Below are 67,000 nucleotides of genomic sequence, written 5' to 3'. Positions count from 1 at the left end.
GTCGAGCATCTTGAGTGTTGTTGGAGCTGCACTCATCCAGGCAAGTGGAGAGTATTCCATTACACTCCTGACTTGTGTCTTTTAGATGGCGGACAGGCTTTGGGGGATCAGGAGGTGAGTTACTCGCCGTAGGAGTCCTAGCCTTTGACCTGTTCTGGTAGCCACAGTATTAATATCACTAGTTCAGTTTATTTTGACAAATGGTTACCCCCAGGGTGTTGATTGTGGGGTATTTAGCGATGGTTGTCAAGGTTGAATTTAGCGATGGTTAGACCTTCTCTTGAGATGGTCATTGCCTGGCACTTGCAGCGCGAATGTAACTTGCCACCTGGATATTGTCCAGGTCTTGGTGCATTTGGACATGGACTGCTTCATTATCTGAGGAGGAGCGAATGGTGCTGAACATTGTGCAGTCATCTGCAAGCATCCCTACTTCTGATCTTATGATGGAAGGGAGATCATTGGTGAAACAGTTGAAGATGGTTGGGCCTAGTGCAGTATCCTGAGGAACTCCTGTAGTGATGTCCTGGAGTTAACAGCACATTGGTTAGTACTGTTGCTTCACAGCTCCAGAGTCCTAGGTTCAATTCCTGGCTTGGGTCGATCTGTGCGGAGTCTGCACATTCTCCCCGTGTCTGCGTGGATTTCCTCCGGGTGCTCCGGTTTCCTCCCACAAGTCCCGAAAGACGTGCTGTTAGATAATTTGGATATTCTGAATTGTCCCGCTGTGTACCCGAACAGGCACCAGAGTGTGTCGAGTAGGTGCTTTTCACAGTAACTTCATTGCAGTGTTAATGCAAGCCTATTTGTGACAATAAAGATTATTATTATAATAGAGGTGATTGACCTCCAACCACCACAATCATCTTCCTTTGTGCCAGGTATGACTCCAACCTGCGGAGAGTTTCCCCCCCGATTCCCATTCTCCAGTTTAGGTAGGGCTCCTTGATGTCATATTCGGTGAAATGCTGTCATGATGTCAAGGGCAGTCACTCTCACCGTACCTCTGGCATTCAGCTCTTTTGTCCATGTTTGAACCAAAGCCGTAATGAGGTCAGATGCTGAGTGCCCCTGGCGGAACCCGAACCGAGCGTCCATGAGCAGGGTTATTGCTAAGTAAGTGCCGCTTGATAGCGCTGTTGTTGACTCCTTTCATTACTTTGCCAATGGTGGAGAGTAGACTGATAGGGCGGTAATTGGCTGGGTTGGATTTGTCCTGTTTCTTGTGTACAGGATACACCTGGGCAATTTTCCTCATTGCCGGGTAGATGCCAGTGTTGTAGCTGTACTGGAACAGGTTGGCTAGTAGTGCGGCAAGTTCTGGAGCACAAGTCTTCAGTACCGTTGCTGGAATATTGTCAGGGCCCATAACCATTGCAGTATCCAGTACCTTCAGCCTTTTCTTGATATCATGTGGAGTGAAACATATTGGCTGAAGACTGGCATCTGTAACGCTGGGACCTCCGGAGGAGACCGAGATAATCATTTACTCGGTACTTCTGGCTCAAGATTCTTGCAAATTCTTCAGCTTTGTCTTTTGCACAGATGTTCTGGGCTCCTCCACCATTGAGGATAGGGATATTTGTGGAACCTCCTCCTCCAGTGAGTTGTTTAATTGTCCACCACCATTCATGGCTGGATGTGGCGGGACTGCACAGCTTAGATCTGATGCGTTGGTTGTGGAATCGCTTAACTCTGTCTATTACTTGTTGTTTGGCACACAAGTAGTCCTGTGTTGAAGCTTCACCAGGTTGACACCTCATTTTTAGGGATGCCTGGTGTTGCTCCTGGCATGTCCTCCTGCACTCTTCATTGAACCAGGTTTGAACCCCTGACTTGGTGGTAATTGTGGAGTGGGGGATAGAACATAGAAAAATACAGCACCGAACAGGCCCTTCGGCCCACGATGTTGTGCCGAACCTTTGTCCTAGATTAATCATAGATTATCATAGAATTTACAGTGCAGAAGGAGGCCATTCGGCCTGTCGAGTCTGCACCGGCTCTTGCAAAGAGCACCCTACCCAAGTTCAACACCTCCACCCTATCCCCATAACCCAGTAACCCCACCCAACACTAAGGGCAATTTATCATGGCCAATCCACCTAATCTGCACATCTTTGGACTGTGGGAGGAAACCGGAGCACACACTGGGAGGATGTGCAGACTCCGCACAGACAGTGATCCAAGCTGGAATCGAACCTGGGACCCTGGAGCTGTGAAGCAATTGTGCTATCCACAATGTTACCATGCTGCCATTAAGAACAAATAAATCTACACTATATCATTCTACCGTAATCCATGTACCTATCCAATAGCTGCTTGAAGGTCCCTAATGTTTCCAACTCAACTACTTCCACAGGCAGTGCATTCTATGCCCCCACTACTCTCTGGGTAAAGAACCTACCTCTGACATCCCCCCTATATTTCCACCATTCACCTTAAATTTATGTCCCCTATGTAATGGTTTGTTCCACCCGGGGGAAAAGTCTCTGACTGTCTGCTCTATCTATTCCCCTGATCATCTTATAAACCTCTATCAAGTCACCCTTCATCCTTCTCCGTTCTAATGAGAAAAGGCCTAGCACCCTCAACCTTTCCTCGTAAGACCTACTCTCCATTCCAGGCAACATCCTGGTAAATCTCCTTTGCACCTTTGCAAAGCTTCCACATCCTTCCTAAAATGAGGCGACCAGAACTGTACACAATACTCCAAATGTGGCCTTACCAAGGATTTGTACAGCTGCATCATCACCTCACGATTCTTAAATTCAATCCCTCTGTTCATGAACGCGAGCACACCATAGGCCTTCTTCACAGCTCTATCCACTTGAGTGGCAACTTTCAAAGATGTATGAACATAGACCACAAGATCTCTCTGCTCCTCCACATTGCCAAGAACCCTACCGTTAACCCTGTACTCCACATTCAGGGTTAAACTCCATCTGCCACTTCTCAGCCCAGCTCTGCATCCTATCTATGTCTCTTTGCAGCCGACAACAGCCCTCCTCACTAGCCATAACTCCACCAATCTTCGTATCGTCTGCAAATTTACTGACCCACCCTTCAACTCCCTCATCCAAGTCATTAATCAAAATCACAAACAGCAGAGGACCTAGAACTGATCCCTGCGGTACACCACTGGTAACTGGGCACCAGGCTGAATGTTTGCCATTCACCACCTCTCTCTGACTTCTATCGGTTAACCAGTTTGTTATCCAACTGGCCAAATTTCCCACTATCCCATGCCTCCTTACTTTCTGCATAAGCCTACCATGGGGAACCTTATCAAATGCCTTACTAAAATCCATGTACACTACATCCACTGCTTTACCTTCATCCACATGCTTGGTCGCCTCCTCAAAGAATTCAATAAGACTTGTAAGGCAAGACCTACCCCTCACAAATCCGTGCTGACTATCCCTAATCAGGCAGTGTCTTTCCAGATGCTCAGAAATCCTATCCCTCCGTACCCTTTCCATTACTTTGCCTACCGCCGAAGTAAGACTCCCGTCAGGCCCGGGGTACTTGTCTATCCTCAAGTTTTTCAAAATGCCCAACACATCTTCCTTCCTAACAAGTATCTCCTCGAGCTTACCAGTCTGTTTCACACTGTCCTCTCCAACAATATGGCCCCTCTCATTTGTAAATAGTGAAGAAAAGTACTCGTTCAAGACCTCTCCTATCTCTTCAGACTCTATACACAATCTCCCTCTACTGTTCTTGATCGGACCTACCCTCGCTCTAGTCATTCTCATATTTCTCACATATGTGTAAAAGGCCTTGGGGTTTTCCTTGATCCTACCCGCCAAAGATTTTTCATGCCCTCTCTTAGCTCTCCTAATCCCTTTCTTCAGTTCCTTCCTGGCTATCTTGTATCCCTCCAGCGCCCTGTCTGAACCTTGTTTCCTTATCCTTGCATAAGTCTCCTTCTTCCTCCTTAACAAGACATTCAACCTCTCTTGTCAAACAAGGTTCCCTCACTCGACCATCTCTTCCCTGCCTGACAGGGACATACATATCAAGGACACGTAGTACCTGTTCCTTGAACAAGTTCCACATTTCACTTGTGTCCTTCCCTGACCGCCTATGTTCCCAACTTATGCACTTCAATTCTTGTCTGACAACATCGTATTTACCCTTCCCCCAATTGTAAACCTTGCCCTGTTGCACGCACCTAGTCCTCTCCATTACTAAAGTGAAAGTCACAGAATTGTGGTCACTATCTCCAAAATGCTCCCCCACTAACAAATCTACCACTTGCCCTGGTTCATTAAGGGGCTGGTTTAGCACACTGGGCTAAATCGCTGGCTTGTAAAGCAGACCAAGGCAGGCCAACAGCACGGTTCAATTCCCGTACCAGCCTCCCCGAACAGGCGCCGGAATGTGGCGACTAGGGGCTTTTCACAGTAAGTTCATTTGAAGCCTACTTGTGACAAACGATTTTCATTTTCATTACCAAGTACCAAATCAAATATGACCTCCCATCTGGTCAGACAATCTACAAACTGTGTTAGAAAAGCTTCCTGGACAGACTGCACAAACACCATCCCCATTCAAACTATTTGATGTAAAGAGTTTCCACTCAATGTTTGGGAAGTTGAAGTCACCCATGACTACTACCCTGTGACTTCTGCACCTTTCCAAAATCTGTTTCCCAATCTGTTCCTCCACATCTCTGCTACTATTGGGGGGCCTATAGAAAACTCCCAACAAGGTGACTGCTCCTTTCCAATTTCTGACTTCAACCCATACTACCTCAGTAGGCAGATACTCCTCGAACTGCCTTTCTGCAGCTGTTACACTATCTCTAATTAACAATGCCACCCCCCCACCTCTTTTACCACCCTCCCTAATCTCATTGAAACATCTATAACCAGGGACCTCCAACAATCATTTCTGCCCCTCTTCTATCCAAGTTTCTGTGATGGCCACCACATCGTAGTCCCAAGTACCGATCCATGCCTTAAGTTCACCCACCTTATTCCTGATGCTTCTTGCGTTGAAGTATACACACTTCAACCCATCTCCGTGCCTGCAAGTACACTCCTTTGTCACTGTTCCCTTCCCCGCTGCCTCAGTACACGCTTTGGCGTCCTAAATATCGGCTACCTTAGTTGCTGGACTACAAATCCGGTTCCCATTCCCCAGCCAAATTAGTTTAAACCCTCCCAAAGAGGATATGCTGAGCCACGAGGTTACAGATTGTATTTCGGTACAGTTCTGCTGCTGCTGATGGCCCATGGCGCCTCATGGATGCCCAGTCTTGAATTGTTAGATCTGTTCCAAGTCTAACCCATTTAGCACGGTGGTAGTGCCACACAACACGATGGAGGGTATCCTCAATGGGAAGATGGGACTTTGTTTCCATATGGACTGTGCAGTAGTCACTTCTACGGAGTTGGCAACTAGCACGGATTTTCTGAATTTTATACGGGAAATCCATTCGAATAAGGAAGTACGCTTTCTCTCATTGCAATACGGAAAAGGAGACAGCTGATTTGCAAGCCACCTCCCGAAACGCGTATTTGGTTTCCTTGGTGACAGGGCCCCACGCAGAGTTCCCCGGCTTCTCTCTGCCCTGTACACTAACAGCGCATGCGTGTCTTTTTTTAATATAAATTTAGAGTACCCAATTAATTTTTTCCAATTAAGGGGCAATTTAGCGTGGCCAATCCACCTAGCCTGGGTTGTGGGGGCGAAACCCACGCAAACACGGGGAGAATGTGCAAACTCCACACTGACAGTGTCCCAGAGCCGGAGTCGAACCTGGGACCTCGGCGCCGTGAGACAGCAGTGCTAGCCACCGTGCTGCCCTGCCATTCTTTTCTTTGTGCTCTTTTACCTTTACTATCATAAACCCTAATTTGAACATCAAATCTACTAGTGCTACTTACAATTTTGAACTTCATGTAAAAAAGGCAAATGTTTTGTTCACATTTTTCATTCTTAGATTTACTGAATGTTTGAAACTTAATTTGAAAACACCCACTCATTATGGTGTACATGTACGAAGCGTTAGATTTGCATTTTCCATTTGTGTTTTAGATTTGTGCAATAAAGGTGGAAAGCTATATACTTCAGTTTGGTGGGCATTTTTGCTTTGAAATGAAAATTCATTGATATTTATTGTCACATGTACCGAAGTACAGTGAACAGTATTTTTCTGCGGCCAAGGGAACGTACACAGTGCGTACATAGTAGACAAATGAATAATCAAGAGTACATTGACAGTGGTGCATCAACAAATAGTGATTGGTTACAGTGCGGAGCAAGGCCAAACAAGAGCAACATAGGGCACAGGTGTCACAGTTAAATAAAGGTAACTACAGGGGCATGAGGGAGGAACTGACGAAAATCGACTGTGAGCAGAGCCTAGTGGGAAAGACAGTAGAACAGCAATGGCAGGAGTTTCTGGGAGTAATTGAGGACACCGTACAGAGGTTCATCCCAAAGAAAAGAAAGGGTATCAGAGGGGGGATTAGGCGGCCATGGCTGACAAAGGAAGTTAGGGAATGCATCAAAGCAAAAGAGAGAGCCTATAATGTGGCAAAGAGCAGTGGGAAGTCAGAAGATTGGGAAGGCTACAAAAACAAACGTAGGATAACAAAGAGAGAAATAAGGAAAGAGAGGATCAATTATGAAGGTAGGCTAGCCAGTAACATTAGGAATGATAGTAAAAGTTTCTTTAAATACATTAAAAACAAACGGGAGGCAAAAGTAGACATTTGGGCCGCTCCAAAATGATGCTGGTAATCTAGTGATGGGAGACAAGGAAATAGCTGAGGAACTAAATAAGTACTTTGCGTCAGTCTTCACAGTAGAAGACATGAGTAATATCCCAACAATTCCGGAGAGTCAGGGGGCAGAGTTGAATATGGTAGCCATCACAAAGGAGAAAGTGCTAAAGAAACTAAGAGGTCTAAAAATTGATAAATCTCCGGGCCCAGATGGGCTACATCCTAGAGTTCTAAAGGAGATAGCTGAAGAAATAGTGGAGGCGTTAGTTATGATCTTTCAAAAGTCACTGGAGTCAGGGAAAGTCCCAGAGGATTGGAAAATCACTGTTGTAACCCCCCCTGTTCAAGAAGGGAACAAGGAAAAAGATGGAAAATTATAGGCCAATTAGCCGAACCTCGGTTGTTGGCAAGATTCTAGAATCCATTGTTAAGGATGAGATTTCTAAATTCTTGGAAGTGCAGGGTCGGATTAGGACAAGTCAGCATGGATTTAGTAAGGGGAGGTTGTGCCTGACAAACCTGTTACAGTTCTTTGAAGAGATAACAAATAGGTTAGACCAATGGATGTTATCTATCTTGACTTCCAAAAGGCCTTTGATAAGGTGCCTCACGGGAGACTGCTGAGTAAAATATGGGCCCATGGTATTCGAGGCAAGGTACTAACATGGATTGGCGATTGGCTGTCCGGCAGAAGGCAGAGAGTTGGGATAAAAGGTTCTTTTTCGAAATGGCAACCGGTGACGAGTGGTGTCCCGCAGGGTTCAGTGTTGGGGCCACAGCTGTTCTCTTTATATATTAACGATCTAGATGACGGGACTGGGGGCATTCTGGCTAAGTTTGCCGATGATACAAAGATATGTGGAGGGGCAGGTAGTATGGAGGAGGTGGGGAGGCTGCAGAAAGATTTAGACAGTTTAGGAGAGTGGTCCAAGAAATGGCTGATGTAATTCAACGTGGGCAAGTGCGAGGTCTTGCAGTTTGGAAAAAAGAATAGAGGCATGGACTATTTTCTAAACGGTGACAAAATTCATAATGCTGAAGTGCAAAGGGACTTGGGAGTCCTAGTCCAGGATTCTCTAAAGGTAAACTTGCAGGTTGAGTCCGTAATTAAGAAAGCAAATGCAATGTTGTCATTTATCTCAAGAGGCTTGGAATATAAAAGCAGGGATGTACTTCTGAAGCTTTATAAAGCATTAGTTAGGCCCCATTTAGAATACTGTGAGCAATTTTGGGCCCCACACCTCAGGAAGGACATACTGGCACTGGAGCGGGTCCAGCGGAGATTCACACGGATGATCCCAGGAATGGTAGGCCTAACATACGATGAACGTCTGAGGATCCTGGGATTATATTCATTGGAGTTTAGGAGGTTGAGGAGAGATCTAATAGAAACTTACAAGATAATGAATGGCTTAGATAGGGTGGATGTAGGGAAGTTGTTTCCATTAGCAGGGGAGACTAGGACCCGGGCGGGCACAGCCTTAGAATAAAAGGGAGTCACTTTAGAACAGAGATGAGGAGAAATTTCTTCAGCCAGAGAGTGGTGGGTCTGTGGAATTCATTGCCACAGAGGGCGGTGGAGGCCGGGACGTTGAGTGTCTTTAAGACAGAAGTTGATAAATTCTTGATTTCTTGAGGAATTAAGGGCTATGGAGAGAGAGCGGGTAAATGGAGTTGAAATCAGCCATGATTGAATGGTGGAGTGGACTCGATGGGCCGAATGGCCTTACTTCCGCTCCTATGTCTTATGGTCTTATGGCGTCGTGAATAGTGTTCTTACAGAGAACAGATCAGTCTAAGGGAGAATCATTGAGGAGTCTAGTAGCTGTGGGGAAGAAGCTGTTCCTGGGTCTGGATGTGCGGGTCTTCAGACTTCTGTATCTTCTGCCTGATGGAAGTGTTTGGAAGAGGGCAAAGCCTGGTTGTGAGTGGTCTTTGACAATGCTGTCTGCCTTCCTGAGGCAGCGGGAGGTGTAGACAGAATCAATGGGAGGATGACAAGCTTGTGTGATGCGTTGGGCTGAGTTCACCACACTCTGCAGTTTCTTGCGATCTTGGGCCGAGCAGTTGCCATACCAGGCTGCAATGCAACCGGATAAGATGCTCTCTATGGCACATCTGTAGAAGTTTGTGAGTCGATGCAGACATGCCGAATTCCATAGGAAGGAGAGACGTTGGACTTTCTTGACTATTGCATCAACGTGAGTGGACCAGGACAGACTGTTGGTGATGGTGACCCCCAGGAACATAAAGCTATCGACCATCTCTACTTTGGAGCCATTGATGTAGACCGGGGGTGGGGGGGGACACCAGAGCACCCGGAGGAAACCACAGTCCCAGTCTAGCAGCTGTGTCCTTTAGAACCTGGCCAGCTCGATCTGTGGTGGTACTCAGGAGCCACTCTTGGGATGGACATTGAAGTACCCCACCCAGATTATATTCTGTGCCCATGCCACCCTCAGTGCTTCCTGAAGTCGATGATCAGTTCCAAATCTGGATTTTACTGCCACAATACTGATTTTTCATATCTGGAATATTGATTTATGTTGGGAAAGGTTGGCAGCTCTGCTTCTACCGATACTGTCATGGCTAGATGCATCAGCAGGCAGGTTGATGAGGACAAGGTCAAGTATGGCGGCACGGTAACACAGTAGATATCACTGTTGCTTCACAGCTCCAGGGTCCCAGGTTCAATTCCCGTGCGGAGTCTGCACGTTCTCCCCGTGTCTGCATGGGTTTCCACCGGGTGCTCTGGTTTCCTCCCACAAGTCCCGAAAGCCGTACTGTTGGGTGAATTAACATTTTGAATTTGTGACAATAAATGATCATAAAAAGTATGTTTATTCCTCTGGTTGGTTGCCTCACCACAGTCCCAGTCTAGCAGCTGTGTCCTTTAGAACCTGGCCAGCTCGGTCTGTGGTGGTACTAAGGAGCCACTCTTGGGATGGACATTGAAGTACCCCACCCAGATTATGTTCTGTGCCCATGCCACCCTCAGTGCTTCCTCCAAGTGTTCAACATGGAGGAGTAATGTTTCATCAGCTGATGGTGGCCGGTACGTAGTAATTAGCAGGAGGTTTCCTTGCCCGTGTTTAACCTGAAGCCATGAAACATCATGGGGTCCAGAGTCGATGTTGAGGGCTCCCAGGGCAACTCTCTCCTGACTGTATACACTCTGCTGGGTCTGTCTTGCTGGTGAGACGGACATACCCAGGAATGGTGATAGTGGTGTCTGGGACACTGTAAGGTATGATTCTGTGAGTATGACTATGTCAGACTGTTGTTTGACTACCCTGTGAGATAGCTCTCCCAACTTTGGCACAAGCCCTCAGGTATTAGTAAGAAGGATTTTGCGGGTTGCGGTTGTCAGTTCTGGTGCCTGGATCAATACTGGGTGGTTTGTCGGGTTTCATTCCGTTTTTTTTGTGTTTTTATCGTGGTTGAATACAACCGAGTCGCTTGCTAGGCCATTTCAGAAGGCATTTAAGAGTCAACCACATTGCTGTGGGTCTGGAGTCACATGTACGCCAGACCAGGTAAGGATGGCAGATTTCCTTTCCGAAAGGACATTAGTAAACCAGATGGGTTTTTATGACAATCGGCAATGATTTCACGGTCATCATTTTACTTTTAATTCCAGATATTATAGTGAGTTTAAATTCCATCACCTGCCCTGGTGGGTTTCAAATATCACTAGTCCAGTGACAATACCACTACGCCACAACCTCCCCGTGAACTGAAGAGACAGCCTCATGGGAGCATGGTGTTGTGGCGATAACAGATCTGGTTCTGGGAAATGAGGTGAGCCATGTGGTCAGTACGGGAATGTTTAAGGATGCTGATCAAGGTTTCAGTTAGCCATGGAAAAGGTCAAAGAGCAATCCAGAGAAAAACAATTGGGGTGAGATTTCCAGTTAAATGGAAATAAACGATTGACCGTCAAAACTGTAATTAAACAATGGGCTGCCTTAAAGAGGAGTTGGGTAAAGTACAGGGGAGCTACATTCTCATGAGGGGGAAAGGTAGTTACCACCAGACAAGGCCAGGGCTCCCTGGATGATGGAAGGAATAGAGAGTAAGGTGAAACAGAAAAAGTGTGTACGGTAGAAGGTGGATTGACAATACAAATGATAACCAAGCTGAAATAGAAAGTTCACAGGGAAGAGAAAACACAATAAGAGCATATGAGAGGAGACTGGCAGCCAATAAAAATGGGACTCCAAAAGTCTTCTATATGCATATTTGATTTATTTATTGTCACGTGCACTGAGGTACAGTGAAAAGTGTTCTGCGTACAGTCCAAGCAGATCACTCCACGCATGAATACAAAGAACATACTATAAATTTTTAAAAATAAATTTGGATACCCAATTATTTTTCTCCTATTTTGGGTTGTGGGGGTGAGACCCTTGCAGACACGGAGAATGTGCAAACGCCACACGGACAATGACTCGGGGCCAGGATCGAACCTGGGTCCTCGGTGCCGTGAGGCAGCAATGCCATGTGACGCCCTATTAAACATGGTGTACATACACAATGTAAATTGTGGGACTCGATGGGCCAAATGGCCTCCTTCTGCACTGTAAATTCTATGAAATACATAAACACAATTCATCGGATGCAGCATACGGAATATAATGCTACAACTGTAGAGAAGAAGCTTAGAAAGATCAGTTCAGTCTATTGGAGGGCCATTCAGGAGTCTGGTAACAGCAGGGAAGAAGCTGTTTTTGAATCTTTTGGTGCGTGTTCTCAAACTTTTGCATCTTCTGCCTATTGGAAGAGAGCATAACCCAGGTGGGAGGGGTCTTTGATTTTCCTGTCTGCTTTCCCAAGGCAGAGGGAGGTGTAGACAGAATCAATGGATGGGAGGCGGGTTCACGTGTGTTCACAACTCTGTAGATTCTTACTGCCTTGTGCCAAACCGTTGCCATACCAAGCTGTGATAGTGGAACAGGGCTGATTAGGGACCAGAGTTTATGCAAGGAGGCTGTAAAATTTGAGGGTTTCAAAGTATAAAACCTTTTTTGTTTTAAGTTACGAGTTCCAAATGTTTAATCCAAAGCAAAGGGGTTCTCATTTGTGCTTGACCTAACAAGGTACGAACGACTAGTATTCGTTAAGTAAGCAGAATTATTATTTTTTTAATTTAAGAGTACCTGATTTTTCCAATTAAGGGACAATTTAGCATGGCCAATTCACCTACCCTGCGCATCTTTTTGGGTTGTGGGGGTGAGACCCACGCAGAGTCCGGGAGAATGTGCAAATTCCACACGGACTGTGACTCCATAAGACATTGGAGTGGAACGCCATTCGGCCCATCGAGTCCACTCCACCATTCAATCATGGCTGATTTCAACTCCATTTACCCGCTCTCTCTCCATAGCCCTTAATTCCTCGAGAAATCGGGGCCAGGATTGAACTCGGGTCCTCAGTGCAGTGAGGCAACAGTGCTAAAGACTGTGCCACCATACCGCCCAAGTAAGCGGAATTTATGTAAAATGTACTTAAGCAGTGAAGGCAGCCTCAAAATACTTTACCCTTCAAAGGCTTAGGATTCTGGCGGTATAGGCGAAGTCTGATTTCTTCTGTCTCAAAAATATGAACTAGTTCTTAGAAGAAGTATACCATTGAAGCAATGGTAAAAGAGTGCGAACAAAGATACTAATTTTCCAACTGTTATTCCCACTTCTCATTATTCCTTATTTGAAAATAGCTAAAATTACTCAGAATTCTTCATTGGTGAGTGTTACCACCTTCATGGGTTGTAAGCTGAGAGTCAGCCCTATCTCTTACTAGGCCCTGGAAGTTCACATTTCACTGTGAACAAATGTTATATTCTTTAGTTAGATTGCCAACGTATAAACAATGTCCTCGTGTCAATAGTTCGCATGATTCCTGGGTCCAGACACTCTGTACACATGATCACACAATAGTTCCTATCATTCACATGAACAAATATTAAAACCATTAAGAACAAATGTTAAAAACACTTCCTGCCCTAATATCAGAAAATAAATGTTTCCTTCCAGGACAGATCAATTAAAGCAATGCATGTTTATTGAAACATAATGTGTCATCATTCAAAGTTAAAACTATCGAACTCTTTAACTTTTCCTTCAAAGCAAAGAAATTTAGACCCAAGACCACATCGAAGTTGTAAACTTAGTTTAAATGTGGTTGTTACAAGTAACTGCCTTCCTGCTTCCCTCCCCCAATTACCTTAATTGTTAATTATCCAACAGAAATTCAAATTGACTATTTTTTAAAAAATGGCTAACTTAAAAATTCATAAACATTAATTCACACTGTACAAAACCCCAAGGAATATAATACTATTATCAAGTATTACAAGGCGCAACAAAATGATGCAGTGAGTTGGTTGTTAGGATCTGGAGCCACTGTCTGAAAAGGTGATGGATGCAAATTCAAAAATAACTTTAAAAAGGGAATTGATGGGCAGCACGGTGGCGCAGTGGTTAGCATTGCTGTCTCATGGTACCGAGGTCCCAGGTTTGAATCCTGGCTCTGGGTCACTGTCCGTGTGGAGTTTGTACATTCTCCCCGTGATTACGTGGGTTTCGCCCCCACAACCCAAAGATGTGCAGGTTAGGTGGATTGGCCACGCTAAATTGCCCCTTAATTGGAAAAAATAATTAATTGGGTACTCTAAATTTATTTTTTAAAAAGGGAATTGAAAAATGCTTAAAGGAAAAGTATCGTAGGGCAGGCAGGTGGGACTAATTGAGTAGCTCTTTTAAAGAGCTGGCATGGATTCAATAGACTGACTCTCTCTGCAGTATAATTCTGACTTTTTCCAACAGAATTGTGATTGTTGTAGATCAGTTATGGTGTGTAAATAAAGCCTAATTTTGTATTTGTATCTCCTCCATCAATTTCCACTCCACAGATGCCAGAATTGTGCCATTTTAATTGTGTGGTTGTTTCTACAGCAACCAAATCAACTATGGGAGCACCAACTCATTTATTTAGTTGACCTTGGAGTTATCACTGGCAGTTAAGCACCTGTACGAACCTGCTGTTAAATCATTTTCAATGCATTTGGATGAATAATAGATTTCATTAGCTGATGAAAAAGACAGTTGCTTGATTTCACCTGACTAGATTCTTAGTTTTAATGAATAAGGGCTCAGCTGGTGGGTGCATTGCTCAGTTAAGAATCAAAAGTGTTCTTAATTCCAGGGTTACCATTCAACACTGAGAATCAAGGCTTGATTTGAATTTAGAGACAGAAGGAATAGGCAATATTGGGAGATGAAAATTGCAGTGCTACTCTTCCTGTATTGTTTAATGTAATATTTTTTTGAAAGGCAATTTACTGGGGTTGCTTTCTATAGAATTGAGGGTGAGGGGGCATTGAATTGAAGTGCACTGATATTGTGGATAGGAAGGATCTATTTTCTTTGCAGAGAGGTCCGTGACCAGGAGAAATAGATTTAAAGTAATTGGCTGAAAGATTAGAGAGAATTTGAGGTGATTTTTTTTTCACTGAAGGTATCTGGCATTCTTTGGCTGAAGGATTGTATTTAAAACAATTGTGTTCTTGGATATGGGCATCAAATGCCATTTCAGGGGTGTTGCCAGTGTTCACAAGATCTTGCCAACTAGTTGAAGTCTTGTCTTATTTTAATGAAAAGAAAATAGCTCTGAAACTGAAGTGCTCTTGTAGACACTCGCAGCAGTTTTTATCCTTATAAATAACTCTCATACTGTAAAACTGTATATATCTTTAAAAACATGATTCGCCCTATGTCTATGTATTTACATTGTGTATTTATCGTATGTCCTATGTTTTTCATGTATGAAATGATCTGTCTTGACTGTATGCAGAACAGTACTTTTCACTGTACCTCAGTACACGTGACAATAAATGTAAACCTAAGTAAAATAAATGTTCGCCATCACTAGATTGGACATGAGTTGGTAATGTTACCATCCTTTGTTTTAAGAGGATTTTCAAAGATGCACTTTCTGAAATGCCATTTCAGGAACCAGTTGTCACAAGCTCAATGTGAACAATCGTTTTATGATTGAAGGTATTAAATGTGAGGCTTTAATGTATAGACAGCCCTCTGCACTCCCCCACCTCCCAGTCTGCCCACATCAGCTTCTAGTGAAGAAGCTGTTTAGAATCATAGAATTCCTACAGTGCAGAAGGAGGCCATTCGGCCCATCTACCAATCCTCTGAAAAGGCTCCCCACCTTGCCAAACTCCCCTGTCCCACCCAATCTTTGGACACTGCAACAATTTAGCATGGCCAATTCACCTAAACTGCACATCTTTGAACTAGGAGGAAACCAGAGCATCCGGAGGGAACCCATGCAGGCAAGGGGAGAATGTCCAAACTCCAGACAGTCACCCAAGATCGGAGTGGAACCTGGGTCCCTGGCGCTGTGACGCGGCAGTGCTAACCGCTGTGCCATATGTTCCATTCGGTTTTTTTTTTAAACTAGGCATCCTCACAACACCATAATACACTACATCACCTTTATTTTTCTTTCCGTTCATTCCTTATCTTGAGACTTCCTTTCATAATTTAATGAGGGAACTGTTTCCATACTTTCACTCGTGCTACTTTGAACAATTGCAGCTACCATGTTTCATCACTTTAGTCGCATAATAAATGAGGACCTGACTTTAATCACCTTGGGCTAACACCTTTCAAAATTGAAGGATCAAGATTATTTCTCTATACTTTTTGCAATATTATTGGCAATTTACAATACTACCTTTTCCCACCCCACAAATGGTAAACCAAGCTATGTAATCTCTTTTGAATGCTTGCTAATATTTGAATAATTAAATGATCTGTGGATTTGTATTGTCTGCAATACAAAATATTTTAAAACACTTTCAACTTCATCATTTATGGCTCTAACTAGTTTTAATTATATCAACAAGCGACCCCTGAGAACAGACCGTTTACCGTTAGTAATAGTTTTGGATCAGCTACTTAAAAAGTGATCTAAAAACACATTTCCATTTGTTATTTAGCACAATAGAAAATTGCGTCTGTCCCTGGTATTGGTTTGAGAATTTTAACCTTTTGATTCTTGCATTCTAGCTGAGACAGATCCGTCATATACAAAGGACTGTTCAATGTGCAGGAGGAAGTGGTGCAGCCTCGTTTGTGGTAAGTAATTGGTGAACAATATAGGAAAATGTATTTTTTTTAAACGTAATCTTAAATTAATTCAATTAGGATAATTTCAGTTGAGGCAGCACAGTGGTTAGCACTGCTACCTCACAGCGACAGGGACCTGCGTTCAATTCCGGCGATGGGTGACTGTGTGGAGTTTGCATTTACTCCCTGTGTCTGCGTGGGTTTCCTCCGGGTGCTCCAGTTTACTCCCACAGTCCAATGGTTAGGTAGATTGGCCATGCTAATTTGCCCCTTAGTGTCCAAAGGTTATGTGGAGTTCTGGGGATAGGGCGGGGATTGGGATTAGGTAGGGTGATCTTTCAGAGGGTCAGTGCATACTCTATGGGCCGAATGGTCTCCCTCTGCACTGTAGGGATCCTATGATTAACCTGATACTACAATGGTTACAACCCTGCTTTTACTTCTGGTGTCAGTGTTTGAACTCCGGTACTTAAGTTAATAGGTTGAAAGTCTTAATCTTGTGCCAGAGTAGAGTAAATGCAGATAAGGTATATTCAACCCACATCCGAATGAATACTGGGGCTGGTTTAGCACAGGGCTAAATCGCTGGCTTTGAAAGCAGACCAAGGCAGGCCAGCAGCACGATTCAATTCCCGTACCAGCCTCCTCGAACAGGCGCTCCCAGAATGTGACGACTAGGGACTTTTCACAGTAAGTTCATTTGAAGCCTACTTGTGACAAGTGATTTTCTTTCATTTTTCGTTTCATACGTGAGCAGCACCATTGTCTATGTTGAGTGATTTTTTTGAAATATTTGTTCTTGCGATGTGGACCTCCTTGGCTGGGCAGCATTTGTTGCCCATTCCTAATTGCCCTTGAATTTAGTGGCTTATTAGGCCATTTTAGTGGGGGGAGTTAAGAGTCAACCACATCACTGTGTGGGTCTGGGACAAGCTTCATGGTCATCAATACACCTTTAATTCCAGATTTTCATTGAATTCAAATTTCACCATCTGCCCTGGTGGGATTCGAACCCAGAGCATTATCCTGGGTCTCTGGATTATTAGTCCAGTGACAATACCACTATGCCACTGCCTCCTTCTCTTCCCACCGCCCCTCCCCCACCCCAAGGTTGTGCTTCTTTGCATTAACCAAATAAGCTAAATCAACAAACTGGGTTAAATTAAAAATGCAGTTCCTTAAGGGGAACCTGCATCAAAGTAAACAGAATCTCAAAGGAAACTTAAAACATCAAACAAAATTTGATTCAAGGGGTCGATAATGCACTCCAGTCCCTGCGGTGCCCACCAGGCATGGAAGGCCTCAATGATGCCAGCAGGCACTGCGTGTTCTCTTTCCAGGGACACCTGACAGCAAATATAACCACAGAAGCAACTGGGACTGCTGTGCACAACAACCTCTACCCCAAGTCCCCGATGGTGAGGGGTAATACTCACGTGTAGACAGCCCTCCACCGGGGACCTCTGCTGCTGGAACACGGCAGCAACGCAAGGAGTTGAAAGGTGTGCAGCAGCAGCCTATACAGAAAACCGTCTGCACCATGCTAAAGGGCATGGAGGGCTTTTCTGTGAGGCGACTCAGATTGTGGGGTTCTGGCATCGAGGGGGGCCTGGGGCCAATGCAAAATTCCGTCTGAGTGGGGGTATGCTCAGACAGGAGTCTACCGCACACTCGAGTATCCTCGAGACTTGTGTGAGACCACTAATTGGGTGAATTTGAGAAGAGAGTTCACCTGTCATTGAGATCACTGTTTTGACCTTCCACTCAACATTGTTTTGGGAAATGTTGTGATTAATTCTGCAATGTCTGCCGTATGGTTTAACTTTCCATAAGTAATGCTTGATTATTGTAAATATGTGAGCAGAATACAAGAAACCGGTTTTGATAAAATGTCAAGTTCAGCAAATGCATGTATTGCGGTTACTTGGGAGATTTAACTATTTGGCATCCATGGGTTGAAACGGTTTTTCAATATGCTTTGGTACACGGTATATTAGCAAGCTATGAATGATCGCTTAACTGGGTGAATGAATGAAATCAAAATCGCATATTGTCACAAGTAGGCTTCAAATGAAGTTACTGTGAAAAGCCCCTAGTCGCCACATTCCGGCGCCTGTTCGGGAGGCTGGCACGGGAATTGAACCGTGCTGCTGGCCTGCCTTGGTCTGCTTTCAAAGCCAGCGATTTAGCCCTGTGCTAAACCAGCCCTGTGGCACAGTGGTTAGCACTGCTGACTCACAGTCTTAGTGCCAGGGCCCAGGATTCAATTGCAACCTTGGGTGACTGTCTGCATGAGTTTCTAGTGGGTGCTCAGGTTTCCTCCCAGTCAAAAAATGTGTAGATTGGGGCAGTGGTTAGCACTGGGACTGCGGCACTGAGGACCCAGGTTTGAATCCCGGCCCTGGGTCACTGTCCTTGTGGAGTTTGCACATTCTCCCCTGTCTACGTGGGTTTCACTCCCACAACCCAAAGATGTGCAGGTTAGGTGGATTGACCACGCTAAATTGCCCCTGAATTGGAAAAAAAAATAATTGGGTACTCTAAATTTATTTTTAGAAATGTGTTGATTAGATGGACTGGTCATGCAAAATTGCCCTTAGTGTCCAAAGATGCGCAGGTTAAGTGGGGTTATGGGGATAAGGCGGGGAGTGGGTCGAGATGAGGTGCTTTTTTGGAGAGTCGGTGAACACTTGATGGGCCAAATGACCTCCTGCACTGTAGTGATTCTATGGAATTGAAATATTTCAGCTGTTGTGTTTAGAGCAGTCACATTGCATGTGATTTCATGTAAAGAAAAATGTAAAAGTCATTTCAATGGCATAAAAAAATATTTTTGAAATTCATTCTAGGTGCCTGTAAGAATTGTATCTAGGAAAAAAATGATCTATGAACTTGCATTACTCTGACTTTCAGGATATTTCTGAGAACAGCATACATCTTGGCAAAAAAATATAAGATTTGGGTTGGAATCATAATCACTATCAAATTAACTAAAGTATGCAACCTTATGGTCTGAAAATCATTACTGATGAGTAGAAAGACTTCAGACTGCTAAATGGAAATGCATTGTTTTAAGTCTTGAACTAAGATGTTGAGAAGATGAAACCATTCTAACCCTGCTATAGTTTCTACAGGGTTTATGGTGGTATCTTTGGTAAATACATTAAATTCAGTCTAAAGGGAACTGTGTAAAGATAAAAGGGGGAATGTCACTCTCAATTTCATGGCCACTTGGGGGCGGCGCGGTGGAGCAGTGGTTAGCATTGCTGCCTCATGGTGCCGAGGACCCAGGTTCGATCCCAGCCCTGGGTCACTGTTCATGTAGAGTTTGCTCCCCATGTCTGCGTGGGTCACACCCCCACAACCCAAAAATGTGCAGGGTAGGTGGATTGGCCATGCTAAATTGCCCATTAATTAGTGGGGGGATGAATTGGGTAATTTAAATTTATTATTTTTTTTAACTTCATGGCCACTTTGTGTGCAGTTTCGTTAAGCGTTGGGTAGTATGTAAGTACCAATGTCATTGTCTCCTGAGATCTACATGTCCCTGATGTTGTGGAGGATAGGTCTAGCCACATTGCTGTGGAATACTTTGCTCAGTTGGACTGAACCACGCCACCTATCCCACATTGAAAACACCTTTGACCACAAATCCATCCAGCAGAGGTCCATAGTAACATTCTCCACACCCTGAGGTGGTAAGTACATGGTGCATCCAGTCTGATGGTTCCCCAAGTGGATTCAAATTCCTTTGACAGAATTCTTCATTGCCAGAACTTTCAAGCAAGCCCCCAGATGTAGCTTGGCTGATGGTGAGAAGGTCCCTCCCGATTAGATTCTTCATGCATAACTGAGGTCTCAGCACGGCTGCAATAGGGAAGTTGCAGTCGCCCACCTCCTGAAATGTGCCTTTGTAAATGAAAAGATGAAATGAAATGAAAATCATTTATTGTCACAAGTAGGCTTCAAATGAAGTTACTGTGAAAAGCCCCTAGTCGCCACATTCCGGCGCCTGACCGGGGAGGCTGTTATGGGAATTGAACTGTGCTGCTGGCCTGCCTTGGTCTGCTTTCAAAGCCAGCGATTTTAGCCCTGTGCTAAACAGCCCCTAAAGCAAATCTGGGAAGAGAGGCAGTGGTTTTTGTTGAGATTTATCCAGAGTAGCTCTGTAATAAAGGATTCTATGCTCTACAGGCTGTTCCCAGGGATGCACACTAAGATAAACATGAACTGCTACAGGAGGACCATCAATCTGGTGAAAGATGATCTTTAGTCTGCCCGAAACATGGTCTTTCAGTACACAACAGAGAGTTGCAGAATAACGCAACCAAAGTCCAGGACTACTAACTGAATGACACACTAAAACTTTGGATAGCTGCCACAAAGACTCCATAATGAAAGGCCAAATTTTAAGACCCTCTCACTGTCGTGCACCAGGAGTCTGGACCCATGTAAAACTCCTTGGACAGTATGCAAAAGAGAATGTTTGACATGAAATGTAAATGATGAATATAACTTGTAACTGTAGTGAGGCACCTCACTGAAAGAAATATAACTATATTGCACTTTATGTAATGTCAGATTTGAGCTGTTATGTAGTGGGGAGGCAGGGCACAGCAGTATTGTCACTGGACTAGTAAACCAGAAACCCAGGGCAAGTTCTGGCACCATCGCAGATGGCGGAATTTGAATTCAATTTTAAAAAATCTAGAAAGAAAAGTCTTTGACAATAACCATGAAACCATTGTTATAAAAACACATCTGGTTCACTAATGTTATTTAGGGAAGGAAACCTGCCATCCTTACCTGGTTTAGCCTACATGTTACTCCAGACCCACAGTAATGTGGTAGACTCTCAAAACCCCTCTGAAAGGGACAATAAATGCTGGCCCAGCCAGCGACACCCTCATCCTGTAAATTAATTTAGCAAGATATGTTTTTGAAAGAAGAAACAATTGGTGTCATCAATATTCATTGCCTCCTGTAAAATGCAAAATTTCTAAAATCCTTGTCCTCCATCAACAATCTTCCATTGCCTTACCCCTCACTACCTCAGCGACCTCCTTATTCTGTTCATGCGCACATTTATACTCGGCTGTTTGGCCTCCTTTGCATCTCCTTTCCCTCTGCTCCAACGTCTTCAGCTATATCTGCTGCGTTCTAGAATGTAGTCCATAAGCCCCTCCATCTTGCTACTTCACTCCATCTTAAATCTTCTCAAAATCTGCTCCTTTGTACACCTTTACTACTCCAATCCTCCTTTCACCAGTGCTTGATGTCTGGTATGTTTGCTTCATTGAAGATCCTTTAAAACACTAAATGGTACTTTAAAGGTCTGAGTTATTGTTGTATTGAGAAGTGAATTGCTTTCAGCATATGTTAAAACTTATTTTTTCCATTTAAGCATAGAGATACACCCACTAACAATCCAGATACACCATTTGATTTCACACCAGAAAATTATAAGGTAAGTGCACCGTGGCACTTGTTTTCTTTTGGAAGTTTCACCAATAAGTAATTTTTGGATAATTCAATGAATTGTTTGCAATGTTAAATATTAAAATAGCTGGAATGGGGATTGAACCCCACGCTGGCATTACGCTGTGGCTGATCAAGGGGCCCGGTATCGGGAAGATGTGGCCAGCTGACCTCCCTGCCCTTGCTGCTGGACCCCCCTCACCAGCGACTCCCCTTTGTCACCACTCGTTTATGGTCTGGGTTCTTCGTTGATCCAAGGCCTTCGGTAGGTGTAGTACCAGCAACAGCCATTGTCTCCCCAGTGGGGCTGCTGGACAATAAAGAGCTGCTGGACTCTGGCCGGAAACTGTGGGCAAGCAGGATCTGCCTCTGGAATCCTCCACTTTGGGAAAGGTTGCTGCTGTCCAGTTAAGTGCCAAATAAAGCTGTTGTGTTTTTTAGGGAAATTCCTATTGTAAAGCTGAAAGCCAAAACCAAACCCTTAAAAGCTGTCCGACTTACAGCCAGACCTGGCCTATTTATCTTGTGTAAAGTTGACTGTTTTGCATTAAGAGTGCTATTCCATGTTTGCCGTCTTTGGAGAGTCTCCATACAGAATACTGAAGCTGGAAATTCTGCATGTGCGCTTGCAGCCATTATTCTGCATCCTAACCCGTGTCTTCACATTGTATCATTTCTGCGGCGTTTTCAGCTGCAGTAAAATGAGCCAGGACTGCTACATTATCACTCCCACCCTAATTATGGTCAATTACGACTCATGCAAGATTGGAAATTTAAATCACTAGGATTAAAAGTGGGTGTATGGCTCTTGTGTAAAGTCATTTTGTGGATAAAATTCTAACAATTTTTGGAGGTCTGCTCCCATGCTTCAAGCTGGGTGCTATGCCCTTGCTCATCGTGGATTCTTTGGTGCTGCCGACAACCCCTTCTTGGTTAGGCTTCTGATCTCCTGGTCTTCACACTTTCAGGTTGATAGTGCTCAATCTGAGCACTGCTAATAACAGTCAATGCGGGTTAGCCAAATGACCTGCTGTCTGTGGGAGCCAGTGTGATTGGGAAAATGTATGGACCCATTTTCTGTTTGGAAAGTAGAAGAATCTTCATATATCTAGGTTAACTTAACTAACTGCTCTTAAAAAGTAATTAATTGGCTGTGAAACTTGGAATGGAATAAAATGTATTAAATGTTCATACATACCCAATCTATGTTGTTAAACTTTGGGTGGTATTAATTATTAAGGTGTTACATTTTGTGCTATAGGTTTGGTGCATTCATGCTGTTAGTGCAAAACATTACTTTTCCCCCTTCCACTTATTCTATTTTTATATTGGCTCAGAAATGCTTTGGGACACCGAGGTCAAGAAATGCAAGTGCCTCTACCCGCTCTCCCTCTAATAATGCAGCAACATTTGGGAAGTCAATAGTGTTGTGGATTGTGACTTGAAGCCCATCTTGCCTTCTGTAGAACTGTGCGTGCCTATGTTCTAACTGCCTCCAAACTGGTTGGTTGACTAAAATCATAAAGATTTGTCAGTACACTTTGAATGTAATTTTCTTTTTTATATTCATTTTTTCAGCGGATAGATGTTATTCTCAGTAGTTATCCAGAAGGGCATAAATCAGCTGCTGCAATCCCAATGCTAGATCTGGCTCAGAGACAACATGGTTGGCTACCTATCTCTGCCATGAATAAGGTAAGTAATGACCATAATCAAAAGTTTGACATGCGTAAAGAGATTTTTATAATCCTATTTTAAAAAAACCTTGCTTCACACTCTGTGTAAGCATATGTTTGCCAACGTGAATCTGCAGGACCTTTACAAGGGTGCCATGTGGATAACTCCTTAGCAGTTTTCTTTCCAACTCCCTAATCTGCATACAGGGGTCTTGCTTTCTTTCTGTACTTTGCATTCTGCAGAGTCATAATTGGAGCTGCGATGGCAAATCGGGTAAGATACCCCCATTCTGATCCTCCTGACCTGGATATATACATAACTGTTCTTTCACTACTGTTGGGTCAAAGTTTTGGAAATCTTTTACTGTATGCCATTGTGAGCATCATCACTATAGGGATTGTAGCAGTTCAAGAGCAATTAAGAAAGAGCAATATATATTACTATGCCAGGGTCACCCACATCCTGAAATTAAGGGTTCTATGTGCCCCATACATTTGGATGTATAGTACGAAGTCTTACAACACCAGGTTAAAGTCCAACAGGTTTGTTTCGATGTCACTAGCTTTCGGAGCGCTGCTCCTTCCTCAGGTGAATGAAGATGTATGGCTGTCATGAAAATTAAACTCAATTTGCTGGATGGAAAGAAAATGTTTCTTGGTCCACAATTTTTTTAATTCCCTAGTCACAATTTTAAAAGGCATAATTATGATTTTATATACAGTTTATAATGTATATGAAAAGAGGGGGAAAAAATTCTGTGTAGGTAATTTTGTTTGTTCATTGTAATATGACTCACAAACCAATGACCCATCAAAACGTAATTTGGGAGGCCTTTAAACTGTCCAATGCTGTACCTTGATTGATCAGATGGTGTTTTCAGAATTATTGAGAGGGAGCCAAACTCACCATATTGCCACCATATGAATGACTCAATTTTGCAATTCTGACCATCTGCTATGTGTTTTTGAATCTTGGTGTTTTCATCGTTTTTTTTCAATAATGCAGTCTGTTTCCTTCACCTACTTCAAAAAATACTACATAATATTCCTTTGATAAAGGGTGGCACCTTCAAAATGGTGACTTACTACAGAGATTGATCTGATGGTCTTGTGGAGTGACTGAGAAACAATCTTGATTTCAGGAATACTGTATAAATAAAGCATTGTGTTGTCAGCCATCTGTTGTGTGTTGCAGCAGTTCAGATCTAATCAGGCATGCTTTTGTTGGTTGTCCGTTCCACTTAAATGCAATTTTGCTCTGATGCTTTTCAACTCACTCGACTGCATCCATGTTATTTTGAGCTACACGTTTGATATTAACTGTCGGAGACACTGGGGACAAAAACATTCACTGAAATAAGCAACGTGATTGTGACTGGCAACCAATAGTAAAAATGTCAGGCATATTTTCAGATTTTAAGTTCAATATTCATGTAAAATCAATTTTCCTTTTCTGGTGATAAATATGAATTCGAGGCAGCACAGCGTTAGCACTGCTGCCTCATGGGCCGAGGATCTGGGTTTGATCCCGGCCCCGGGTCACTATCTGTGTGGAGTTTACACATTCTCCCAGCGTCTGCGTGGGTCTCACCCCCACTATACAAAGATGTGCAGAGTAGGTAGGTGAACTGGCCATGCTAAATTGCTCCTCAATTGGGGAAAAAAAGAATTGGATACTCTAAAAAAAATTTTTTAAAGATAAACATGAATTTGATTCTGTTATGAACCTCGCTGATGTCAAATGCAAAGGCAACATGGAACACTCTTCCTTATTGGTGTATAATTTCAATTTGGTATACTGTGAGAAAAGATATGCAAACCAGGGAGAGAGGAATAGTCCAGTCATTTTGTAATCCATTAATAAAGAATATTTATTCACTTTAAAAAAAATTTGTAGAGTACCCAATTATGTTTTTTCCAATTGATGGACAATTTAGTGTGGCCAACGTAGCGTGGCCAATTCACTTACCAGGAACATTTTTGGGTTGTGGGGTGAGACCCAAGCAGATAAGGGGAGCATATACAAACTCCACAGTGACCCGGGCCGGGATAGAACCCGGGTCCTCTGCGCCGTAAGGCAGCAGTGCTGACCATTGTGCCACCTCAATATTTATTAACGTACAATAAAAACACAAGGACTATAATACACTACGACAGTACACTTAGCAACTGATGGCTGTACACACAGTATTACATGAGGATACCCCTTTGCTCCCAACGACCTACATTTCCTGAACTCTTGAGATCCCCCCTTTTTTGAAAAAAAAAATGTTTATTAAGGTATTTGAAAATTTTTATAATAATATGACATAAACATGGTACAGTAAACATTTCCACCCCCATCCCAGTCTTCACACCCCCCAAACATAAAACAGCAATCTGGCCCTCTTTCCCCCCCCCCCCCCCCCCGGAATACTGCATCTGCTGACATTTTAATTTTCCCAGAGAAAGTCAGCAAATGGCTGCCACCTTCGGGTGAACCCAACCATTATTGACCCTCTTTTTTTTTTTTCCCCTTTTTAAAAAATAAATTTAGAATACCCAATTCATTTTTTCCAATTAAGGGGTAATTTAGCGCGGCCAATCGACCTACCCTGCACTTCTTTGGGTTGTGGGGGTGAAACTCACGCAGACACGGGGAGAATGTGCAAACTCCACAAGGGCAGTGACCCAGGGCCGGGATCGAACCTGGGAACTCAATGCCATGAGGCAACGATGCTAACCACTGCACCACCATGCTGCCCTACCATTGACCCTCTTAAGGCAAACTTTATCTTCTCGAGACTGAGAAACCCAGCCATCTCACTAACCCAGGTCTCTACACTCGGGGGCTTCGAGTCCCTCCACATTAACAAGATCCGTCTCCGGGCTACCAGGGAGGCAAAGGCCAAGACATCAGCCTCTATTGCCCCCTGAACACCCGGCTCTTCCGACACTCCAAAGATCGCTACCTCTGGTCTCGGCACCACCCGTATTTTTAGTACCGTGGACATTGCCTTAGCAAAACCCTGCCAAAACCCTCTAAGCTTCGGGCATACCCAAAACATGTGGACATGATTTGCTGGGCTTCCCGCGCACCTCGCACACCTGTCCTCTACCCCGAAAAACTTGTTCATCCTAGCCACTGACATGTGTGCCCGGTGGACTACCTTGAATTGTATCAGGCTAAGCCTGGCACATGATGAGGATGTATTAACCCTGCTTAGGCTATCCACCCACAGACCCCCCTCTATCTCTCCTCCAAGCTCGTCCTCCCACTTGCCCTTAAGCTCCTCCACCGGAGTTTCCTCTGCCTCCGAAAGCTCCTGGTAAATATCCGATACCTTCACCTCTCCCACTCAGGTCCTGGAGACTACTCTATCCTGTATCCCCCCGTGGCGGCAGCAGCGGAAAGGCCGGAACCTGCTTTCTCAGGAAGTCTCTCACCTGCAAATAACTAAACCCATTCCCTGCTGACAATTCAAATTTATTCTCCAAGGCTTTCAAGCTGGGGAAACTCCCGTCTATGAATCGATCCCCCATCCTTCTAATTCCTGCCCTTTGCCATCTCCGGAACTCTCCGTCCAGCCTACTCGGTACAAACCGATAGTTATTATAAATCGGGGTCCAAATCAATGCTCCCTCCATTCTCTTGTACCTCCTCCTCTGCCCCCAGATTCTCAGAGCCGCCACCACCACTGGTCCTGTGGAGTATCGGGCCGGCGAGAATGGAAGAGGTGCCGTTATCAGTGCTCCCAAACTTGTGTCTTTGCATGACGCCATCTCAATCCGCTTCCACACCGACTCCTTTACCACTACCCACTTCCTAATCATGGCTATATTAGCAGCCCAGTAGTAATTGCAGAAGTTCGGCAGCGCCAACCCACCCTCCCCGACTGCGCTCCAGCAACACTTGCTTCACTCGCGGAGTTTTACCCGCCCCCACACAGCCCGAAATAACCCGCTTGAAAAAGGCCTTTAGGATGAAGATGGGGAGGCAGTGAAAGACAAACAGAAATCTGGGAAGGGCCATCATTTTCACGGTCTGTACCCTTCCCGCCAGTGATAGCGGGAGCATGTCCCATCTCTTAAAGGTCCCTTCCATTTGTTCTACTAGCCGGGATAGGTTTAACTTGTGCAGTTCCTCCCATTCCCGGGCCACCTGGATTCCCAGATACCGAAAGCACTTTCCTACCATTCTAAGCAGCAGCTCTCCCAGTCTCTTCTGTCCTCTTGCCTGGATCGCGAACATCTCTCTTTTCCCCATGTTCAATTGATACCCCGAAAAATTGCCAAATTCCCCCAGGATTCACATTACTTCCCCATCCCCTCCAACGGGTCTGCAATATACAAGAGCAGGTCATCTGCGTAAAGCCCCCCCTGAACCAGACCTTTCCAGTTCCTAGAGGCTCTTATTGCCATGGCCAATGGCTCTATGGCCAGAGCAAACAATAACGGGGAGAGGGGGCACCGTTGCCTCGTCCCTCATTGTAGTTTAAAATACCCCGACCTCAGCCGGTTCGTGCGCACACTCGCTACTGGTGCCTGATAGAGCAACCGCACCCAGTCAATAAAGCCCTTCCCAGCACCTCCCACAGGTAATTCCACTCCACCCGATCAAAAGCCTTCTCCGCATCCATCGCTACTACCACCTCCACCTCCTCTCCTTCTGAGGGCATCATAATAACATTCAAAAGCCTTCGAACATTGGCCTTGAGTTGCTTGCCCTTTACAAATCCTGTCTGGTTTTCCCCTATCACCCCTGGGACACAGTCCTCTATCCTTGTGGCTAGTATCTTAGCCAGCAGTTTGGCATCCGCATTCAGTAGAGAAATTGGCCTGTATGACCCGCATTGCTCCTGATCCTTCCCGTGTTTCAGGAGCAATGAAATCGAGGCCTGCGACATTGTTGGGGGGAGGACTCCCTTCTCTCTTGCTTCGTTAAAATGTCCTCACCAGCAGTGGGCTCAATATCTCTGAAAACTTCTTCTAGAATTCCAGCGGGTAGTCGTCAGGCCCAAGGGCCTTGCTCGACTGCATGCCCTCCAGCCCCTCGATTATTTCCTCAATCTCAATTGGGGCTCCCAGCTCTTCCACCAGATCCTCATCTGCCCCCGGAAACCAGATCCAAAAACTGCCTCATCCCCTCCACCCCAGCCGGGAGTTCCGACTCATATAATTTACTATAAAAGTCCATAAACACCTCATTCACCCCCACTGGGTCCAGGACAGTATTCCCGCCTCTACTCTTTACTTTACTTCACCTATCTCCCTGGCCACCTCCCTTTTCCTGAGTTGGTGCACTAACATTCTGCTTTCCTTTTCCCCGTACTCCTAAATCGTCCCCCCTTGCCTTCCTCAACTGTTCTACCGCTTTCCCTGTGGTCAACAGCCCAAACTCCGCCTGTAACCTCCGCCGGGGCCGACGAGTATCTCCTGTCCGCCTGGAGTATCTCCTCCACTAACATATCCCTCTCAGTCCGTTCCGCCTTTTCTCTGTAGGCCCGTATCGAGATTAATTCCCCTCTGACCGCTGCCTTCATAGCTTCCCAAACCGTCGCTGCAGAGACCTCCCCTATGTCATTTGTTTCCAGGTAGTTCTGGATGGACTTGTTCATTTGCCCACAGATCACTTTGTCTGCTAGCAACCCCACATCCAGTCTCCACAGCGAGCGTTGCACTCTCTCCACACAAACCCATAGGTCCAGCCAATGTGGGGCATGATCCGACACTGCGATTGCCGAGTACTCAGTATCCACCACCCCCGGTATTAGCGCCCTGCTCAGACAAAAAAGTCAATGCAAAGAGTATACCTTGTGGACATGTGAGAAAAAAGAAAACTCCTTCGTCCTTGGCCGTGCAAACCTCCATGGGTCTACTCCCCCCCCCCCCCCGGTTCCATAAACCCCTTCAATTCCTTTGCCGCAGCCGGCCTCCTCCCTGTCCTGGATTTTGACCGGTCCAATTCCGGATCAGTGACTGTGTTAAAATCTCCTCCCATGATCAGGTTATGTGACTCTATGTCTGGGATCTTACCTAACGCCCGCCTCATAAATTCCGCATCGTCCCAATTCGAAGCATATATGTTCACGAGTACCACTCGCACCCCCTCTAGCTTCGCATTCACCGTTATGTACCTACCCCCCCTTGTCTGACACGATTCTCCCTGCCTCAAATGCCTCTCGTTTATTGATCAAGATCGTTACCCCCCCCCCCCCCCCGCTGGTCTTTGAGTCCAGCCCTGAGTGGAATACTTGGCTAACCCACCCCTTTCTCAATCTCGTCTACCCTTTTTAGGCCAGCCTCTAGCTCGCCTCCTCGAGCCCCCCCTTCGGGCATTCGTTCCCGACCTCCCATTTGTCCCCCAGTAACAGTTCCTCCCCTGTCAGCAAAGTAGCTCCCCCTCCCCCCACTAAACACTAAAAACCCAACCCCCCAAGTCAAGCTCCAGCTTAACACCTGCTCGCCCCCCCACTGTGCTTCCGTGAGTCAACTAACACATGCTGACTTGATAGCGCCCGCCCATGGCACCAAGCGGTCTGTCTCCCCCGCCCCCCCCCCCCCAAAACTTGGACAAACATATTAAAAGCATCACATTCCCCAGTAAACAGAGAATAAACAGTGAACAGCCACTTTAGAAAAAAAAGCCACCCATAAACAGAACCAGCCCCAAAGATCACCCCCCCCCCCTAACTAGCTCATTGCAAGACAAAGTTACCGTTAGCCATCTAAACAGCCCCTTATTACACATAACACTATTTATACTTATATACAGCTCAGCACAACAAATCACCACCACAGTACTCTCCAAGGCTTCAGTGGCTTTTTGTTCGCCTCCAGCCCCTTTTCTTTAATAAAAGTCCATACTTCGTCTGGTGTTTCAAAGTAGAAGTCCCGTTCATCATGTGTGACCCACAGACGGGCTGGGTACAACATCCCGAACTTCACCCCCTTCTTAAAGAGGGCCGTTTTTGCCTGATTAAACCCAGCTCACCTCTTGGCCAAATCCGCGCCCAGGTCCTGATAAATGTGCTGCTCACAATTCTCCCACTTGCTGCTCCATTCCTTCTTGGCCCACCGCAGAACGTGTTCCTTGTCCAGGAATCAGTGAAAGCATACCACCATCACCCTCAGCGGCTCGTTCGCTCGGGGCTTCTTCACGAGGGCTCTGCGCTCTATCCACTTCCAGGGGCCGAGGGAACGCCTCAGCCCCCATCAACTTCTCCAACATGCCCGTCACATAAGCCCTCGCATTCGATCCCTCGCTGCCTTCAGGGAGGCTGACAAAGTGGCTTTCTCACTGGTATGCTAATACGGTAGCACAGTGGTTAGCACTGTTGCTTCACAGCGCCAAGGTCCCAGGCCCGATTCCCAGCTTGGGTCACTGTCTGTGTGGAGTCTGCATATTCTCCCCTTGTCTATGGGTTTCCGCCCACAAGTCCCGAAAGACGTGCTGTTAGGTGAGTTAGACATTCAGAATTCTCCCTTTGTGTACAGGAACAGGTGCCGGAATGTGGCGACTAGGGGCTTTTCGCTGTAACTTCATTACAGTGTTACTGTAAGCCTACTTGTGACAATAAAGATTATTTAAAAAATTAATCCGCATATCAAAACCTGCCCTTATCAGTTCCCCTTTTTATTACATTTGATCCCAGTTTCATTTTTTAAATCTTAATTTTCCCCAATTCTTAACAGATCCTCAGATATGGTCAAACTAGGATATTGATGCAGTTTCTGGTCTGAAATAATATAATGTTTAGCACATTAAACACAGGAAAGGACCAAAGGATCAATTCAGCTTATCTCATCCAGATTTGGTAGTTATGTGCACCATTGCCCTAGTTTACCAGTACACCCTCTTCCCATTGAAATACAAGAGAAAATATAATAAAATCATAGCACATAGAAGATGGTCGTTTAGTTCATTGTAGCTGTGTTGGCTGTTTGGAAGACCTAGCCAAATTAGTCCCACAACCATGCTCTGTCCCCATGTTCTTAAATGTTTTGTTTAGGAATATATTCAATTCCCTTCTGAGTGTCAATATTGTATTTGCTTCCACCAATTTCAGGCAGTTCATGCCAGGTCATAATCCTACCCCCCCCCCCCCCCCCCCCCCCCCCCCGTAAATAAAAAATCTGAGCATATTCAATGACCAAGCCTCTTCTGCTTTGTGTGTGACAGAAAATTTCAAAGATGAACAACCCTCAGAAAAAAAAATTCTCGTCATCTGTCTTCAGTGGGAGGCCCCTTATTTTTAAACTGTGCCTCCTAGTTCTAAATTTACCACAAGAGGAAACATCCTCTCCATATCTACCCTGTCAAGTTCCCTCAGAATCTTAAATAAAAACAGAAAATGGTGGATAAACTCGACAGGTCTGGCAGTATTTGTGAAGACAGAAACAGGGTTTACCCTCAGACTCTTATCTGTTTCAATCAGTTTACCTCTCATTCTTCTAAATTCCAAATGAGAAAAGGCCCAACCTGCTCAACCCTTTTCTCATAAGACAACCCCTTCATCCTACGAACCAGCCTAGTGTGCAGAAATACAAAATTGGCCTAAGGCAGGAAACTAGTGGTAAATGTTGTTTATTGGTCTGGAGAACGGTGTGGAGCTCTCCATGGATCAGTACTAGGCTCACTGCTTTTAAGTTAATGACCTAGATACAGAGTACAAAAACAAAGATGTTATGGAGGGCCGTTATACAATAATGGTCCAGCTACACAAATGTAAGCGGTTAGTTTTTCCTGTGTAAAGATCCTCCTCAGTCACAAGAATGTATTCAGTTAGTTGAAGATGTTTTTTAAACAGAAGACTTCATTGTGTCTTTTCATAGTTTCAAGAAATATAGCTTTTCTTTGGGCTTTCACTTGTGCTGTAAGAAGGTGGGATAATGTTATGTTAATGTTAACATGTACTGGATATCTCATCAATTGCATACATTTCATTCATTCAAATATAGTTATTTGAAACTGCTGGGCTGAATTGATGGGAAGTTGAAGAATTTGCAGTTTGTTTCATTAGCGTCTATTCTAGGAAGCTAAATCTTCAAATCACTTTCTATAATGTCTTTTTCTTTAAAAGGTTGGTGAGCTTCTGAATATGCCTGCTATGAGGGTATATGAAGTAGCAACATTTTACACTATGTTTAACCGCAAGCCAGTGGGAAAGTTCCACATTCAGATCTGCACAACCACACCGTGCATGCTCCGTGACTCTGACAGCATTGTAACATGTATCACGAAAAAGCTTGGTAAGCAGAAAATCTGGATACTCCATAGTCGTTTACTGAAATGGGAAAATCCTTTTATTAAAGTATCAATGTTGCTGGAAAATCCTGAATTTTAAAAAAAATTAAATACTATGAAAGCTAACGTTAGTGTACAAAAATATTCTAGTATTGATTTTGTGATTATGGCTTAGTTTACTGAAGAGAAACTACAAGTGATTAGTACCCTGCATTTATTGGACGTATTTGTAAGTATGCTCTGTCAAAATTATGATTAAATAGGGACTTTAAAAACAAAATATTCCACCATTTAATGCTCCAATAACTTATTCCATCATTTAATGTTCCTATAATTTTCAAAGCTATTTCTTTGCAGTACCGTTTCATGTCTCCAGAACATCACAAAGTACTTCACAACCAATTAAATACTTTTGATATGTAATCATTGTTGTCTTGTAGGTAGAAACCGCAACCATTTTACACACAACAGCAGTGAGATTAAAGTCCAATAATTCTGTTTTGGTACTCTTGATTCCAGGTTAAATATTGGTCTAAACTAAGGCACTTCTACAGTATGCCATATGATCTATATCCAGCTCAATAGGCAGCAAGGATCTTGGTTTAACAACACAGCATTCCTTCACTGCACAAGTTCTGAGTGGAACTTGAAACTACAAGCTTTGAGTCGGGTGAGAAAGCTTCTAACGAGCAAAGCTAACAAGAAATCAAAAAATTGTTTATTCGGTTCTCTCAACTCTAGCATTTCTTGTTAGGTAAAAGTTGGTTTCGTACTCAGCAGATGCCAGATTCAAATTCTGAAAATGCTTCTGATGAAAGTTAGGATTAACAAGTATCCTGTGATGGGGCAGCACGGTGGCAGAGTGGTTAGCACTGCTGTCTCACGGTGTCGAGGACCTGGGTTTGATCCCGGGTCACTGTCCGTGTGGAGTTTGCACATTCTCCCCATGCATGCATGGGTTTCGCCCCCACAACCCAAAGATGTGCAGGGTAGGTGGAATGGCCACGCTAAATTGCCCCTTAATTGGGAAAAAAAAGAGTTGGGTACTCTAAATTTATAAATAAAAATACAAGTATCCTGTGATAACAGATTTTTGAGTAGGTTGGATGTAATTTCTCAACTCTTCTCCTACACAACAAGTGGTTAACACCCAATGGCTGCATTGTGGTCCTACACGAGTGGTAACGCCCAATGGCTACATTGTGGGTTTTTTTTTTAACTAGTAGTAAATCCGCAATCTCAAATGATAATTAGACACGTGTTTGGATCAATGTTGCTTATTTATGAAAGTTATTGAAGTTATGTCCAGTAGTGAAAACTAGTTAAGTAGAATGTTCACAATAATTGGCAAGTGTCCACCAATAGATTGGCTTCATTCAATATTAGTCAGTAGATAGTTTGGCATAATTAATGAGGTCAATTGTGTGCCACAGTCTAGGATTATTCCCTAATTTGTAACCCTCCGATTTATAACTCATTGAACAAGGATCTGATTGTCTTGCCAGAACAGTGCCCTGAGGTTGGGGTGGTCTGTGTGAAATATTGGCCTGTCATGCATAACCAGCAGAAACAATGTGACTATATTTTAAAACCTGAATAAACAAGTTCAGAGGTTAAGCTAGAGAAGTAGTCTTCTGTCTTAGAACTGATATTGAGAGGAAACAAGTTGCATATTTATTTTCATAATTCCAGCGTAGGAAGCTATAGATTCTTCTGTCCAAATTGATGTCCATTAATGTGTACAACCTGTGTCTTGCCTTGTCAGAGTGCTTATTCATTGTGCATTTCATAAAATGAGAATTCATGTAATGGCCAGTTAATATCAGTTGCTGGTATATAGAGCTATGGTATTCTTTTATTGTTTATCGACTTCTTTAGTTACCATGATTGACTCAGTTTCAGTGGCTCCGACTCAGCTGCAGTGGCTACTGGTGGAAACAATCTAAGAAGTATCATATTAACATTTATCTTAGCGCCCCCTTTGTTTTTTTGTACTAATTCAAATCCTTCATGGGCCAGTGAAAATAATCAACTTATATTTTCAAACTTGATTGGATCCCAATAACCTCTGATCTAGAGAATACAGTCCTACTTAAATTATACAGTCTTACTTAAATTTGATCACGACTCACATGTAGGTAGATTTGTACTTTTTATAAAACCCAATCGTTTTTTTGAGGCTACTATTCCAACTGTTAGCTCCCTTCCCATTCTAACTCAAACCCTAGCTGAGCATTAACCCAAAGCTGTTGCAGATCAAATTGCAGAAAATCTTCCTGTTTGATGACTCAAATGTATGAATACCTTCGGGGTATGAATTGTACCTCATGCAAGCTGCTAACCACAACTCATGACCATCACTCAAAAGTGATAAGCAGGTTAACTAACTGATAAAAGCAAATGACTGCAGATGCTGGAATCTGAAACAAACAGAAGGAATGTATCGTTTTGACACTGGATGATTCTTTGTCAAAGCATTTTCTGTTTTTGTTGCAGGTTATCTATCTATAGCGTATCATAACGTGTAGCTGCATTCTCTCAATTTATAGTAGAATCCTAACCTTATTTTCCTTTGGTAAAGAAAGTACCAGAAGAATTGTGTTTTCTGTCTTCAGGGTGCTCTTTATTGATATTTAGAAAATTATTCTCCCCTCACTATGCCAAATGGACCAGCGCAGCTAAAGAAAATGCAGCAGGGAACATAAATTTGATTTAAGCCTTGATCGCCACCATTGAAATTATTAACCCAAATTCCAGTTGGTACTGGACATGTAAACATACATTTGTTTATTGAGTAGATAAACTATAAATCCTTGTTGAAATAAATTTTCTTGATTCTGGTATCTTTAATCCCACTGTAAATTGTGCAATGTTCTATGTTAAAGGCAACATATTGTTTTATGGTAAAACATTTGTCAAGCTGCTTTTTAAATATTGAATCTGGTACAGAGGCCCAATATAAATTTTATTTGTTGATCATGGTTGTATCTTTTTTAAAAAGTGCCTTTTCTAAAACTGTATTGTAATGGAAGCAAGGTATCGAAACCATTTGAAGGATTTTTTAAAAAGATACTTGGAAACAACTGAATCCAGTCAGGTTTGGTTCTGACGAGTCTCTAAAAGTGAAGCTGTATTTTCAATTAAGTTCTTTTCATCTTTAGGTATCTCTATTGGAGAAACTACACCTGATGAGCTTTTCACTGTCTCAGAGGTAGAGTGTCTGGGTGCCTGTGTCAATGCACCAATGGTGCAAATTAATGACAACTATTATGTAAGTCTTTGAAATGGATTGTCATTGTTTTATGCTGTTATATGCTACAATAGGACAATTTTAACAACACTCCAGACATCTTTACCATAATCTATACTGGAAATAGTTTCAACACTAAATCTAATTTCAAATTACTATTCAACCTTAAATGGCAATAAAGGTCATTTTAAAATTTGGTCCATAGCAGATGATTATTTTATAATTGAAGGAAGTTGAAATGGTTGCCATTTAATAGACAATACGCTCTCTATCCAGCTCTTGGCACTCATTTTTGATTGTACAGCTTTAAATACAAATCTTGCTCAATTTGTCTAGTTGCAACTGTTAACTGATTTATAATTTGGAATTTATATACGTAATTTTTTATATGAACTAAATGTGCTTTATACATTAGTGAATTAGATTTATACAGTTTGTCAACATTTACCCTTTCCCCAAGGGCCATTCTTATTGTCAATACGGTAAAAGTTGGCAAGCAGAGCAGCAGCTCCTCTTCTTGCCTAATCTTCCCACTTGTACTTTCTACTAGTGATCGGGAACCCTGGCTGACGTCAGCTAACTCAGTGAACCAGGAATTGAACCGTATTGTTTTTTTATTTTTAGCTTTGCTACCATAGTGGGTGTTCCTTCTCTACTTTGTTAAACTATATGGGGAGGTGCTACATTTACATTAAAAACAGTACATTGTATAATTTCATATGGATATTAATGTAATTGCATTTCAGGAAGATCTAACGGCAAAAGATATGGAAGGAATAATTGATGAATTGAAAGCTGGCAAAATTCCCAAACCTGGCCCAAGGTAAATAGAATGCAAGAATACTGTAAAAATGCAATATGTTTTATTCATTTGGAAGGCGACTTCCGGTGGCAGCCATGGAATGAGTGATTGCACATTTGGTGGCTCTCGCTCGAGGTGGAATTGCTTGGTCCTTGTTCACCCTATTTAAGGGGTTATTGCTGGTGTGAGATACTTAAACGCAGAGAAATGGTCGTGCTCCATCGGTGGGGTCGGTTTATGGCTTACCAGACAAGGAGTGTAATGAACAAGAGGCAGCATCTTGGCCGAGAGGTTATTCGAGGTGCGACAGAGGAAAAGATGGTGGAGGGATCTGGGGTGGCATTGCTCGCCCAGTGGTCTACTGAGCAACTGGTGGACTTTCTGAATGCAAAGTTCCAGCAGCAGAGGCAGGAGGCCTTCGAGGACCTAGCAATGGTGGTGGAGCTACTTGGAGCAGCTATCGAGAGACTGGAGCAGAGGCTGGAGGTACAGGGAGGTGGCAGGTGGGTATGAGGATTGGCGGGCCTCATTGAAGACAGAGATGGTGCTCCTGGAGGAGAGCCACAAGAGGTGCTGGGAGAAGGTGGCGGACCTGGAGAATCGTCCCAGGAGGCAGAACCCGCAGATTGTGGGATATTTGGACTTTCAGAAGGCGTTTGACAAAGTCCCGCATAAGAGATTATTGTTCAAAATTAAAGTGCATGGGATTTGGAGAAATGTATTGAGGTGGATAGAAAACTGGTTGGCAGAGAGGAAACAAAAAGTAGGAATTAATGGGTCCTTTTTAAATTGGCAGGCAGTAACATGGGATGCCACAGGGATCGGTGCTGGGATCCCAGCTATTCACAATATATATTAATGATAACATCTCAAAGTTTGCTGATGATGCCAAGTTAGGTGGGAGGGTGAATTGTGACGAGGATGCAGGGATCCTACAGCATGATCTGGACAGGTTGGGCGAATCAATGGCAGATGCAGTATAATTTGGATAAGTGTAGATAATATTCACTTTGGAAGCAAGAACAGGAAGGCACATCTACCTGAATGGTTAGTAATTGGGAGAGGGGAGTGTGCAGCGGGACCTGGGTGTCCTTGTGTACCAGTCGCTGAAGGTAAGCATGCAGGTTCAGCAGGCAGTAAAGAAGGCTAATGGTATGTTGGCCTTCATTGCGCGAGGTTTTGGGTATAGAAGCAGGGATGTGTTGCTGGCCTTGGTGAGGCCACACCTGGAGTATTGTGTGCAGTTTTGGTCTCCTTTTCTGAGGAAGGTTGTTCTTGCTCTCGAGGGAGTGCAGCGAAGGTTTACCAGACAGATTCCAGGGATGGCGGGACTGTCATATGAGGAGAGATTGATTAGGTTGGGATTGTTCTGGAGTTCAGAAAAATGGGTGGGGATCTCATAGAGACTTATAAAATTCTAACAGGACTAGACAAGGTAGATGCAGGGAAGATGTTCCCGATGGTGGGTGGGTCCAGAACCAGGGGTCACAGTCTGAGGATTCAGGGTAAACCATTTCGGACAGAGATGAGGAGACATTTCTTCACCCAAAGAGTGGTGAGCCTGTGGAATTCATTACCACAGGAAGTAGTTGATGCTAAATCATTGAATATATTCAAGAAGTGGCTCGATATAGCACTTGGGGGAGAATGGTATAGGGAGAAAGCAGGATTAGACTATTGAATTGGATGATCAGCTATTATCGTGATCATAGAATTTACAGTGCAGAAGGAGGCCATTCGGCCCATTGAGTCTACACCAGCTCTTGGAAAGAGCACCCTACCCAAGCCCACACCTCCACCGTATCCCCGTAACCCACAGCCCAAAGATGTGCAGGTTAGGTGGATTGTCCATGATAAATTGCCCTTCGTGTCCAAAATTGTCCTTAGTGTTGGGTGGGGTTACTGGGTTATGGGGATAGGGTGGAGGTGTTGACCTTGGGTAGGGTGCTCTTTCCAAGAGCCAGTGCAGACTCGATGGGCCGAATGGCCTCCTTCTGCACTGTAAATTCTATGAAACCCCACCCCACCTTTTTGGACACTAAGGGCAATTTAGCATGGCAAATCCACCTAATCTGCACATCTTTGGACTGTGGGAGGAAACTGGAGCACCCGGAGGAAACCCATGTGCTAACCACTGTGCTACCATGCCTCCCATGAATGAATGCGGCAAGGTAGCACAGTGGTTAGCACAATTGCTTCACAGCTCCAGGGTCCCAGGTTCGATTCTGGCTTGGGCCACTGTCTGTGCGGAGTCTGCACGTTCTCCCCGTGTCTGCGTGGGTCTCTTCCGGGTGCTCCAGTTTCCTCCCACAGCCCAAAGATGTGGATTGGCCATGCTAAATTGCCCTTGGGTTAAGTGGGATTACTGGGATGGGGTGGAGGTGTGGGCTGAAGTGGATGCTCTTTCCAAGAGCCGGTGCAGACTCGATGTGCCGAATGGCTTTCTGCCAATGTAAATTCTATGATCCTATGAATGGAGGAGCAGGCTTGAAGGGCCGAAAGGCCTCCTCCTGCTCCTATCTTCTATGTATCTACGTGGGGCTGACTGAAGGAATTGAGAGAACGCAGACCACAGTATGTGGTGAAGATGTTCGAGACAGTAGGGGAGGGGGTAGGTTTGTGATGGTGAGAGAAGCTGGAGGGCACGCTGGTGGTTCTAGTGAATGTATATGCCCCAAATTGGAATGATCTTGATTTTCTGAGAGGCAGAGTCTTCAGACAATTGTGTGGAGCCAGTAGGGCTGTATTTGAATAAGGGGAGAAAGCTAGCAGGAGTTGAGTTGAGGAGGCAGGTGGTGGCAAGGGAAATTGGAAGGGTGCGAGACGATAGGGGCATGGGGATATCTAACTGAAGAGCGTGAACAGGGTTTTGAGGCTTTTAACTGGAGATTGTATAATTCAGAGCCTCCGGTGGGGGACAAAGTGATGAGGTGGTTTTTGGACGGCTTGAAATTTCCGAGGGTTGAGGAGGCAAAGGTGCAGAGGCTGGGGACCCTAATCGGGCTGAGGGAGGTAATGGATTGCGTGTGATTGATGCAGGTGGGGAAGGCCCCAGGTCTGGATGGGTTCCTATTTGAGTTCTAGAACAAGTTCAGGTTGGAATTGGGGCCCCTGCTAGTGGGGATGTTGATGGTGAGGGGGGAGCTTACCCCGCCACGCTTCTCAGGCTTCGGTATCGCTCATTTTAAAGGACAAGGACCTGGAGCAGTGTGGATCGTACCGCCCGATCTCGCTGTACAATGTAGATACAAAGTTGTTGGTGGAGGTTGCTGGCGACGCAAGTAGAGGATTGTGTGCCAGAGTGATAAGTGAGGACCAGGCGGCGTTTGTGAAGGGGCTGCAGTTGTCGGCGCACGTACAGTGGTTGTTTAATGTTATAATGATGCACTCGGAGGTCCGAGAAGTGGAAGTGGTTGTAGCAATCGATACGGAGGCATTCGACTGGGTCGAATGGGCAAATTTGTTTGAGGTGTTGGGCGGTTCCGGTTTGGGCAAAGGTTTGTGGATTGGGTTCACTTGTTGTATAGGCGTGTAAAGCAAGTGTTCAGATGAACAAGGTCAGTTTGGATTATTTTGGGTTGGACCGGGGGGACAAGGCATGGGTGACTGCTATCTCTGCAGGAGGGAGTGGAGGGGGGTATTAAGTGGGGTTGGGTGAGTCAAGTACCGAGTTTCTTTGTATGCGGATGATCTTCTGCTGAATATTTCGGACCCTTTCGGGAGCTTTGATAGGATCATGGGGATTTTGGCCGCTTTTCGGAGTATAAGCAGAATATGGAGGAAAGCGAGATATACCCAATTAATGCATGGGACGAGCGGATGTTGGGGGAAACTTCTGCTTCGGTTGTTACGGGTGAACTCTCGCTACCTTGGGATACAGATGGCACAGAGTTGGGCCCAGCTGCATAAGTTGAACTTGCCATGTCTGGTGGAGTGAATAAAGGCAGACTTTAAGAGGGTGGGGTGTGTTGCCATTGTAATTGACGGGTTGGGTCAGACTGTAAAGATGACGGTTTCAAAACCTCCGGATTTTTGTGCCCAAGTCCTTTTTAGAAAGGTTAATGAGATGGTCTTGAGGTTTGTGTGGGTAGGAAAGGCTCCGTGGGTTGGCACTTTCTTGTGGGGGGGGGGTAGCATTGCTGAGCTTGTCGAACTACTTCTGGGCAGCAAATATTGCAATGGTTAGGAAATGGGCGGTGGGGGCGGATGGTGGCAGCCTCTTATAAGAGGACCAGCCTGAGGGCACTGTTGTTGGTGACTCTTCCATTCTTCCTGGTCACGTATGCCACGAGTCTTGTGGTTCAGCACCAAAGGTTTGGAACCAATGTCGACAGCACTTTGGATTGAAAGGCATGCCTTTGTGTGCGCTGATTTGCAATAATCAAAGGTTTGCTCTGCCGTGGTTGGATGCGAGGTTCCGGGGATGGTGGCAAGTGGGGATAGAATATTTTAGGGATTTGTTTGTGGGAGGAAAGTTTACAGGCCGGAAGGAGTTGGAGGGGACATATCAGTTGCCTAAGGGTTCAGGTTGGGGACTTCATGAGAAAGGAGGTGCTGTTGTTTCCGATGCTGCCCCCAGTGCCACAGGATAAGCTTCTGTCCAAGGTTGAGATCGAGGGCAAAGTTGCGGATATATATGGCGAGCTGTTGAAGAGGGAGACTGCTCCCGTGAAGAAGGTTAGGTGTAAGTTGGAGGGGGCTTTGGGGGCTGGAGTATGGAGTGAAGCTCTGTGGAGGGTGAATGCGTCATTGTCGTGTGCAAGATTAGGCCTTGTCCAATTTAAGATGGTGTAAAGGGCCCACATGGATGGCATCCAGGATGAGTCTGTTCTTTCCAGGGGTGTGCAGGGAGGCCGGCAAATCATGTGCATGTTTTGGGCATGTCCGAGGTTGAGCGGGTTTTGGAAGGGATTTTCGGATGTCAAAAATGTTGGGGTTAGGGCTAGGACGCAGCACAGTGGCTAGCACTGCTGCCTACACCGCTGAGGACCCGGGTTGGAATCCAGCCCTGAGTCACTGTCCGTGTGGAGTTTGCACATTCTCCCCTTGCCTGCGTGGGTTTCACCCCCACAATCCAAAGATCGGCAGGATAGGCTATGCTTAATTGCACCTTAATTAGGAAACAAATAATTGGATACTCTAAATTTATAGAAAAAAATGATGTGTAGATTAGATGGGGTTACAAAAATAGGGCCTACGGTCGGTGCAGACCTTTCACACGAGGGAATTCTATCCTGGAGTAATTTTAGATGCGTAGTTCTAAGAAAGTGCACCTGCCGAAGATGTATTGCATCAGATGGATCAGGGTTGCATTTTAATTGAAGCCTGAATGGCAAAGCCACTAGGCTGAAACAGGTCTGCAGACAGAATTAGTTTAAGGGAAGTGCAAAACTCTAAGCCAGGCCCGATGAGAGAATTTCTGCATTCTTCTCTCTCCACTCTCTTTTCCCTCCTCTCCACCCCCCCCCCCCCCCCCCTTTTTATTCCCCTAAAGATGGTAATTTAGGTTTGGGTGTATGAGATTATATTCATGTCAGTCTGGACAACCAATGCTCTGTTTTTGATGAAGGAGATTATTACTGATATTCTTCTCTCGTGCTCTTTCTGCAGTGCAGGGGAAGGAGAATTTGACCTTGTTAAAAAGGATGTTTTTAATCCTTGTAGCATTGAGAAAAAAAGAAATATGGTTGTAATGAAATTTAATAAAATCCTGCAAGTGTTTCTCCTGTATTACAAATCTATTAATTAGTTTTGAAATTGTCTCAATTTTTAAAAACCCGTGAAGGGTCATTAAAAACCAACAGCAGCTACAGTGACATTTTAATTTCCATCTTGTTTTCCTGTCACAGACATGGGATGGGGCAGTTACATTAAACAACTTCTGTTGCATTTCAGTATTTAAGACAGGCAGCTGCATGTCTGAACAATGTCCCAGCAGCTGTTTTACTTGCTAGCTTTAAATTAACCAATGACAACCTGGGTCACGTTTCATAAACCCACATTTTATATTTAGAGATTTATGTAAATCAGTCTCATCCATTCTAACGTAGGCCTGTATAAATTTGGTTCCATGTACTGTAAATAAACCAGATGAACTTGTAACAAGTCAGTTTTGTTCACTATTTGAAGCACACACTTTGTTCCAAAGTTTCAGTTAAATCAGTTTTGCCTTATTCAGTCATGTGAATAACAAGGTTCAGACCTGAAGGGAGTTAGTCCTATCGTTTATAATGGACATATTTGTATGGACGCAAATTGTCTACTTGCTGCATGCGAAGAACAGAATTGCTGCTATAAAAATTAAGAGTACCTGAAAATTAATTTCAGCAGTAGGGAGCATTGTCAACCATGTTCATGTATTCGGGTCATTTTTCAAACACATTTTCAGTAATTCTAAAACTGACTTGGAGGGTGTCGAGCTCAGCAAGAGGATATGCAGCAGTGCAAGAGTTCTGGGGGCTTTTTAAAGTAATTTTGACTTGTTCAAACTTCTTCTCCATGTGGGAAAAACAACTGATTTCAAAATAGAAGTCCTACTTGCAAGCATAGAATAACTTGATCAAAGTGCAAAATGATTGGCATACTTGAGTTGTATGCAATGCTTTATAATTTGCACCAATGCAATGGCAAATGGTTTGAACTATTTCCTGATTATCGATGGTTAATGCTGAATAAGCAGATATGATGCACGGGGTGGTGAAAATTGTGCAAACTGTGCTGTTGTGAAAAAAAGTTTTGTTAACCATTAGGAAACCTATAAACGTAGCATTTGTTTAATCTGTTTTAATTCTCAACGAGTTTAGGGTGGCGAGTGTAAAATCTTTGAGGCCCAGAGCTCTTAATTCCTGGAATTCATCTGCAAGCCATTGCTTAGCTGTATTCCCAAAATAGACATTTAGAGAGCCAGAGGCCACCAACTGGTGCCAGAGGAAAGCTTGTTGGAAAGGAAGTAAATTTCAAATAATCTGCTGTTTGGGGGCACTAAAGCTAAAGTTGGTCTGCTAATAAATCTGTACAGAAATCTTCACAAGTGCACCTGTAGCTCTGTTATTCTAATACAGGAAATACATACAAAACATGTATTCGGAGCAGGACATAAATATTAACACTACAATGAAGTTTCTATGAAAAGCCCCTAGTAACCACATACCGGCCCCTCGAGTACATCGAGGGAGAATTCAGAATGTCCAAATTACCTAACAGCACGTCTTGTGGAACTTGTGGGAGGAAACTAGTAGGAAGCAACTAGAGCCATTCAACCCCCCCCCCTCTCCCCTCAAATATGATTGTGGCCGTAAATACCTTCCTGTCTACCCTCTTATACCCTTTGACTCTATATAACTCAGCTTTAAAAATATCTAATCCAGTCTCCACTGCTCACTGCTATCTCTCCTCATTCTTCTCCTCTTTGCCCACTATAGAATATCTACAGATCAGGAGGCCATTCTGCCCATTGGGTCTGCACCGACCCTCTGAAAGAGCATCCTATCCAGGCCCACTCCCTTGCCACAAAGCCACCTAATCTTAAGGGTGCAATTTAGCATGGCCAATCCACCTAAGCTGCACATCTTTAGGCTGTCGGAGGAAACCCACGCAGACACAGGGAGAAAGTGCAAACTCCACACAGTCACCCAGGTCCCTGGTGCTGTGAGACAGCAGTGCTACAAGAGCAGAAATTTCCTCCCAATTAAATACTGGGATGGTCAAAGCCAGAGTCTTTGGTTCGTTTCTCTACCTCTTCATTAAGATGCTCCCTTAAAACCCACCTCATGGACAGGTTTTTGGCCACCTAATATCTCCACATTGGCTGTAGATTTTGTTTCAAATTCCTGTTAAATACCTAGAGATTTTTCACCAAATTAAAGGCATCATAAATGCAAATTGTTGGTGTACTAATCAATGTTACAAAATATTCAGGAAAAATGCATATTTTTTTAACATTTGAAATTGAGGCTTAGCCCTGTGATAGGCAGTACCAATGTCTGTACTACTCTATGCAAGCATATACTTTACTGAAGAATGGTGCGTGTTTTACTAAAACTAACCTTACTGCATAGTATTTGAACATATTGACTCAGTTTATCTTTTGTCCTTTCTAGGAATGGACGTTTTTCTTGTGAGCCTGCTAAAGGTTTAACTTCACTATTAGAACCACCCAAGGGACCAGGTTTTGGAATGCAGCCAGGTCTTTAACCAGCTTGTTCCAGCTACATGATCAATGTCTTGAAATTATGGTGTTCTCTGTGTGTACACAAGGTATAAATGTATATAAAAATGTTCATACCATCTTAAACGTTTGTTTTATTAAATACAAACAATTTTATTTCCACTCATGAATCACAGAACTCAAAGCTGGATGTAGTTTTCTCTCATTTCCAGAACATTTTCAGCTTGACAGAAAGTTGCAAAATAAGGACCCCAAAATCTGGTGGTTTCTTCCACCTACCCTGAATAAATGTTCCTACTGCTTTGGATCTCCCCCTTATTTCAGGCACTCTACTGTTAGTTGTCCTTCTCCCCATGTAACTTAATTCTAGCACAGCCCTTCCATCAATGAAGTGTGTTGAAACAGATCTCTCAGCTGGAAAAAATTAATTTCTTCATTACACAAACATCGTATGAGTGTAGCTACTTTTGGCACCCACTAGTTTCAATACAATTGTTGGACAAAAATTAAATGTGTGGATCCTTTGACTTTAGACTGCCAATTCTATTGTTGAGTACTGAACAGTGAAGCATTGGTTCTTATTGAATATATTTCCACAGGACAGCAAGCAGTGTTTTGACATTAAATGGAGGCTGCAAAAAAAAAAAAAAAGTTAAATAAAAAATTCAATCTGCACATGAGGAAATCTGACATTTGGGATTGGTCCAAATGTTTCTAAAATAGTAAACCTTCAAATAGTAAAATGCTGGTGGGGAATTCAGCAATAGTAATGCCATTTTAAAGTCTAGGAAGCATTTGGACTCCTGGAGATGGTCATTGCCTGACACTTGTAGGCACACATGTTAATTTTGAATGGAAAAGTATGTGCCATTCATCAATGGACTGCTGAACTCAAATTGACTTTACAATGGAGGGAAGGTCCTTGAAGCAGTTTCAGATGGTTGGTACGAGGACATTATCACAAGGAACTGATGTAAACTAGTTGCACCTATATTCAAGAAAGAAGCCGTGAGTGTCCAAAGGCTATTATGGTCGGGGTTGTTGAGGGATTAGAAGTCCACGTCAGTCACAAATGTAAGCAGGAAGACCATGGACAAGGAGAAAATCAAAATGGGAAGAATCCTGGGCAGAATTTTACATTTCCCTACTGGTGGGTTTACAGGTAATGGGGGTGCATAAAATTCCTCAAATAGCATTACAACTGGCCCCTCAAGCCCAAAATGGAATATTGCTGATGAGCAAAAGGCAGGAGATTAAATGAAAAGGGATGATGGTGCAAGGCAAAAGGAGATCAAGTCAATTACTACCCATCACTCGACACTGAAGATGTGAGATCTGGTTTGGGATGCAGAGTGACAACAGTATGGGTTCAGTTCCTATACCAGCTGAGCGTTGCCTTACCCAATCCAGATTAAATCACCACCAGTCAGCTCTCTCTCAGGAGACAGCAGCCTATGATCCTCTGGGACTGTGGTGACATTTTATTTACATTGTATCAAGCAGCACTTATCAATGCTGTCAGGGCCACTCTGCTTCAAGCATCCCTTGTAAGTTTCAGGGCAGTGGGAAACAATCCCCACTGCTGAAATTATATCTAACATAAATAATGATTAATTTGGAGCCCAGACCCAGAGTAAAGGTTTGTCAGTAGTGTCCAAGGCTCCACAAACTGCTGCTTTGTCAATATCGTCCTACCACGCAGAGAAGTGGTTTGCAGATTATTGCAGCGTTCAGCTCTAATGCATAAATGCAAGTTGGAGGTGGAGTATCATATGGTGAATAACTGCTGCTTATCCAAAACATGCCACACATCCTGGGGCTCACCACTCAAAACAAAATTGACTGCTAGATTGCCATTCCTACCCACCACCTTAAACTTCCCCCCCATACATGTAGCAGTGTGTCCCATCTACAAGATGCACTGTAGATTCTACGTCCACGAAATACTTTGAATTTCAACAGTATAGCAGTGGTGATTAATACTGGACTAATATTCCAGAAAACTTCAAATGGCACCAACAGTTTGAGAATCTGAGCTCTGCATAAAGCAAGTCTGGAAATGTAAACATTTAATCAGGTCTGGTGTAGATGATTTCAGCCCCACATCAACATCTGCCCTCTGGCTTGCTGGGTCACCATTCAAAATAATCAGTGGTTTAAGGTGGCAGCCCACCACCACAGTAACTAGGGATGGCCAATAAATTCTGGCCTTACCAGCAAACAACATATTCCAAGAACGAATTGAAAGATCCAGGTGGACAACTAAGATTTTTTTTTCCTTCTAATTGTGTGAAGCTATTCCAAAAGTACAGGGATTTGAATATTTTTCCTTGTGCCCCAATGCCTTTCCTTCTGAAAGGAGGAGTAATCTAGAGTGTATTTTAGAAAACATGATTCTGACCAGATCATGTTAACATTTAAAATAAAATTAGCTGGAGCTTTATGATCATCTACTTACGGCTGAGTTTAATACACACGTCATGTTCTTTTATAGGCAAAGGGCATCAAATAGAAAATTGTGCAAACTGATTTGTTGAAGACTTGTTAAATATTTCTGCCCTTTCCATCCTTCTTAGAATTATGAATTTAATCCACTTAAAATTCACTAAACAGAAGCTAAGTGAGGCTATTTAACTGTACTTTTCCTTATGTTTTTGGAAATAAGAAAATTTGAGATATACTTAAACGTTTTTAAATTTGTTTACGGGATGTGGGCGTCTCTGGTTAGGCCAGCATTTATTGCCAATCCCAAGTTGCCCTTCAGAAGGTGGTGGTGAACTGCCTTCTTAACCACTGCAGTCCCCGAGGTGCCAGTACTCCCACTGTGCTGTTCAGGAGATAATTTCAGGATTTTGCCCCAGCGAGTGAAGGGATGGCGATATATTTCCAAATCGGGGTGGTGAGTGACTTGGAGGGGAACCACCAGCTAGTGTTCCCCCGCTTGTCCTTCTGGATGGTAGCAGTCATAGGTTTGGAAGGTGTTGTCGAAGGAACCTTGGCAAGTTATTGCAGTGCATCTTATAGATGGTGCACATGGCTGCCCTGTTTGTCAGTGGTGGAGAGATTGTGGAAGGGGTAGCAATCAAGTGGGCTGCTTTGTTCTGGATGGTGTCAACCTTCGAGTGTTGTTGGAGCTGCTATCATCCAGACAAGTGGGGAGTCTTCCATTATACTCCTGACTTGCGCCTTGTAGATGGTTGGGAGGGGTCCTGCGGTCAGAAAGCGAGTTACTCGCCATAGAATTCCTAGCCTTTGACTTGCTCTGGTAGTCACAGTATTAATATGGCTAGACCAGTTCATTTTTGGGCTTATATCTCGGAGTAGATACAGTACAAGCACAGGTTAGGGAAACTATTCATATTAGGAACATCAGATATGGCACATGATTTTTAAATTTATTGTACCCAATTTTAAGGGGCAATTTAGCCTGGCCAATCCACTTACTCTGCACATCTTTGGGTTGTGGAGGTGAGGCCCAAGCAGACATGGGGAGAATGTGCATACGCCACACATTGACCCGGGGCTGGAATCGAATCTGGGTCCTCAGCGCCCTAGGCAGCAGTGCTAATCACTGTGCCACCCATGGCACGTGATAGTTAACAAATCTTATTTCTTGATTTCCCTACTTGTACATCACCATAAATGTCAAATTATAATAACACAAATAGGAGCGGGAGGCCATTCGGCCCTTTGAGTCTGCTCCGCCATTCATTATCATAGCTGATCATCAAGATGAATACCCTGATCCTGCCTTCCTCCCGCATCCCTTTAGCCCCAAGAGCTAGATCTAATTCGATAAATCTAATAACCCATAGGAGCATATATTTAAAGCTTGGAAAAAATTATATTCCCAATTTTGCTGCATTCCAGATTCTTGAGCCCATACGAGTAGTAGCAGCCTAATCGGGGTTAAAAAGAGCAACACCACTGCTGTACAGTTACCAAGTATAACTCAGCAAAATTAAGAAGGTGGGCATGTGAAGAATTTATTTCTTAAAACAAAATTTTAAAACCTGGAACAGCATTACAGCAATGATTTTCAATCACTGGTGAATTACAGGCGATTCACAGCAATATAAGATTTATATGACTTCAGAATTTCTGTCCCCAGACTTTACTCAAAAACTTGTCGCCACAATGTAGAGTTGCAGATGGCACAGAAGTGGTGCCAAACCTGGTGTGGACCTTTGTTTCAGTTTGTAAGTCAATTTCCCACTCAAGGGAACATTGTATAAATTCAGATGCATCGTGTTAATTGAAGCTGTCAATGTCATTGACTCAATTTGACATCTTTGCCAAACAGATATTTTATAATGGGATTGTAAACATTTTTGATAATCCAAGCTATGGCATCATTCTAGATTTCTACTTCGAAAATGTGAACTGACTTTTAAAAATCAATTGGTGTCACATTTAAGACATGATTCAAAATCTACACGAACATTTTAGGGCATTTGGTCTCATTCATTGCTAACTATGCAGTCAGAAAATCAGTAGAGTGCAGATGTTGTTGTCTTCCGATGTATTCACATGTCTATTAATCTTCACGGGGTACCAATGTTTGACACTACATTAGGGTAGATGACCAGGTCTAAGAGGTAGATTTTGAAGAGGTGGTTAAGTTTAGGAAAGAATTCTTGGAAACAAGGTTGAGAATTTGAAAATTGAGGTGTTGCTTAACCAGGAGCCAGTCAACTTGATGGTGCAAGTTAGGACAAGGGCAGCATGTTTATGGGCGGGTAGAATGTGGGAGACTGGCCAGTGGTTTATTGGAATAACCAAATTAACAAATGCATAGATGAAGGTTCCAGTAACAGAAAAGCTGCGGCAGAGTTGGACAATGCTGGAGGTAGAAATTGGCAGCTTAGTGATGTGGCTTTGTGGTTAGAAGCTGATCTTGGAGTCAAATATATTTCTACAGTAGAAGCATAGGAAGGAATGCTGTTGTTCCAGAAGTGAAGATTATCTGCAAATATTAAAACATTCTTGCCTAATCTTACACACCCCTGCCTCCAGTTTGCTTCAGGTTTTTGGCTCCTTCTGAACTTTTCAACCTGCCTTGACACATTCAATAATTTCGGCACATTTTATACGGAGGTACATAACCTGCACTGTGCACGGAGCTGTCCATCCATTCCACACAAACCTATGTTCAAAATGCAACCAGGTTTTGTCCCCTGCAAATTTTCAAATTGTGCACTGTACATCTAAGTAGGCCATTAATATATACCACAGGGGATCTTAACAGCAAATGCTGGAGAACCCCACTATGCATCTTCCTCTAGTCCAAAATACAACCATTGACTATTGTGGTTTCATGTCACTCAACCAACTTTGAATCCATGTTGCTCCTGACCCTTTACGTCAATGGTGTGCTGACATGCCAATTAAGTGGCACTTTATCAAAAACCTTTTGGAAGCTTATGTACACCACAATCACATTACCCTCATCAACTCTCTAACCTCAAAAAGCACAAGTTTAAAAGTTACTTGGCAGTACACAACTTGAATATTGCGGAAATGAAGTTGCCAAAGCTTTTTGTCTTGCGCCCATCAGGACAAAGGCAAGAATGCCAAATTTCAACAGGACAAAAGGATGCACATCGACTAATTGGCCAAGATGTTGGCAAGAAGAAAGCAACAGGAAACTATAGGCTCCCCGGCAAATCAGAAGAGGCACAAGGCTTGAACATATCATTTGCTTGCGGAGAAAAGGTCCCCAAGTATGAATTGCTTGGAGAATAGATCCCTGCATATGAATTTACATTTGTATAAATGAGCCACATTATGAGCATGACTGAGCATCTTACATAATCTTTATCATTGTCACAAGTAGGCTTACATTAACACTGCAATGAAGTTACTGTATTAAAAACCCTTGTTGCCACATTCCGCCACCTGTTCAGGTACACGGAGGGAGAATTCAGAATGTCCAAATTATCTAATAACACCTTTCGGGACTTGTGGGAGGAAACCGGAACACCCGGAGGAAACCCATGCAGACACAGTGAGAACATGCAAACTCCACACAGACGGTGACCCAAGCCGGGAATCGAACCTGGGACCCTGGAGCTGTGAAGCAATGGTGATATCCACTGTGCTATCGTGCTGCCTTATTTGAGCTGCTTCAGGTTTCCAGGGTTTTTTAGGGTGGAGCAGGCACTTTGGGTCTGGAAGTGGTTTGCTGTGGCCCATTTGTAAGTTTATCTGATGCATAGTGAACAATGATCTGCAGAATAGCTCTTATGACCTATATGCAAAGTGAGCAAATAGTTATTTACAAGATTGCTGAAAAGGCCGAACAAACTACATAAATCCCCACCTGAAATGAAAATGAATTGAAATGAAATTTGCTTATTGTCACAAGTAGGCTTCAAATGAAGTTACCGTGAAAAGCCCCTAGTCGGCACCTGTTCGGGGAGGTTGGTACGGGAATTGAACCCGCGCTGCTGGCCTGCCTGGGTCTGCTTTAAAACCCAGCTATTTAGCCGTGCTAAGCGAGCCCCTAAACCAACCAGTAGATTAACCAATAATGGTAGGTTTAGGGTAAACTGGCGGAGAAACCATTGGTACATCTCAACTAGTTCATCAACAGGAGTATCTTTGATTGGTTCATCTTGAGTATGGGATGGAATATATAAAATTGAAAGAAAATTCTTGCATGTGGCTGGAGATTCAAAGATTGTAAATGTATCACCCATGTATATGCACATTTTAGGGTTCATTCCATCAAAATCTGTTTCTTGCATAGTGTCCCAGTAACAGTTAATGTCCCAATTATCATTTCTAAAGGGTTTCCCATCACAAAAGTCAAACTGACTGGCGTACAGTTGCTGAGCTTATCCTTACATCTTTGAAGGAGGAGGTACATTCTCTCCAGTCCTCTGACATCACACCAATTCTCTGCCACACCGAAACACAACCTTTCTAACCCAAATGAGGGTCTTAATTTTGGGGAGGGGGGGCATGATACATTTTTGGATCAGGTTGTTCAGCAACTAAGATAAAACTCTCCAAGTATACCACAGAGCTATGGAAAACAGGTTTAACAGCAAAAACGCAAGGGGCTAGGAATCTAATTAAAATAGCTGCTCACATGGTTCCCAGCACCGTTAACATTCTATAAAATGCTGACTACCTAATCAACAGGGGACACGTGGCCTGTGGAAAAGATTTCTTGACTCCAAATAATTCCTAATGCTGGGTTTTAGATTAATTCTTTTTTTTTTTAAATAAACATTTTATTGAGGTAGTTTTGGTATTGTAACAACAACAAAATAAACAATGTACATGAAACTATAAACAGTGCAAAAGCCGTCCTTTTTAAAACAAAATAATTTTTATTAACATTTTCACAAAATATCAACAACAAAATGTAAAAGGAATCCAATAGAATTAAATACAATACAAAACAAAACAACCCATTGCCCCCTCCCCCCTTTACATAAATAATATATTAACACCTGCCGAAACACATAGCAAACATACACACCCCCTCAGATCCCTCAGTATAGACAAACAAAAATAAAATAGAACCCCCCCCCCGAGCTGCTGCTGCCATTGACCAATGTCTATCGTTCTGCCAGGAAGTCCAAGATCGGTTGCCACCGCCTGAAGAACCCTTGCACCGATCCCCTGAAGGCAAATTTCACCCTCTCCAATTTAATAAACCCCGCCATATCATTGAGCCAGGATTCCACGCTTGGGGGCCTCGCATCCTTCCACTGAAGAAGAATCCTTCGCCGGGCTACCTGGGACGCAAAGGCCAGAATACCGGCCTCTTTCGCCTCTTGCACTCCCGGCTCCTCTGAAAACCCCAAATATTGCGAGCCCACAGCCCGGTTTGACCCTGGATCCTACCACCCTCGACACCATCCTCGCTACGCCCTTCCAAAATTCCTCCAGCGCTGGGCATGCCAAGAACATATGGGTGTGGTTTGCTGGGCTCCCTGAGCACCTAACACACCTGTCCTCACCCCCAAAAAACCGGCTCATCCTTGTCCCGGTCATGTGTGCCCTGTGCAGCACCTTAAACTATGAGGCTGAGCCTCGCACACGAAGAGGAAGAGTTCGCACTCCCTAGGGCACCTGCCCACGTCCCCTCTTCGATCTCCTCCCCCAACTCACCTTTCAGCACTTCCATCAAGGCCTCCACATCCTCCTGCATCACCTGGTATGTTGCCGAGATCTTCCCCTCTCCAACCCACGCCCCCGAGAGCACCCTGTCCTGTACTGTGCGTGGCGGCAGCAGCAGGAATTCCACCACTTGGCGCCTGGCAAACGCCCTTACCTGTAGATACCTAAAGGCGTTTCCCGGGGGCAGCCCGTATTTCTCTTCCAGCTCACCTAGGCTCGCGAACTTCCCATCCACAAACAGGTCCCCCAACCTTCTTATCCCTGCCCTGTGCCACCCTGAAAACCCTCCATCTATTCTCCCTGGGACAAACCAGTGGTTCCCCCATATCGGGGTCCACACCGAGGCCCCCATTTCCCCCCCCTGTGCCGCCTCCATTGCCCCCAAAGTTTGAGGGCAGCTGCCACCACCGGGCTCGTGGTATACCTCATTGGAGGGAGCGGCAGCGGCGCAGTTGCCAGCGCCTCCAAACTCGTACCCTCACAAGACACCGTCTCCAACTTCTTCCATGCCGCCCCCTCCCCCTCCATCACTCACTTGCGCACCATTGCCGCATTGGCGGCCCAGTAGTACCCACAGAGGTTGGGCAGCGCCAGCCCCCCCCCACCCCTACTCCGCTCTAGGAACACACTTACCACCCTCGGAGTCCCTCGCGCCCACACAAACCCCGTTATGCTCCTGTTGATCCGCCTAAAGGCCTTCGGGATAAGAATGGGGAGGCACTGGAACAGGAACACAAACCTTGGGAGCACCGTCATCTTGACTGACTGCACCCTACCCGCCAGGGACAGCGGCAACGCGTCCCACCTCTTAAACTCCTCCTCCATTTGCTCCACCAGCCTCTTGAAATTAAGTCTAAGCAGGGCCCCCCAGCTCTTGGCCACCTGGACCCCCAAATACCTGAAGCTCCTCGCCGCCCTTTTTAGTGGGAGCTCGCCAATCCCCCTCTCCTGGTCCCCTGGGTGAACCACAAACAACTCGCTCTTCCCCATGTTGAGCTTGTACACTGAGAAATCCCCGAACTCCCTGAGGATCCTCAATACCTCCGGCATTCCCCCCACCGGGTCCGCCACATATAGCAGCAGGTTGTCCGCATAGAGCGTCACCCTATGCTCCTCCCCACCCCGCACCAGCCCCCTCCAGTTCCTCGACTCCCTCAGTGCCATAGCCAGGGGTTCAATCGCCAGCGCAAAGAGCAGGGGGGGGATTGAACCCAGGGGATGCAACCAAAAGTACTCCGACCTCCTCTTATTCGTGGCCACATTCGCCATCGGGACCTCGTACAACAGCCTAACCCACCTGATGAACCCCTCCCCAAACCTGAACCTCTTCAGCACTTCCCACAAGTACCCCCACTCTACCCTATCTCAGCGTCCATCGCCGCCACTATCTCCGCCTCCCCCTCCCTCGCCGGCATCATAACAACGTTCAGGAGCTTCCACACATTCGCCTTCAACTGCCTCTCCTTCACGAACCCCGTCTGGTCTTCGTGGATGACCTGCGGCACACAATCCTCAATTCTCTTGGCTAAGACCTTTGCCAGCACCTTGGCATCTACATTTAACAATGAAATTGGCCTGCAAGACCCACACTGCAGGGGATCCTTGTCCCGCTTCAGCATCAAGGAGATCAGTGCCTGGGATATCGTCAGGGGCAACGCCCCCCCCTCCCTTGCCTCATTGAAGGTCCTAACCAGCAACGGGCCCAACAGGTCCACATATTTTTTGTAAAATTCGACTGGGAAACCGTCCGGCCCCGGTGCCTTCCCCGCCTGCATGCTCCCTATCCCTTTGGCCAGCTCTTCCAAACCAATCGGGGCCCCTAATCCCGCCACCAGTCCCTCCTCCACCGTCGGGAACTTCAGTTGGTCCAGAAAGCGGCCCAACCCTCCCTCCAGTGGGGGCTCGGACCGATACGGTTCCTCATAAAAGTCCCTGAAGACTCCATTGATGCCAACCCCACTCCGCACCACACTCCCCTCCCCCTCCCCCTCCCTTATCCTTAATTCCCCCAATCTCCCTAGCTGCATCCCGCTTCCGAAGCTGATGCGCCAGCATCCGACTTGCCTTTTCCCCCATATTCTTAAATCACCCCCTGGGCCTTTCTCCACTGCGCCTCCGCCTTCGCCTTCCTGGTGGTCAACAGGTCGAATTCGGCCTGGAGGCTGCGCCTCTTCCTCAACAGTCCCTCCTCCGGCACCTCCGCATACCTCCTGTCTACCCTCACCATCTCCCCCACCAGCCTCTCCCTCTGCTCTCTCTTCTCCTTGTGGGCCCAAATGGAGATCAGCTCTCCCCTAACCACCGCCTTCAGCGCCTCCCAGACCATCCCCACTCGGACCTCCCCGTTATCATTTGCCTCCAGGTATCCCTCTATGCTTCTTCGGACCCGTTCGCTCACCACCTCGTCCGCCAACAGCCCCACCTCCAAGCGCCACAACGGGCGCTGGTCCCTCTCCTCCCCAGCTCTAGGTCTACCCAATGCGGGGCGTGATCCGAAATGGCTATCGCCGAGTACTCGGTGTCCTCTACTTTCGCAATCAGCGCCCTGCTCATAACAAAAAGTCGATCCGGGAATAGGCCTTATGAACGTGCGAGAAGATTAAAATTCCCTAGCCCCAGGCCTTGCAAATCTCCAAGGCTCCACCACTCCCATCTGGTCCATAAACCCCCTCAGCACTTTACCCGCCGCCGGCCTCCTACCCGTCCTAGACATGGAGTGATCCAGTGCCAAATCCAACACCTTGTTAAAGTCCCCCCCCCCATTATCAGGCCCCCCACTTCCAAGTCCGGGATCCGACCCAACATGTGCCGCATAAAACCTGCATCGTCCCAGTTCGGGGCGTACACGTTGATCAGCACCACCCTTTTCCCTTGCAGCTTACCACTTACCATTACGTACCTGCCGCCATTGTCTGTCACAATGCTCGACGTCTCGAACGACACCCTCTTTCCCACCAAGATCGCCACCCCCCCCGATTTTTGGCATCCAGCCCCGAATGAAACACCTGGCCTATCCACCCCTTCCTCAATCTTACCTGGTCTGCCACCTTCAGGTGTGTCTCCTGGAGCATGACCACATCCGCCTTCAGGTGTGCGAACACCTGGGCCCACTTAACCGGCCCGTTCAGCCCCCTTACGTTCCAGGTTATCAGCCGGATCAGGGGGCTACCCGCCCCCCCCCCCCCCCCCCCTCCCCTGCCGATTAGCCACAACCCCTCCTCGGCTAGCCATGCACCCACGCCCGGCCTGGTCCCCACGGCGGCAGACCCCCATCCCAACACCCTCTACTCGCTCCAGCCCCCCCTTGACCATACCAGCAGCAACCCGGTTCTCCCCCTACCCCCCTACCCCCCCCCCCCCCCCCCCCCCGCACCTCAGCTAGGACCCCTCCTAGCTGCATTGCTCCCCCCATTGCACTCCCACAAGTCAGCTGACTCCTGCTGACCCCGGTCGCTCCCGCCTCTCCTTCGACTCCTCCCATTGTGGGACTTCCCCTCCCCCTCCATTACCCACCAGCAGGTTCTCCGCTTCCCCCTTCCGTCCCAAGCGCGTGAAAAAAACCCCGCTTCCCCACCAGCCTTCAGCGCGGGAAAAAGCCCGCGCTTTCCACCTGCCCAGCCCCGCCTCCTCTGTCGCAGCTCCTTTTACAGGGCCAGTCCCCTCACTCCCGACTGGGGCCTCACCCTCCCCTGCAGGGCCCCATCCCCCCTTACCGGCCATCCACCCCCTACTCCGTTTACTTGCCCTCCTCCAAGAGCCCACCCGACAGACCCAACCAAAACAGCGCCCAACCCACCCTAACCGAACCAAAACTGAACAACAAAGAACCCCACCCCCCCTCAAAATGTAACACAACAACAGCAACACAAGGGCAGCACGGTAGCATTGTGGATAGCACAAATGCTTCACAGCTCCAGGGTCCTAGGTTCGATTCCGGCTTGGGTCACTGTCTGTGCGGAGTCTGCACATCCTCCCCGTGTGTGCGTGGGTTTCCTCCGGGTGCTCCGGTTTCCTCCCACAGTCCAAAGATGTGCGAGTTAGGTGGATTGGCCATGCTAAAAAAAAAAAAAAATTGCCCATAGTGTCCAAAATTGCCCTTAGTGTTGGGTGGGGTTACTGGGTTATGGGGATAGGGTGGAGGTGTGGACCTTGGGTGGGGTGCTCTTTCCAAGAGCCGGTGCAGACTCGATGGGCCGAATGGCCTCCTTCTGCACTGTAAATTCTATGATTCTATGAATCCCCAACCATCCCCACACCCGACCCTCAGTTTGTGTCCAGCTTCTCGGCCTGAACAAAGGCCCATGCCTCCTCCGGGGATTCAAAATAATAGTGCCGGTCCTTGTAGGTGACCCACAGTCGCGCCGGCTGCAACATGCCAAACTTCCCTTCCTGTGCAGCATAGCCTTCGCCCGGTTGTACCCGGCCCTGTTCTTCGCCACCTCAGCGCTCCAGTCCTGATATATTCGAACCAACCCGTTCTCCCACCTGCTGCTCCTCTCTTTCTTGGCCCAGCTGAGTACGCACTCCCGATCAGCGAACCGATGAAACCGCACCAACACCGCCCGTGGCGGCTCGTTAGCCTTGGGCCTCCTCGCCAGCATTCTATGGGCCCCTTCCAGCTCCAGGGGCCCCTGGAAGGACCCCGCTCACATCAGCAAGTTTAACATGGTGACCACATAGGCCCCCACGTCCGACCCCTCTAGCCTCTCCGGGCGGCCCAGGATCCGCAGATTCTTCCGCCTCGACCGATTCTCCATCTCCTCGAACCGTTCCTGCCATTTCTTGTGGAGCGCCTCGTGCGCCTCCACCTTTACCGCTCGGCCCAAGATCTCGTCCTCATTATCTGAGATCTTTTGTCGGACCTCTCGGATCGCCACCCCCTGGGCCGTCTGGGTCTCCAGCAACTTATCAATAGAAGCCTTCATCGGCTCCAGCAGGTCCGCTTTGAGCTCCCTGAAGCAGCGCTGGATAACCTCCTGCGCCCACTGCATCCACGCTGCCTGGTCCCCGCCCGTCGCCATCTTGCTCTTCTTCCCTCGCACTTCCTTTGGCTTCACCACCACTTTTTTTAGTCGCCCCGCTCCTGGTCCAAGCCATACACTGTCGGGGGAACGTTGCAGTCTTCTTCCCACACCAGGAAATGTCGAAGAAATTCAGTTGGGGGCCCAGAAAAGAGCCCAAAGGTCCGTTCCAAGCGGGAGCTGCCGAACGTGCGACTTAGCTCGGCATAGCCGCAACCAGAAGTCCCCGTCTCTCTCCTTACAGGTCCCACCTCTCTCCTTACAGGTCCTACCTTTATTAACCCCCTACTCTTAAGCTAAATTAACCCCCCCCCCTTCTGCTGACGATTAATTTTCCGCGAAGAAGTCGACGAATGGTCGCCACCTCCTGGCGAACCCTAACAGTGACCCTCTCAAAGCGAATTTGATTTTCTCCACACAGAGAAAGCTAGCCATGTCCGATAGCCAGGTCTCCGACTTCAGGGGCTTTGCGTGCCTCCATGCCAATAGTATCTGTCTCCGGGCTACCAGGGAAGCAAAGGCCAAAACATCTGCCTCTTTCTCCTCCTGGACTCCCGGGTTTTCCAACACCCTGAAAATCGCCACCTCTGGACTCAGTGCCACCCTTGTTTTTAACACCGAGGACATGACGTCCGCAAACCCCTGCCAAAATCCTCGAAGCTTCGGACATGGCCAGAACATGTGGACATGGTTCGCTGGTCATCCCACACATTTTGCACACCTGTCTTCCACCCCAAAGAATCTGCTCAACCGGGCAACTGTCATGTGAGCCCGATGAACGACCTTGAATTGTATCAGGCTGAGCCTGGCACACATGTTGCGGACATGTTGACTCTACTCAACGCGTCCGCCCATAGACCATCCTCTATCTCTACTCCCAGCTCCTCCTCCCACTTGCGCTTCAGTGCCTCGGTCTGCATCACCTCCGACCCCACAGGTTCCGGGGCTGTTTAGCACACCGGGGCTGTTTAGCACAGGGCTAAATCGCTGACTTTGAAAGCAGACCAAGGCAGGCCAGCAGCACGATTCAATTCCCGTAACAGCCTCCCCGAACAGGCGCCGGAATGTGGCGACTAGGGGCTTTTCACAGTAACTTCATTGAAGCCTACTTGTGACAATAAGCGATTTTCATTTTCATTCATTTCAGGTTCCTTGTAAATGTCAGAGACACTCCCTTCCCCTACCCACCCTCTGGAAACGACCATGTCCTGAATCCCCCTTAGCGGTAGGAGCGGGAAGGTTGACACCTGTTTACGTAGGAAGTCCCGCACCTGCAGATACCTGAATTTGTTTCCCCTCGCCAACCCAAATTTATCCTCCAGCGCCCTCATACTCGGAAAGCTCCCCTCTATAAACATATCCCCCATCCTCTCAATCCCTGCTCTCCGCCATATCCGAAACCCTCATCCATACTTCCCAGGGCAAACCGTTGATTATTACAGATTGGGGACCAGACCGATGCTCTCTCTACTCCCATGTCTCCTCCATTGCCCCCAGACTCTCAGGGCCGCCACCACCACGGGGCTGGTGAAGTACCGTGCCGGCGGGAATGGAAGAGGCGCAGTTACCAACGCCCCCTGACTGGTGCTCTTGCATGAAGCCGCCTCCATACGCTCCCAGGCCGATCCCTCCCCCACCACCCACTTCCTGATCATGGCTATATTCGCCGCCCAGTAATAGTTACTAAAATTTGGCAGCACCAGCCCACCCTCTCCTCGACTCCGCTTAAGCATTACTTTCCTTACTCGCGGGATCTTGCCCGCCCAAACAAAGCCAGCGATCACTTTGTTGACCTGTTTAAAAAAGGACCACGGAATAAAGATGGGGAGACACTGAAATACAAACAGGAATCTCGGGAGGACCGTCATCTTCACCGTCAGCACCCTCCCAGCCAGTGACAACGGAAGCGCGTCCCATCTCCGAAAATCTTCATCCTCTTCATTTGGTCTACTAGTTGGGCCAGATTTAATTTATGCAGCCGGTCCCATTCCCGCGCCTTGAGTGCCTTGGTACCTAAAGCTTCCTCCTACTAATCTAAACGGCAGCTCCCCCAATCACCTCTCCTGTCCCCTCGCCTGGACCACAAACATCTCACTTTTCTCCATATTTAGCTTATACCCCGAAAACCGGCCAAATTCCCCTAGAATCCTCATGATTTCTTCCATCCCCTCTATCGGGTCCGATACATACAGAAGCAGGTCGTCTGCATTAAGCGAGACCACCCCCACCAGACTAGCCCCTTGAGGCTCTATAGCTAGCACGAACAACAGTGGGGAGAGGGGGCATCCCTGTCTCAGTCTAAAATAGCCCGATGTTGGCCTATTCATCCGTACACATGCCACAGGAGCCTGATACAGCAACCTGACCCAGTCAATAAAGCCCCGCCCAAATCCAAACGGTCCCAGTACCTCCCATAGATAATTCCATTCTACCCGATCAAAAGCCTTTTCTGCATCCATTGCGATCACTACCTCCATCTCCCTACCTTCCAGGGGGCATCACGATCACGTTTAACAACCTTCTTACATTGGCCACCAACTGCCTACCTTAAAAAAACCCCGTCTGGTCCTCCCCAATAATGTCCGGAACACAATCCTCAATCCTGGAGGTCAACGTTTTGGTCAGCAATTTGGCATCTACATTCAACAGGGATATCGGCCTGTAGGACCCACACAGCTCCGGGTACTTGTCCCGCTTAAGAATCAGTGAAATTGTTGTCTGTGACATCGTCGGGAGCAGCACCCCTCTTTCCTTTGCCTCACTGAACATCCTCATCAACCCCGGCCCCAATATCCCAGAGAACTTTTTATAAAACTCCACTGGGTACCCGTCCAGCCCCGGGCTTTACCCGACTGCATGGCCTTCAGACACTCCACTATCTTTCCAACCTGATCAGGGTCCCCAGCCCTTCTACCAGCTCCCGTCCACCTTTGGAGGAAATTCAGCCCCTCCAAGAAGTGACTCATCCCCTCCGGCCCCGTAGGGAGTTCCGACCTGTACAGCCGACTGTAGAAATCCCGAAACGCCTTGTTCACCCCTGCTGAATCGCCAACCAGGTCCTACCTCTGTCATTTACTTTCCCCATCTCCCTGGCTGCCTCCCTCTTTCTAAGCTGCTGGGCAAGCATTCTGCTGGCCTCCTCTCCATGCTCATAGATCGCCCCCCTCACCTTTCTCAGCTGCTCCACCCCGCCCTCCCTGTGGTTAACAAACCGAACTCCGCCTGTAGCCTCCGCCGTTCCCTTAAAAGCCCTGCCTCTGGGGTCTCCGCATACCTCCTGTCAATCTGTAGTAACTCCTTACCAGTCGGTCCGTCTCTGCCCTGTCCACCTTTTCCCTATGGGCCCATATCGAGATCAGCTCCCGTCTGACCACCGCCTTCAGTGCTTCCCAGACCACGGCTGCTGAAATTTCCCCCGTGTCGTTGACCTGCAGGTAGCTCCGAATACATTTCCTCAGCAGCGCTCGCACAACCCCTTTGTCAGCCAAAAGTTCCACATCTAACCTCCAGTGCGAACGCTGGTTACTGTCTTTACTAACTGCAGGTCAACCCAGTGCGGAGCATGGTCTGAGATTGTGATTGCCGAGTACCCAGTGTCCCACCAACCCTGCCAGTAAGGCCCTGCTCAAAATAAAGATATCAATCCAGGAGTGCACTTTATGCATGTGTGAGTAGAAAGAGAACTCCTTCACCCTCGGCTGCCCAAATCTCCATGGACCACACCCCCCACACCCCCCCCCCCCCCCCCCCCCCCCCCCAATTAACCCTTTTAGTTCCTTTGCCATTACTGGCACCTTGCCCTTTTTCGAGGTTGACCGGTCCAAGCCAGGGTCAATAACTGCTGGGCCCTCCATGACCAACCTGTGCGAGTCAGGTCCGGTATCTTCCCCCAGCGTCCTCTTTATAAACTCCACATCATCCCAATTTGGCGCATACACATTTACTAATACCACCTGCACCCCCTCCAGTTTCCCACTGACCATAATGTACTGACCTCCCACATCCAAGACTATTCTACCTACCTCAAACACCTTATTGATCAGGATCGCGACTTTTAGATTAATTCTTAAACAGCTACATGGAAAAGTCATGTCATATTTTAAATTCACATTAATTTTAATGTCATAGGATCATTTCAGATTGCTAATTTTTGTAAACAACGATCATAAGACATAGGCGCAGAAGACTACATTTGGCCCATCGATCTGCTCCGCCATTCAATGAAATCCTGACTGATCTTATGATAACCCTCAACTCCACTTTCCCGTTTTACCTCCATAACCTTTAATTCCCTTACTGATGAAAAATCTTGCACTTCCATAGAATCCCTACACTGCAGGAAACTATTTGGCCCATTGAATCATGCACTGGCCCTCTGAAAGAGCACCCTACCACTTCCCCTGTAACCCACCTAACCTGCACATCTTTGGACTGCGGGAGGAAACCGGAGCAAACCCACACAGACACAAGGAGAAAGTGCAAACTCCCACACAGACAGTCACTCAAGTCTGGAATTGAACCCAGGGTCCCTAGTGCTGTGAGACAGCAGTGCTAACCACTCTGCCGCCCTCCCAGTGTCTGGGTGGGTTTCCTTTGGATGCTCCAGTTACAGGGCAATGGGCCTAGGTATGGTACTCTTTTGTTATAGACTCGAAGGGCCAAATGGCCTCCTCTGCATTGTAGGATTTCTTTGGTACCTATTTTTATAGTAAGTAAAATACTACAGATGCTGGAACCTGAAACAACAGGATACTGAAAAACTCAGGTCTGCTAGCATCTATTATGAGAGAAAGCAGAGTTAACATGGTGTCCTTAACTCTGCTTTCTCTCCTTACAGATGCTGCCCATACCTGCTGAGTTCCCCCCCCCCCAGAATCATGTTCTCATTTCTTGTTTTCACAGTTCATTTCTCTTGAAATAAAGGCCAACATTCCAACTGCCTTCCCCATTACCTGCTAAACTTGTATTTAGCTTTGTGATCTATGCATGAGGACCCGCAAATCCTATGCTGTAGCCTCTCTATATTCAAATAATATTCAGCTCCTTTATCTTTCCTACCAAAGTGCATACAGTGACATTTTCTGGCATTATATTCCATCTGAAAGTTTTTGCCCACTCACGTAACAGTCTATATCCCTCTGTAGACTCTTGTCATCTTCACCATTTGCCTTGCAACCTATTTGTGTGTCATCCACAGACTTGGCAATAGTAAAACATTCACTTCCCTCATCCAAGTAGAACCCTCAAGAGTATTGAAAGTCAAAGAGATCTAGGAGTACAGGTCCACAGGTCATTGAAAGGGGCAACACAGGTGGAGAAGGTAGTCAAGAAGGCATACGGCATGCTTGCCTTCATTGGGCCGGGGCATTGAGTATAAGAATTGGCAAGTCATGTTGCAGCTGTACAGAACCTTAGTTAGGCCACACCTGGAGTATAGTGTTCAATTCTGGTCGCCACACTACCAGAAGGATGTGGAGGCTTTAGAGAGGGTGTAGAAGAGATTTACCAGAATGTTGCCTGGTATGGAGGGCATTAGCTATGAGGAGCGGTGAATAAACTCGGTTTGTTTCATAGAATTAGATTATCATAGAATTTTACAGTGCAGAAGGAGGCCATTCGGCCCATCGAGTCTGCACCAGCTCTTGGAAAGAGCACACCACCCAAGGTCAACACCTCCACCCTATCCCCCATAACCCAGTAACCCCACCCAACACTATGGGCAATTTAGCGTGGCCAATCCACCTAACCCTGCACATCTTTGGACTGTGGGAGGAAACCGGAGCACCCGGAGGAAACCCACGCACACACGGGGAGGATGTGCAGACTCCGCACAGACAGTGACCCAAGCCGGAATTGAACCTGGGACCCTGGAGCTGTGAAGCAATTGTGCTAACCACTATGCTACCGTGCTGCCCACAAATCTCACTGGAACGTTTGTGTTCTCACTGGAACGAAGGAGGTTGAGGGGAGACCTGATAGAGTATACAAAATTATGAGGGGCATAGACAGAGTGGATAGTCAGAGGCTTTTCCCCAGGGTAGAGGGGTCAATTACTAGGGGGCATAGGTTTAAGGTGAGAGGGGCAAGGTTTAGTGTAGATGTACGAGGCAAGTTTTTTTACGCAGAGGGTAGTGAGTGCCTGGAACTCGCTACCGGAGGAGGTAGTGGAAGCAGGATGATAGGGACATTTAAGGGGCATCTTGACAAATATATGAATAGGATGGGAATAGAAGGATACGGACCCAGGAAGTGTAGAAGATTGTAGTTTAGTGCGGCAGCATGGTCGGCACGGGCTTGGAGGGCCGAAGGGCCTGTTCCTGTGCTGTACATTTCTTTGTTCTTTGTTCAAGTCATTAATATATATTGTGAATAGTTGTGTCCCAGTACAATCCCTGTGGCACTCAACTAATTACAGGTTGCCATCCTGAAAATGTCCCCCTTATCCCAACTCTGTCTTCTATCAGTTAGCGAATCCTCTACCATGCCAATATACTACCCCATAGTATATGGGCTCATACTGCACAAAAGACTATTTAATAATATCAGATCTACTGGTTCCTCTTTATCTATCCTGCTTGTTACTATCGCAAGAATTCTTAATAAATTTGTCATGCACGATTACCCTTTCATGAAGCTATGCTGACTTTGCTTGATAATATTACGTATTTCACATCCTTTATAATGGACTCATGTTCCCCAATGACAGATGTTAAGCTAACTGGCCGAGATAACTGTTTTATTCCACCCATTTGGAGGAGATCCATATTTAAAACACAAACAATGTGTGGCCAAAAGCTAGGGCCAAGTATCCCAAAGATATGCTTTTAGATTTACCATCCCTTGAAATGCTGCATTTCAAACTCCCAAACCAACAGCAGTGGAAGTACTTGCAACTCAGATTTCAGTGGTCCAAGGTGGAGCCAAACGTAATTAGGGATGAATAATAAATATTGATCTTGCCGATGGCACCACATCCCATGATTGATTAAAAAGGTACATCTACTTCCGGTTGCGGCTATGCCTGGGTAGGTCGCACGGTCAGCAGCTCCCGCCGAGAACAGACGGCACTTGGACGACGATTCCCGTGTGGGAAGGAAGCAGTGAGGTTCCCCCAGCACTGTATGGAGTGGACCAGGAGCGGAGCGGGTCAAGAAAAGTGGCACTAGAGAAGAGAGGAGAACCGGCGCTAGAAAGCAAGATGGCGGCGGGCAGGGACCAGGCAGCGTGGGCTCAGTGGTCTCAGGAGCAGCAGGAGTTTTTGAGAAGCTGCTTTGCAGAATTGAAGGCGGAGATGTTGGCCCCTATGAAGGCGTCGATTGAAAGGCTGGTGGAAACCAAGAAGATGCAGGGGACAGCGATAAAGGAGGCGCAGCAGAAGGCCTCTGATGAGGAGGATGAGATCCTGGGCCTGACTGTCAAAGTGGAAGCGTACGAGGCCGCTGCATAAAAAATGGCAGGAGAAGTTAGAGGACCTGGAGAATAGGTAGGGGAGGAAGAACCTGCGGATTCTGAGTCCCCCTGAGGGAGTGGAGGGTTGGATGCTGGGCGTATGTGGCTACGATGCTGAGTACGCTGATGTGCGCGGGAGTCTTCCTGAGGCCCCTGGAGCTGGATGGGGCGCACAGGGTCCTGGCGAGGAGGCCGAGGGCGAGTGAGCCGCCGAGGGCCGTGGTCATTAGGCTCCACCGCTTCACCGACAGGGAATCCTGCGATGGGCGAAGAAGGAGCGGAGTATGTGGGAGAATGCCGAAATCCGCATCGATCAGGACTGGAGTGTAGAGCTGGCCAAGAAGCGGGCAGGGTTCAACCTGGCCAAGGCAATTCTCCACGGAAAGGGGGGTGAAGTTCGGGCTGTTACAGCCGGCGCAGCTGTGGGTTACGTACCAGGACCGTCACCACTATTTTAATATGCCGGATGAGGCGTGGACCTTTATCAAAAATGATAAGTTGGACTCAAATTAATGGTTTGTAGCATGTTATGGGGGATGCTGGGAGTGGGCGATGTTTTTTTCTTTATGTGGGCTTGTTGTGGGGGGGGGGGGGGGGGGGGGGGGGGGGGGGGGGTGTGGGGGGGGGGGGGGTTGTCCCCCCACGTTTTCTTGGGGTTGTGTGGGCCTGTGACCCTGGGCCTTCGGGGATTGGGGTGAGGCTGCAGATGGAAGGAGGGGCGCCACAGGGGGCGGTGTCAGCCAAGGAAGGAGCGCGGGCTTTTTCCTACGAATAGGGGGGGGCGGGGCCCGAGGCAGCACTGGCTTGGTGTCCACATCGGTTTATGGGGGGGGGGGGGGGGGGGGGGGGGGGGGGGGGGGAGGGAGGGACTTTGCCTCCCCATTTTAGTGGGGGGAGGGCTGGAGACTTTGAGAGAGAATCCAATTGGGGGATCGAGGACAGAGGTGGGAGCAGCCGGGGTCAGCAGGAGTCAGCTGACTTACGGGAGTGCAATGGTGGGGGGGGGGGGGGGAGAAAGAGAGCAGGGGAGTTAAGGCAGTTGCTTGGCCGGGGCGGGGACTGGGGTTGCTGGGCTGTGCTGACTGAGGGGGAGTTGAAGGTAAGAGGGAGAGTCGGGGGCGGGGAGCCTCTGCCTGGGGGCTGGAGAGTGCGGGCACGTGGCTGGCCTAAAAAAGGTGGCTAGTCGGCGGGGGGGGAGGGGGGGAAAAGAGTCCCCCAATCCCGCTGATTACGTGGAAACGAGAGAGGCTTGAATGGGCCGGTCAAGCGTGCCTGGGTGTTTGTCGCACTTAAAAGGGGGCTAAAGGCAGACGTAGCCATGTTACAGGAGATGCACTGAAGATCGCGGATCAAACCAGGGCTGAGGAAGGGGATGGGTTGGGGCAGGTTTTTCACTCTGGGCTGGACGTGAAAAACAGAGGGGGGGGGGGGGGGGGGTCGCAATCCTGTAACGGGTGGCATTTGAGGCGGTGGGTATTGTGGGCGGATAAAGGGGGGTCGATATGTGATGGTGAGTGGCAGGCAGCAGGGGACCCAGGTGGTGCTGGTGAATGTGTATGCCCCAAACTGGGTCGATGCAAGGTCATGGAAGCGGATGTGGTCTAGGGTGAGGTTGGGTAAGAGGCCAGCAGCGGCCTAGGTCCTGAGGGGGTTTATGGATCAGATGGGGGAGTGGATCCGTGGGAGGTTTGGCAAGGCCAAGGGCGAGGGAGTTCTCCTTCTTCTCCCATGTGCACAAGACCTACTCGCGAACAGACTTTTTTGTGGTAAGCAGGGCACTAGTCCCGAGAGTGGAGGGGGTGGGGGGAGTAATTCTGGCCATGCGGTTTGGGGATCAACGCCCCGCACGGACGACGGTCGTCGGCGGCGGCGGTGGGAGCTGAATTTAAATCAAGGCTCACAGAGCGATGAA

General features: G+C 46.2%; 1 protein-coding gene across 1 annotated transcript; it reads left to right on the top strand.

Moving 5' to 3' along the window:
• Positions 1-15,804: 15,804 nt before the first annotated feature.
• LOC140406474 (NADH dehydrogenase [ubiquinone] flavoprotein 2, mitochondrial-like) lies at positions 15,805-44,608 on the top strand. The gene is made up of 7 exons (XM_072494501.1): positions 15,805-15,892; positions 21,288-21,350; positions 22,940-23,056; positions 32,100-32,268; positions 35,425-35,534; positions 36,260-36,336; positions 44,415-44,608. Exons 3-7 carry the CDS (start codon positions 23,000-23,002, stop codon positions 44,506-44,508), a joined length of 507 nt encoding a protein of 168 aa, XP_072350602.1. The 5' UTR covers positions 15,805-15,892; positions 21,288-21,350; positions 22,940-22,999; the 3' UTR covers positions 44,509-44,608.
• Positions 44,609-67,000: the final 22,392 nt, after the last annotated feature.

Source organism: Scyliorhinus torazame, unplaced genomic scaffold (assembly GCF_047496885.1).
Source record: "Scyliorhinus torazame isolate Kashiwa2021f unplaced genomic scaffold, sScyTor2.1 scaffold_550, whole genome shotgun sequence".
NCBI lineage: Eukaryota > Metazoa > Chordata > Chondrichthyes > Carcharhiniformes > Scyliorhinidae > Scyliorhinus > Scyliorhinus torazame.
The sequence above is the reverse complement of the archived record's forward strand: the minus strand, read 5'-3'. Positions and strand labels throughout refer to the sequence as shown.

What these genes read in the sequence shown, in the direction of transcription:
- LOC140406474 (XM_072494501.1), top strand. Translation starts at nt 23,000, where the DNA reads ATGCTAGATCTGGCTCAGAGACAACATGGTTGGCTACCTATCTCTGCC. An exon ending in CTATCTCTGCCATGAATAAG is followed by an intron (nt 23,057 to 32,099) that starts GTAAGTAATGAC and finishes TTTCTTTAAAAG; the next exon opens with GTTGGTGAGCTTCTGAATAT. An exon ending in ATGTATCACGAAAAAGCTTG is followed by an intron (nt 32,269 to 35,424) that starts GTAAGCAGAAAA and finishes TTTCATCTTTAG; the next exon opens with GTATCTCTATTGGAGAAACT.